The sequence below is a fragment of the Cupressus sempervirens genome, chromosome 10 (assembly GCF_028749045.1).
Source record: "Cupressus sempervirens isolate cs-2001-9-10 chromosome 10, ASM2874904v1, whole genome shotgun sequence".
NCBI lineage: Eukaryota > Viridiplantae > Streptophyta > Pinopsida > Cupressales > Cupressaceae > Cupressus > Cupressus sempervirens.
In genome coordinates, this window is record NC_143127.1 from 371,731,959 (window position 1) to 371,804,047 (window position 72,089).

Below are 72,089 nucleotides of genomic sequence, written 5' to 3' on the forward strand. Positions count from 1 at the left end.
TAGACACAAATGCAAAATTGCTAGAATGGTTTGAAAAGAAATTCCAAATGAAGGTGAATGAATGCATATCAAGTGAGATAGCACTATTGCAGGTGGAGCTAGTAAAGAAGGTTGAAAAGGTAAAAGTAGTACTTGAGAACATATTCTCATTGTGCTCTAAACTATGTGATCCATCAATTTTCATACAAGAGACTAGCCAAAATATAATGAGCTCAGAGAGGAACTTGAAAATATCAAGCATGCAACTACCCAAGAATCCAGCTCAGAGTGAGAAGCATTTTGCTACAATGCTTCACACTCAAAAGGAATTAGCTATGCTCATAGCAGATGAGACTAACATAAAGGCCAAGTTAATACAAATACAATCTGCTATAACCCCTCACATGGAAGTTTTGCACAAAGAACTGGCCTATGCAGAGAATGTCTTGAAGAAATATCCCAATCTTTCTACATTGGAAGGCCTAGTACACCTTGTAGCATAGATAGCCATCCAACTTAAAGCACTAGAAATTGCATTAGATAATTGGGATGCTGCTCTAAAGATCATAATGGAGGTAAACAAATCCTTTTTGGCAAACTATTCAATTAATGCATAGAACCCTTTGACATGAGTGCCAAAAAGGGGGAGATAATAAATTAGGAGACTCAAAAGGGGGAGATACAATAAATTGGAGGAGATAGTAAAATTTTGACTTTTGGGGAGAAGACAAAACTAAGGGAGAGATAAGGAGATAAAGCCAAAAGGTTGCAAAAACTACAAGGGAAGATATGAAAAAGGGGGAGTAAAAATAGAGCAGATAGAAACAAGGTAGGCAAGGGAAGGAATGACAAGGAAGAGATAAAAAGTATCAAAATAATTAGCATGAGACAAATCTAGCACAAGGAGTTTGGATATAGAAATGGCACATCAGCTCAAGGGGAGTTACAAGTTTTGAGGTATATGGTCTTCTACAAAATTTTGAACAAATTTTTGAAATTTTTTATATATTTCAAACAAGATGTATATTATACTAATAGAGATCAGATTCATAATGTTTAGTTAAGTGTTTTTTACACTCATGTCAAACAGGGAGATTGTTGGTCTCAGATTGGTTTTGACAATTGAGTGTCAACAACACACTTAAGAGACTTCTAAGTTGAGGTCAAGTATAATATAGATGTCGAGCGACAGTATGTGTCAAGCCAAAAATTCAATAGGTGTCAAGTTATTCAAGTGTTGAGCAAGTTTCAAGTGTTGAGTGACAAGTGATGACAAGCTAGTATATGTGCTAAGTAAAGTATAGGTGTTGAGCAAGACTAAATTACTATAGGAGCCAAGCAAGACAGAATTCCTATATGTGTCAAGCATCAGCAATCAGTAAGTGCCAAGTAACACAGAATCAACATAAGAGTTTGTGCCTTCATAAACTCATATGTAAACCATTTTTGAGCTGACTCAAGATGAATCTCAAAGGATGTAAAAGATAAGATTGAATCTATTGCATTCCCTATGCAATCAGCATGCAACCAATCAAAAAAATGGAAAGAATTGAGTGGGAAAGAGGGATGAATCTCAATCATAGATTCATACCTAACCTTAAGTCTTGAAACCTTTTTAAGGAGGTCAAAACCCCATAATTCAAGTGTGAGAAAGAGTGTTGTATGGGAATGCATGAGAAAATGCTAGAAAAGTTTTGAAGGAAGTGAATGGGGTGAGAAGACTTAGAGGAAGAACAACATTGCAAAATTAAGTTATCAGAATAGAGTATCAACACTATGAATAGAGTTATATTAGGTCAAGAAGGATTAGATCAGATTAGACAGAACAAGGATCTAAAGTTAGCAATTGAAGATTGTAAGTCATTAGGTCAACACATTCTACTATACTTTCTAGCCATTGTATTAGGAGAATGAAAATCCTATGAAGATAGGTTGGTTTAAGAACCATACTATAAATCCTTTAACATGGTGACATTCCAAGTGAGTGTTTGTAAATCCTTTAAATAGGTCACTTTTAATAGGGTGTTAAAGCTTTTAACAGGGCAAACCATTGATGGTGGTCAAACTTTGTAACCTTAACCAGTTACATATTGCTGCAATGATAAGTTGTGGGTGTCATCCCCATCCCAATTTTACCTTCTCATTTTTTAGGGTTTCTGGGTGATCAAATCTTGTGTTATCTATTTTCATGCATGTCTTTACTTTCATGTAAATTAGATGTGTTACATGCATGTGATTGATTTCAGTTAAAAAGTTTTATAGCTCAAAAATTATTGGTATTTTTGATTCACCGCCACACCCCCACCCACCCCCCCCCCCCCCCTGCCCCGCCCCCTCGCCCCCCCCAAAAGAAGTATTCTTCCCACTTGTAAATTCCAACATAGATTTAACCCAAAGTTTTTTTTCAAGCCTAGCATCACTCAACATACTTTTCACCCTCTCCATTAGCTTCTTATTCATTCTCTTTACAACTCCATTTTGTTGTGGGGTGTCTGGAGTTGTCTTATGTCTCTCAATCCCATGATCCTTATAGAACCTATCAAATTATATTGAACAAAACTCATCACCATTATCAATCCCAAAACACTTATTATTTCTACTAGTATAATTTTCAACCAAAGACTTGAATTCCTTAAACAAAACACAAATTTCATATTTATTTTTGAGGAACTAAAACAAATTTTTGCTATAATCATCTACAAATGAGATAGAGTAGACAAATTTAGATATCAAAGGAACATTAAGTTGACCAAACACATCTAAATGAACCCAAAACCATAAAAGACATATGAGAACTGAAATAAAAATAAATGAGATGTTGTTTACAAAACATACAATGTTCATAGAAGTCAAGCTCCAAATTATAATCATCAAGGAATTCAATAAGGCTTTTCTTTTTCAGGTCTCTAAGACCCTTCTCACCAATGTGACCAACTCTTTGGTTCCATAGTATTGTCTTCTCAATTGGGATCTTTATCTCTAGAGAATTTGTACCCTAAGATACCCAGAAAACATGACCATCAGATGTAGAAACAATGGTCTTTTTTTCTTGATCTATTGATCAAGATGAAGGATCCAATGCCTTTTTCTTGAACTTCACAAAAGCACTAAGTTGCACTAAATTGTGCATGCATCTAACCAATAATAGGTGAAAAACCTTAGCAAGAACCATAGAGCCTCTTGTTATCTTACATCTACCACTCAAGAAAATGACCTACACACCCACATCACCAAGATGCTAAGTGAAAGTAGGTTTTGTGTTGAACTAGGGATATACAACGTAGCATCAATCCTCTTCACTCTACAATCAGTGAATCTAATCTTGACTCTACCATGATCAACAATATTCAAGTGAGAGTTATAACCTATATACACCTTCCCATTAAAATCTTCATACTTTGAAAACCAACCTTTGTGATATGTCATGTGGAAAGAAGTTCCCAAATCTATCAAATACACATCTTTTGATGTGTGTGTTTCCAAGGCTACAAAAAAAAATCTCCATCATCTTGAGAAGATGTTTTAGAGCATAGATAACAAAAACTCTTTTTACCTATCTTTTTATTCTCCTTCTTGCACTTTTTTCAGAGATGACCAAGTTTTTTGCAGTTTCAATATTTTTCCTTGGCCTTTTTACCATGAGATTTAGATCTCCCAAAAAACTTGAATTTACCCTTATTTTCATTCTTCTTTCCTTTCTTCATTGTTCTACCATGAGAAAATAGGGCCTCCATAGCTATCCCAAAATATTTTCTTCTTATATCTTCAGATAAAAATAAACCAACTACATCCTCCAATTTGAAATTAGTTGGTTCTTTCAATAACCATAACAAGATGATCTCATGAATCTGACAAAGAACATAAAAGAAACATACATTTATATTGATCATCAATCTTATCACCAACATAATTCAATTGAGAAACTAGAATATTTAATGCATTTAAATTATTAGGAATTGAACCTCCTTCCTCCATGTTTAGAGAATATAACTTCTTTTTTAGGAATAACTTATTTAACAAGGGCCTCCCCTAATAAATATCACCAACCTTCTCCCAAAGATTAGTTCTAGTCTTCTCTTCATGGACATTTAGGAGCATTGAATCAGCCAATCAAAGTCTTATCAAACCCTTGGCTTTTTTATCCATTTTATCCCAATCATCCTATGATGTAGCTTTCTCTTTCATTGAAGAAACTTTAGCCCATAGATCTCTATCTACAAACATGTCCTCCATTTTAAGTTTCTACAACTCAAAATTGTTTCCATTAAATCTATCCATCTCTACTCTATTGGATGTACTTTCCATATCTAACCTATAATAAGATTATAAAAAAAAATCCTCTGCAAAACTAGATCAACACACAAAAAAAATCATCTACCCAACAACAATAAAAAATTTGGTTAGACTCTAATAACAATTAAAAGAAAGACAAAGTGCAAAAACACTTCCAAATGCTAAATCTAACAAGAAAGATAGTGCATACATTTCTCACAAATCCTTGAGTTATTGGAAACTAGATAAACATGTTTAAGAATATAAAATCATAACACCAAATATGCATGAGAAAATCTTTTAGACGAAAAAACCCACCTCTCAAAAGTTAGACCCAATTGTATAATCAGCAAAAAATAAGTTCTAATTCAATTTCAAGATCTAATTCTCTCCAAAAGTAATCAGTTGTGATATCTAAATCCATAATAATTATGGTAGCATAATAATGCTCTTCAAATAATCATCTCTCTCACAATTCTCTTCAACAACTCATTGTATTTATAGATTTTTTCATGCAAAAGAAAATTATTTCTAAAGTGTCTATACATTCAATTTATTTACAAGCTATTTAGAAACTTGCATTAAAAGAAAATATAAGACAATATGCCAAAAAGATACACTTTCTAATTTTTTCTCCAAGTCTATCCTTATATAATATCTGGTCTCATTTAGCATCTTACCAAAATATGTATAAATAATTAACCAATAAAATATCCTAAGGTTGAGTCACCTTATCCTAATACTCTACTAACCTATCAAAAGTTTGAATTCAAAAAATTACAAAGTATTGATCGGTAGTGATAGTTTCAAATGTGATAGTTTGGAAAGTAAATGGAATGATTAAGCATTCAAATGTGATGATATTGTTATTAAATACAATGTAATTAGAATTCAAATCCAAAGATATTTTTTTTGAATGTGATAGACTTTACTTTGAATGTGATAAACCAGTACAACTCTTCAATGATAGATGCCTCTTAATACACATCATAAAGGGAATAATTGGAGGAATTTGTAAGGAAACTTGCAAGCAAAAAATATAATTGTTTCCACATAACCCATAATAGATCTAAAATAAATTGAAATCACTTATAATCCACATGCAAGAGAATAGACAACATATCCACAAAAATATGATACAAGATATTGTTGGACTAACCACCAATGTTCCCCTTTGGGATTTGTGCAATGGCTTAACCACCTCATGTGTTCTATAAGTCTAGTGGTTGTATTGGGCATTAACAGGTAGATCTTTTGGTGCAACAACAACTCTAGCTTCTAACAAGTGGTATTAGAGCTTGGTCACAGGTTCAAATCTCCTTGGGATTGTTGGACTAACCACCAACAGTCCCCTACAAGATTCATGACATGGCTTAACTGCCTCCTATGTTTTATAAGTCTAGTGGTTGTATCAGGAATTAATAGGTTGATCTTTTGGTGCAACGACAAATCTAGCTTCTAATAGGGAAACTCCAAAAGAATCTATCACCATGTATTATTTAGCAAAATAATCATTGCAATAAAACTGTGGAAGACTTCAAAGCCATAGCCACAACCAAGCAATCTATGTGAACAAGCATGAATCCACACATCCCATGCCATCCTTCCAATCTTCACAAATGCTCCCTTGGCTAACCTGTCAAGCCTTGTCTTGCTCAGCTCTTATCTTTTTGTCTTGTTTTTACAACTACCCTTGTGGCTTCTTATATAGTAGCAAGTCCCACAAAACCACCAAGTGGTATTACATAAACCATATGCTATCTAACCCACTAAACCCACATTTAGTATTTGACATTTAATTCTTTTCCCCAATATAAAATAATTACATCAAATATTACCACAATGTTACAATACAACTCATCAAGTATATCTCATGGGAATCTTTACATGTTGCACATCATCTAGGTGCTCCTGGGTCCAATATTATGCAATGTGTGCAACACTCATTATCTCAACAATCTCCCACTTGTCATATACATTCCATAAGGTCAATCTGTAGCCACATAACACTAGTAAAATTTGACCTAATTTTTGAAAAAAATTTGACCTAATTTTTGAAAAAAATTTGACCTAATTTTTGAAAAAAATTTGTCAAAATTTCAACCCATATTGGTTGAAAGTGCGATCAAGCAGTACGTTGCAATTTTTTTCATCAAAATTTTGACCAAACCTCAAATTGGTCAAAATTTTGACCAATGCTTTGGTAAAAAATATTATATTTATATTGAGCCTAAATTGTCATTATTGGTCAAAATTTTGACCAAATCTTGGTGGAAAACTTTCAAGAATTGGTCAAAATTTCAACCAATTTTGGTCCATCCCATGACCAGGATGCCATGGTCACAACCAAAGGGTTTACAAAAATTTTGACCAACCCTAGTCCATCCCACAACTAGGATGCCATGGTCATGACCAAAGGGTTGGTCAAAATTTTGAACAAATCTTGGGGAAAACTTTTAAGAATTGGTCAAAATTTTGACCAAATTTGGCCCATCCCACAACCAAGATACCATGGTCATGACCAAAGGGTTGGTCGAGATTTTGACCAAATCTTGGTGGAAAATTTTTTAGAATTGGTCAAAATTGCAACCAATTCTGATCTTTCCCACAATCAGGATGCCATGGTCACAACCAAAGGGTTGGCCAAAATTTTAACAAATTATTGGTGGAAAACGTTGAATAGTTGGTCAAAATTTTGACCAAACTGATTTGTTTTATAAAAATATAGTGGTTGCAGTGGATATTGATTATCATCAATATCTTGTGTAGCTACTATAGGAATTTTCTAGGTATGTGAATCCCCCAATAAATGTTTACTTGTGGACTCTCTCTTAGAAAATCTTTTTTGATCACTCGAGGTAAATGGCACCGATGGAGGATGTTAGGTGTTCAAAGAAATTGTCAAATGACTACATTTTAATTATACATTTTATAATACATGTGTCAATTATAAGGTCCATGAACATTTTTATATTTTAACAAGTTCCTGTGTTATAACAACAAGTTATAGAAGCTATTCACTTTTGTTAGGCTTAAGAAAAATTGTGGCACTAGCTTAAGTTAAGCTTCCTACTGATGCCTAATGTCAAATTTTCCTTCTCACATGAAAACACCATCAGAATAGGTTAAAAAGGGATCCTAGGTCATTCTTGAGGCAAAAAGGTAATAAGGATCAACCTCATCCAACACCATGAGGCTTGTCCAACCTCATCCAACACCCTCCCCAAAGAGTCTATTACTTTCAGTGAAGGTACCAATGGAAGAGTACTTCTATTTCCTTGGTAATTTGTTATGATTTCAACTCTATCAAAATACCAAACACCTACACAACATCAATATCCCAGATAGAGAAAAAGAGAAGTTGATCAGAATCTTAGGATCTTAAAAATCTCATGTTACATCCAAGGCAAGTTAAAGTAGTTTTGGATGGCTCAAAGACTAGAAAATAGAACACTAAGGAGGGCTATAATTACCTAATTAGAAAATATCTAAGACCAAAGACAAACATCTAATTGTGATTGTATTGGGATAAAAAGTGCTTACCTAAGGCAAGATTGTTCTCATGGCTAGTACTACAAAATAAAATCCTTATAGCTAATACATTCAAAGAAAAAGAATATGCAAGTCTAAGAAGGTGCATATTATTAACCTACAAATACTCTCACCAATGTTGGAGCTAGTCGCATAACAAACTTGGATGGAACCTAGCAATACAAGGTCAATCCTAAGCATGTTTCAAGCTTGGCCTATTTGAAATAAGGATTGTTTATATGGTGGCTTGTGGACTGCAACACCATCTATTGTCATATGGGAGTTATGGTAGGAGAGAAATAGATGCATTTTTAAATGTAAAAGGATAGGATAGGAACAACTTACTGATAAGATGGAGACTACCATTATCAAGATTGTGAATAATAGAATATTGAATATGAAAAAGAGGTAGAAAATATGACTTATTAGGATGAGAAGATGAGAGGTAGATGGATTGAGTTTAATATTCCTTAGTATGTTAGTTTGAGCTTCACTTGGTTTTGAGAATACTTTAATATTCTCTACTTAACAAGGCTAACCATGTGAAGGTGGAAGCTCATCTAGCCTCACCCCCCTCCCCCTAACATCAATCTAAATTACCCATTATCATCTAATTAAATACTTCATTCATTCATTCATCCATTTATGAACTATAACATTCAATCAATATAATCACATAACATTCATTAATATGATATAAAATTAATTAATATAGAATACTAACTAAGGCTTCATTAACACATAACAATATTCATTAACATGAAATAAAAAATCAATATTAATACGCAACATTCATAGATAATTACTTAAAACAAATTTCTTTCATTATCCAACAAAGTTTATCAAAGAGCATTTTTAAAAAAGAATTTTTTTTTTTTCTTAGCTTTATTAAGAAAAAGGTTGATAAGAGCATCAATATCTTCCTCATTATACTCCTCTTGTGGAACATGTAATGTCAAATTATGATGCCTCCTCTTTGGAGGAGTAGGAGGTTGTTGCACTAAAGGGGGCTCTATTGCAAGAACAATTAAATGGGTTAAATTGGCATACTCTTTTTCTTTTTTAAATTAACATTTTGATACACTACCATGTCAACATGCTGAACACTTGGAACATGCTACACTCCTTTACCACGATGTTCAACATGCTCTAAAATATTCAAAAAAAGGTTACACATCAAATTGCAATTGAAGATTTTAAATTGTATTCATAATTGTGTAATTAATTTCTAATAAAAAATCAATACCTCCATCACTACAATCCACATCATGGCCTTCTTCATGAGCAAGTTCTATGATAGGATATGAAGGCTATAGTGAAATGTTATGCACATTGTTATGCAGTCAATTTATGTTCAAAACTAACACCAAAAAAGAAATTTCTCAACTATCCAATTTGATTTACTTTTAATCTAACCAATTTACCTATGTCTCATTTGGTGCACTCGATTCTTGGGTATGGCTTTTAGATTCTTGGTGTGGGCGTGCAACCACAACTTTATAGCCTTCCTTCAAGGCAATTTTTTAATCTTCATTTGTGAGCTTCACATTGAATTATGCACCCTATATTTTTTGCTTAATATTGTTAGTTTTGCATGTATGGCTTGATTTTTTTTAAAAAAATTACAACATTATATAAAAAAAATTATATGAAATTCCATTGCTACTACTTACAAGTCAAGATTAAAGATTCATATAGCCACTAGAGCCAAGTTTGTGTTGGCCAACCTTTTCTAGTCTCACTTTTGTAGCCATTGATGTGTTCTGCAGTCTATGAATAGTTTGAAACATGTTAGATTGTATATTTACAAAGATCTCTAATTAGTACATGATTAAATTCTACTTAATACTATCATGACATCCCTTCTTTTTCCCTATTCTGGTTCATTTCCTTTATTATCATGCAGCCTTTTCTCCTTTGCATCTTTGATTATTTCATTCCACTCCATCGGTGAAATCATAGGAGGATGATCGTACTTTGGGTTCTCCTTTAGACCCCTTCTAAATTGATCCCTCATAGTCTTTATATGTCTTCATGCTCTTTTCAGAAGTAGGGTACTATCAAAAATATTTTTTTCAAATAGGTCCTCAAAAGATGTAATCAACTAATTTTTTAATTTAGAACCTTGTTCATTCCAACTTTTAAAAAAATAAAAATTGTTAGATCAATAACTTTAATATAGTATAATAAATGGAAGAAAAGAAAAATAGTGTAGCAATGATATGAAACTACGTACCTTTTATGTATGGTGTGTCCAAATAGCCTCAATGTCATATCAAAAAGATGATCAAAGAAAACATTATTTCCTACAAAAATATAAAGGGATTATCAGTCTAAAATGAGTTATGTATAAGTAAACTAAAATTACACTTTAAATAATAACAATTTTAAAGCACTTGGAAGCTTTCATAATTTTAATGGAAACATAGTTTTCTTGTTTAGCAACAATGTCCCTACAAATGAACTAGTACTAGTCACACAGACTGGTCCAGGAAATGAATCAACTTCAGTAGTATTGGTCTCTATTGTTCTATCAACTAAAGGTCTATCTATTAGTGCACAAAATAGGTACATGAGTATAAAATCCACCCAACAAAAAAAAAAATTCATGATTACCACATTACAAAACATAGCAAAACAAGGTTTTACTAGTCATAGTGAGCATAGATGAGGATATTTCCATGCTCCTTGTTGTCGACAATGCACTCAGCAATATCAAATTTTTGAAAAAAGGAGGCATTCACACTTCATCATGAGTTGAAGAATACAATATTGTTAGCAATGACATTTTCAATTGATAAAAATCAAATGGGATACTAGCTAGAAGCATCTAGAAATAGAAGTTAGGTGTTCTAATGTTGATGAAAACAAACAATGTTGCACTAGTTTCACTTTCAACATTAGATGTCCTATTTTAAAACTTAGTAATTTCCTTAAATAAACTCAACAATGAAATAATACTATAATTATAAGTAATGTTGTAAAATAAAAGTTTTACTTACACGAAGGTTGTGCACTACAACCCTCACCATGTTCACCATGTGGTGTCACAACTGTCACATATTTCTATAGAAGAACACATAATATTTTAGATCATGATCCATGAGATATCATAAAATATAAACATCTATTGAACTTATATTATTGCTTTAGATTAGCTATTGCTTACCTTCAAAGAATCGACCCTATGGCCCAATTCTTTTTTCAGTGCCTCTTTCTCCTCACTTGTGCTACCCTTGATAATAATGTTAACAATTTCATCATTGTATCTTTGTTTGAGTTGTTGGGCCATGAACATAGGGTCAGCACTAAGAGTGATGTCATGTAGAAATGATGCCCATATTTCAGATCACATTTGATATGCTATCATTTTAGCTTTTCCCTGTCATTTGTGACATCAATATCAGTAAAATACCATACAAATAACTCCAAAGCCATAAAGAAAAGAACATAATAATACAAAAAGAAAATTCTATATAATTTGAACAATTACAATAATTAAGGTTTACCTCCATTGATGAAGGTGTGTGAGATGGTGCATCCCCGCATGTGTGTGGTGGTCTATCCATGTCGCCCTATGAAAAAGATTAGTAATTCTTAAAAATTAGTAGTGAAATGAAAGTATTTGACATGTAATTAATATTTATATCTGCACATATGGTTTTCAAATAATTTTTTTGTAACTAATGTGCATCTACAAAATTGAATATTAGTAAAATTCTATCAAAATAACTCCAAAGTCATAAAGAAAAGAACATAATAAAATGACATTTGTTTCTATATAATTTGAACAATTACAATAATTAAGGTTTACCTCCACTAAAGAAGGTGTGTGAGATGGTGCATCCCCACCTATGTGTGGTGGTCTATCCATGTCGACTTGTGAAAAAGATTAGTAATTATTAGCAATCAGTAGTGAAATGAAAGTATTTGACATGTTGTACTTAATGTTTATATCTGCACATATGATTTTCAAAGAAAAATTTGGTGTAACTAATGTGTATATCTACAAAATTCAATATCTATAAAATTCCATCAAAATAACTCCAAAGCCATAAAGAAAAGAACATAATAATATGACATTTGTTTCTATATAATTTGAACAATTACAATAATCAAGGTTTACCTTTACTGAAGAAGGTGTGTGAGATAGTGCATCCCTACCTATGTGTGGTGGTTTATCCATGTTGCCCTATGAAAAAGATTAGTAATTCTTAGCAATCAACAACAAAATGAAAGTAATAAACTTACTAGAAAATAATATTAATAAAAAAGTAGATTGTATATTGGAGTCAATATTAATTGGAGGGAATTGGTTTAAATGCTATACTTACCAATCCCATGATAGGGAATTTTTTTGTATCTACACAATTCAAATTGTAACCTATCATAAGCTCTTCCCCTGCACTTATTGATTTTATCACACATACAAAAATATGATTTCCCTCGTGTGCTTCAAATATACAATTTTCCAACTTATTAGTTGACACAAGTCGAGAACTATTTATAAATCCTGCAATATTCCTTGTTTCTTTTGGCCTTCCATCAATATACATAGCGAACATTTTACTTTGATCATTTTCTTTGCATTGTATATAATTTGGTGAAAATGTATACCTACGCATACTTTTTTTATATTGCACAATCCACATCCAATTGTTGAAATTGTAACAAGGTCCTACATACTCCATCAATTCAACAACTTTATTGTAATAGACCTTTATGCCATCTATGGAAAATAGCCCCAAATCATGTAATGAAGATAGATTTATGTCATATATCCTTTCATTAATAGAAAAATCAATGTTAACTAGAGGTAGTTCCTTGGGTACCCATTATTTATGAAGATGTGTGTACCTCAAGGGACCCTCCTTATCACCTTCGCATTTATTCAAACATGTCAAGATTATTTGCATCAATCTATGAGTTGATATTAAACTTATGACTCATGATTAGTAATCTTTTGTGTACCTTTTTATCTCTTAAGCCATATGCTAGATCGAGTACCATTGACATAACATTGGGAACTTCATTAACTAATGATGCAACATTATCCCATGTTAATGAGTGACCATTTTATTGAGACTGTTCAATCCATATCGTCATCCAATCAAGATTGTTTATAATATACAAATGTAGTGCATCCCAATCATGACTAACTATGAAGAAAAAAATTAGACCAATTAGAAATAACTTATATTGATGATGGATAAGAATTAATTAACTACAAAAAAACAACTTATAATTACCTATCACTCTCCTCAATCCATCTTTCCCCATCAAGTACTCTCCTTTGAATTTGTTAATGAAGTTGGGATCTCAAATAAAATCCACATAGATTTTTTTGCAAATTTTGGAAGATATTCACTAATGTACACCATAGTTTGGTATACCATATATCCCTCTACTTTAGAACCCTCAAGACATGCTCTTTGTCAAACCAAGCCCTTCATAAATTTTAAGTGTCTCTCAACCATCCACATTGACCTAGTTTCTATAGGTGTACACAATTTAATCTCCTCAACTTGATGTATGAGGTATTATTCTTGAGCATTGAAAAAAGTTGAAGGTAGACACTTTTACATTTTAAACATAAGCTGTAGAATTTTTCTCTTCCAATATTTTATATCTTTTTTATCAATTTCTTTAGATGATAACCACCTAAAAGAGATTCAACACACAAGAACATATAAATGATATTTTAGATGAAATTATACAAATCTAAGAAAAAACACTTCTAACCTCATGTGTTATCTGAGATCATATATAACTTGTTTAATACTATTGTCAAACTGGTGTAGGAGGGATGGAGGTAGGACATACTACAATCATTAAAAAATGATCATCTCAATATATTATTGAATAATGCAATAGGTAGTACATTCAATTTTACAAATATATTATAAATAGAGAGCATGACTTACCTTGACGAAGGTATGCCAATCATGTGTTTTCAACCCTGGTTCAAAATCACCTTTCTTTGATACAAAAGTGCATATTTTTGCAGTAAATCCTATGGGAAATTTTGTCTTTTTTATGACTTCTTTTAATGCATCACTTTGTTTCTTCATTAATAACCAAGGAAGGGCACTCATATTTATGCAGTCTCCATTGCTATTTGATTCAATGAATTATTTTTAGTGTATGATTGGATTCATGAATATCAATACAAATTTTGGCAATTTTTTTTCTATCATGCCTTCCATCCAATATTTTCCATAGTGTCTCTGTTACATTCTTTCCAATATGCATAACATCAAACAAATGCACGATTGAGAGATCCTTATAGTATGGTAACCTACTAAATTGAGTAGAATAACTTTTCATTCCTCTAGAAAGTTGGTCATTGATACCTTGATGACCTTCACAATCATCAATTACATCATTACTAAATATAAGACAATATCAAAATATAAATTTCAAACTTCATACCACAAACTATACATTACCTTGGCAATTTAGTCAATCGTATTCCAACTTCTATAGATGAGGTGTCATTCATCGTGTCCTTAATGTTGTCTCTTTTTTCCCATTAAAAAAATGTTTTTTAGTAATTTGATACTTATGATTGTTGTGGAGAAAGTGCATAAACTCATCAAAAACCTACTTTGGTAAACTTCTTGAATGATGATATTTCCTCTTTGGACCACAAACTAGACATGCAAATTTTCTCTTTTTCTGAAGACCTAAAAGATCATGTACAATTATCATGCACAGCTTAAAAATACAACAATAGTGTTTAAGCATTGTAACAAACCAAAAATATGTGACCTTAACAATATAACATAATGCAAAAATGAGTTAGCTTAGTAGCATCATGTATTGTCAATACAAGCATTGCATGGAATTAAAATTGTCTTTGTCCTATTGGTCTAGAGATGTCATACATAGTGACACCATTTCATAACTTCAACAACACATTAATTAGGGGCTTAATATACATGTTCATATCTTTAACTTAGTATTTACCTAGTAATTGAATGAACAGATACATTGTATAATTATTATGATCATTTTCATCCATTATTTATAAATTAATTTAGATAACTATTAAATGAAAAAACACCTAGCACAATCATTGACAACATTATGTGCTCCCTCTTTATGGACATCCAAGGAGGAATATTATTGTTAATAAAAAAAATAGGCTACACTAAGTAAACAGATCTCATATCTCCAAATAGATTGACACCTTCTACTCCTAATGAAAGCTTGAGATTACGAGGTTTTTCTTTAAAGTGTGACCATTTTTTTTCTATCTCTTTAAATGTAGAACCATTTTCAAGCATTCACATAATGTCATCTTGACTTCTATTGCAAACATGGTAATCCATAAATTGTGCCAAGATAGTGCACTTGAATAATCATTGAAGACATGGAATAATGAGAATGTATCAAAGAACCTTGTGAGGCACCTTTTTGGTTATTTGATCTAATTGATATCTACTAATATGATAATCAGGGCATTGTGTTGCAAATTCATGTTGTTTATGATACAGAATGTGATCATTGGGACATGCATGTATTGTTTGATACTTCATTCCAATTTGATTCATAATGGTAGATAATTCTTGGTACAGATGAGGCAGAATGTTTGGTGGTAACAAAAACTCACCTATCAACCTACAACAACAAATATGCATTGTTAATATAATGAATAGTAATGGTATGCAAACATTAAAGATGATAAAAATGGCATACCTTAGCATATGTGACATTGCTACATTGGATAAACCATTCAAAACCTTCAAGTTCACCAACAACACTATAGTAGAGAGAAGAGTTGTTTGGGAGCTGTCGTATAGGGCCTCGTTTGCCTTCTCAAGTATAGGTATATCAAGACCATCTTCATCATCATTATCAAATGTGCTAGTATCATCATTGTGATCATCTTCATTACCTACACCAATACCATCTTCTTCAATCATGTCCTCTGGTACATTATCATCTTCTTCCATGGAAGTGTTTTCCCCAGCTTGGATATTGACACCTCTATGTTCCTCTAGTAGGAAATCCACATTCAACAATGGACAAAAATCATGGCCTCCTTCAATGTGACCATGTTACCTACAATTATTTTAGGTTGTTGTGAGTAGAATTCTTTGATTCTTTAATCCCTTACACTTTTTGCAAGGACAATTTCATTTATCAGCTTTTCTTTAGAACTGAGACCACAATGTAGCCATTGTCTTTTTATTTTGTTCTAGGCTCATATTATCAGGTGCAGTCTTTCTTTACAGGAAAATATATTTGCAAAAATATTGGACATTTTGTACTTAATGTTTATATCTATACATATGGTTTTGAAAGAAAAATTTGGTGTAACTAATGTGTATATCTACAAAAATATTGGACATGTTGTACTTAATGTTTATATTTACACAAATGGTTTTGAAAGAAAAATTTGGTGTAACTAATGTGTATATCTACAAAAATATTGGACATGTTGTACTTAATGTTTATATCTACACATATGGTTTTGAAAGAAAAATTTAGTTTAACTAATGTGTACATCTGCAAAAATATTGGACATGTTGTACTTAATGTTTATATCTACACATATGGTTTTGAAAGAAAAATTTGGTCACCTCGCTCAAATTCACCCATATTATAATATCAAAAACTTTTGTTGACATAAATTCAACAACTTTCATTGAGCCTTTCTATTACTCCTTGTTTGTCATGAGTTGGGGTCATTTAATAGGAAAAGTTTGTATTTAGTGTAGAGTATGTACATATTAGAGATGTGACTATTTATTCTAGTAGCTTGGTATGATTTATTCATTTTGGTAGTTTTTTGGCATCCCTATCACCATTTTTCTTGATTTAAAAAAATTAAGGATTTGGTTGAAGAGAAGATTGAGAAGAAGATTTTATTCAAGGTACTACAAGTAATGGAACCTTGAAAAGTCTTGGTTAGATACAAAATTAGTAGGAGAGTCCCAAGTGGAGGTTCCTTATGGAAGGATTTTCACTTTTGTGACCTCATTACTACACCCTTTCCCATGATTTGTTTTTGGATCTAATTTTATAAATTCTTATTGAAAGGATGGAAGAATGTTGGACAAGATATTATAGAGAATGGGAATATATAAGAAAGTAATATAATACGTGGTGAAAGTTCTAGTTGATGAAACTTGGTGCATAGAAACATATCACTAGCTTTACTACAAGGGTGCTCAGCAAGAGCATGGTCTAGAAAGGGAATTCAAATTTTGCTATGGAAAATTATTGGTCTAGGAAGAAGTATGTCAATTTAAACCAAAAGCAAAAACATTTTGAGGTAAACATGATTTTAGTTTAAACCAATTCTATTTCATGAATTGTAGATAGCCATGGGTTATTTATTATTCTTTTTTTCTATTTTAAAATGAATTGTTATTGTGTATAAGGATAAAAACATTGGTGTGAAGTTACTTCTAAAGTTGATGTGTGAAAAAGCATTAGAACTTTAATCAATTACGAAGGGGACATTGTTGTTGAGAGAGGATTTATAGTTTGATAAGAAAGGAAGTTGTAGAATTTCTCATAGGAGATAATACAAGAAAAATTTGTAGGTACTCAAATCGATTCCTCAAGATTTGAATAGGTATATCATTTATAGTAACCTATACCAAAGAGGAAAAAATTATTGAACCCATGTACCAAAACTGAAACTCAAATTGGTAACTTAGATGAAAATTTAAGCATAATTTAAATATTTCATTTTAGTTACAAAAAGCAACATCAAGGCTTCAAAATCCAAAATTAATCACCATGATGTAACTAAAGTCAAAGGATGATGACAAGTGCCAACTCACAAACTTCATGCATAAATTGAATATAAATTTTGTTATCTTGCATAACCTAAATAATAAAATAGAGTAAAGGATAAAGGACTATAAAAAATGTGTACTTACCCAGCAACAATCCAATGCAACACCTACCAGGACAAATAGGCCCTAAAGACTAAAGAGGGATTTTGCAACAATAGAAAGAAATCATAAGCAATGAGAGTGAAAATTAAATTAAGGGTTTTTTTAAATCTTGTATAACCTAGAACAAAGCAAAGGATAAAGTATTGTTGAAAATTTGTACTTACCCACATTATAAAACCAAATTATAAGATATATAAATAGTGTGAAAATAATATAAGTATGAAAATCATATTGAATTGGGAAAATCAACAAGTGGGTGAATAGAGATGTGATACATGAATCTGCTGAACAAAAAGATCTAAATGAAAGCTATAATCCACATTTCATGTAAGTGGATAGACATACTTGAGAGCCCTGTTGTTGTCTACAATGCGCACTTAAGCTGTAACAAACATATTTCTCAATATCTGAGTCTTCCGTGACTTATCTTAGGCATATTCGTAAGAAGGCATAGGATACTACAAACCTTATTCTTCTACACTCTAGCTGATATTTTGATATATGTTTTCAAATTTTGATTATATGGATTTCATATATTGTATGTATTTGACAATCACACTATGTTTAATTTTATATTATGTTTTTCAATTTTTTTCCTTTAGAAATTCACTATTATACTTATGTGATCTATGCATAATTGTGTATGAGTGTTAAGTAGCTTCTATTTATCTCAATTATTATGAATTTGATGTTAATTGACTAAATTATGCATGAAAAAATCCTTGAATTTCATGGGCTTTTTTAATTTTCTAAGTCCTTGCTGAGTCTTGGCTGAGTCTAAGTCAAATTTTGACTTTTTTAGTCAAAGGCAATTCTAAGTCTCATAAATATGGTTTAGACTACATGCAGGAGAAAAAAATTGCATGAAAATGGAGGTCTATGCTTGATGATAAGATCTTCTAATGTGGATTTGGCATTGCAAAGTATTCCAAGGATAGAACACATTTTCTATGGCAGGAGGATGTACTATTGGGAAGAAACATCTTTTCATAGGATTTAAGAATAGTAATTGATAATTAAATAATGGATCTTATATTTATTAGATGATTGTGCACAAGGTTTCTTTCTTATAGAGTAATGTGAATCTTGTTATCTTTAACAAAAATAGCACACAAGCTTTCTTGCACATGTATTTTATAAATTTTGGGAACATTGTGAGCTGACTTCTTTCTTCAAATTAGCTTGTTGGTATTTACTTGTTTTGTAATCTAGTTTATCACAAACTTCCTTGCATGATCAATGATTTTAAATAGACTTCCCTTGCATGACTTACCTATGGAATCTCTTTCTTCATCACCTAATGTAATACTTGTATACATCAATTGAATGCATTACTTTATGATCCCATGTATCCTTTTCTTTACCATATTTTCTTGAAATTGTGATGCATTAATATGTTCATGAAAGTGGATAATGCAAGTGGTTGAGAAAAATTAGATTTAGAGATTGTTTGGAATGTTGTTTGTGTAGTAAGGATAGGATGACTCATTATCAAATCCATCACCTTAAACTCCATGATCAATTCAATATAGACTAAATCCATACATGTATGTAGAAACTTGAATTAGAAAATAACAAGCTATGCTAAAATAATAGGGGTCCATCTGAGATCTCCAGTAGTTGACTATGTGTAACTAAATGGATAAAATGAGTTGAAGCAATATTTGGTACATGCATAGATTTTTTATTGGGTGTGTCTATGATGTCATCCTAACATTACTATTCTCATTGTGCCTGTCCCTTGTGTTCCATCTATCCCTTTATGTAAATTGCTTTATACGACTACAATCAGAGTTCCATTTATCTTCTTAGTTTTTCTTATTTACTCCACCATTGTTTTGTTCATGATAATGCAATAGTAAGACATTCATTATCATCATTTAGGGAACCTCTAGAAATGTGCAATGAATATGGTTAAAATAATTTTATTATATAACTTTTTAATGTATTAGTGTGGCCAACACTGGAACTTTCAGGAAACCATTAAATGGCTTCACTGGTTTAGAATATTGATTAAGTATGTATTTAATTCCCCTAAAATTTAGCTCAAACATAAATGATGCAATATGTAGTTGTAAAGCTGATGTAACTAATATTACAATGGTGGCATTCCCTTCTTGGGTCTTTGTTTGGATCATACTCTTCATCCTATATTTCTATTTAAAGGCATAATTTGGACTCTTGACATTATTATTTCCCTTTTTTCCTACAATAATAGTCTTCTTTGCTGATCTGATCTGATATAGTTCAGGCCAAGATTCCATGAAATAAGACACTAAGTTTGACATAAATCTAGCCCCCTAACGTGAAACACCTAAGCTTTGACCCTAAATGTAAATTCCTAGGCCTAAATGGATAATGTCTAAGCCTAATCCATAAGAAGGCCTTAAATTAAATGTGGGCTCAAAAATCCAAGTTCAAATACGACAAGGCAATTTTCATAGCTAAACGTGTGAAGAAAATACCTATATCAAGCCTTCAAATCCAAACATTTTTTGTTCAAAACTCTACTCATGAACTTGGATAAGGTAGTGTGTGGACTTAAATATGAACAATAGGCCTAAAATTGATGAATGCAACCCTAAATATGAGAATATGTGCTAAAGACCAGGCCCTAAATGAGGCATGTGGGATCAAATTTGTTAGATCTAACCTAAATGTGAATTAGATAAGATCTATAATGGCAAATATGTAGACCCAAAAGCATACACCAAGCTCTGTATCATCAAATGTATGGATCTAATGGAACCAAAATCAATTCAAGTTCAAGCTTAAATTCAAATTCAAACCTCTGAACCTAGGCCCCATGGAATGGGACCTAAAGCTCAGCACAAAGTTTGATGGCAAGACCCTAAATTTGGGCAAACATAGGCCCAAAATTCTACACATATCCTTGAAATTTTAAGTATGGCCTAAATGCCAATGACAAAGACCTAAATACATAACATGTGGACTTTTTTTTAATGAAGACCAAAATCTGGGCAAAAAGTTTGATTTAGTATATCCCCATAACAAGGCATGTACTATTGAATTACAAATTAGACTTTAAATTCAAATAAATAAAACTTTAATTAGTCCCTACAAAGTAGTATGTGGTCTTGCTTCCATTCACCTGACCCAGTTCAATTTAAATTAGACACCTTAGCCTCGAATCTAGTCACAAACTCAAGATATAGACCTTAAAACTCTAAAAACAGGCCCTAAATTTGGGAACAAGGAATTATGAGGCATTAAATCTGGCCTCTACTACAAAAAATGGGCCAAATTAGGCATGTTTATTTTTATTTAATACAAGACCTCACAATTTTAAATGCAAAGTTGCAAAGCATCAAAACCAGTTCCCCATAGCCTCAAGTTTAATCACTAGAGGTCCAAATTTAATGAGGGGATTCCTACATGGAGAAAATTGATCCAATATGGAGGTCTTCAAAATCCAAGATTTGAACTAGAAAAAAGGAAAAAAATTTATAAGGAGGCTACAGGTTCAATAGAAATGAGGTTGTCATTTAATATATGATGGTAAATATTAAAATTAGTAGCCCCGCAAGGAAAGAAATTGATCCAAGATGCCATGTCTATATAAAAAAGGCCACTTTTACACTTCAAAAGAAGTTTGTTCAAGCTGATTGCAGGCACATCTGAAGTTTGAACCAACAGGGTAGAGATTTTTTATTTTATTGACTATTTTATTGCATAATTGCATAAAGGATATGATGCAATTCAACCTACACAATTTTTTCCCCAAAATTTCATGCTAAAGTTGGAAAAATCTCAAACATTTACTAGGAATTTGGTCCAATTTTAACCACTTGTCAACAAATTAAACTTTGATTTTAATCCCTATCGACATTCACCAAGAAGAGGACTATGATTACAAGCATTTACTAGAAAATTAGGGTCTGATTTCATTTATGTTAGACATATATAAGGCTTAAGTTTAATTGAACTAGTTTCATTCTTCAAATTTTGTTCTTCTCACAAAAATGTTGGTATTGTGGACAAAGATCTACAACCATTTTTAGAACAATATAGTTCTGCAACAACCTCTATTTCTTAGAGCTCACTCAAACATTTTGCTAGCAACATAGTAAAATTGAATAGAGAAAAGTGGTATGAGGTCTAGGATTTGCAAATGATCAAACTGCTAAGTTTTTCATGTCATTAAAGTACTGCATTTGCTAACTTCAAAGTTCATTGTTATAGTTTTAAAGCCTAATTTTAGAACTCTTTTAACTATTAACTTTAGAATTTAATTTAAGTACGATAAAAACAAAGAGAAATCGTGGAAATAGGTGGCAGAAATCAAAAGCCATAGCTAAGTAAAAGAAAGACCCATCACTAAGGGAGAAGGAAGGAAATGAGAAAATAGAGAAAGGGTTAAGGAGCCAAAATGTTGAAAGTTCTAAAGCACGAAGGTTGGCACAACTGAAATCTAATAAACAAGATATGACTCCTGAATCCACCTTCACCTTCAAACAGGAGCACATTGGCAATACCAATATTGTCCCATTTGACATGAATCTAGTAAGGGACTGATGCAAGTAAGAGTAATCACAATATCCTAAAGGATAACAAACTATCCTTCCTAAGACCTAATCAAGCTTAGGGTAGATGTGAAATGGTCCTTCGTTCCCCTCACCAACTTCACCACCTCAACTCACCCTATCCTCTAAGTGGTCTAGAACATACACCCAATAAAAATCACCCTTACACCTCTCTTCACATGCATCCTCTAGGATCTTGAGCTACCATATACCCTAACATATCATTCTCCAACCTTCTACAAGGTTTATTTTCCAATTGATAGGTCTAGCACTTCCCAATATCCAAAATTCAAAAGTTGCATTAGGAGGCCTAAAAGGGGCTCATTCCTAGTAGCCTTGTTTTGCTAACTTCACACTAAAATTTATAAAATTCCACATAGCCATAAAAAGTAATTGTAGAATCTCTTAGCGTGTACAAAATCATATCTAAATTTCCAATATTGGGTTAAGATCACAAGTTTACAGCCCTATCCTACTGAGCCCTAGTCGCTAGGATTTTCTTGCTTAATAGCATTGTTTGGTCATTTTGGTTGCTTCACTCATAACTCCATTTAGATTTTCCTTTACATTAACTATTGTTAATATTATACTTCACTTTCCACCAAATCCCAATCTTCCAGCACCTAAAATATGGTCTCCAAACTCGATTTCACAGTCTGTCAACATGTAACAATAAGGAATACATGCACCAAAAGTTGTTGTTAGACCCAACACAATCAAAAATTGCAAAAACTAGTGCATGGGATTTTTCGAAGCATCAAAACCTTTCTTTTTTTTGAACACCAAGATTTCTCACTATGAGAGTTGAGAGAAATATAATAGCATTCAAACCCTATAATAGTATAGGGTAAACAAGAAGTAATGAAAAAATCATAATTAATAGGTTATTTATTAGGTTTGAATCAATCCATTCCTCTTTTCATTCAAAAAAAGGATAAAAAATTTACAAAATAACTTGAACGCTTACTGTCACCCAAGTGGTCAAATAAGGAAAAAAACTGCTGACTATGCATAAATCTATTGTCAAAGATAAAAAAATTTATTCATTCCCAATCCGTAAATGGTATCTTTTATGCTTACAAAGAGGAAGGTAAAACAATATATATTTCCCCTATCTTGACCTTACAACTTCAATTACCTAAATCAAACCAAAATAAAGCTGATTGTTCAGCTTCCACATTTTGCAAAAAAAGTTGCATGACAACTTTTTTTGCAATTTTTGCAATTTTTACATTGTTTCCAAAAACAAAACACAAGAATTTCAACAAGGTCACCTAACTATACCAAAATATGAATAAGGTTTATACAACATAATATTGATGATTTTTTTGGTCAACTCCCATGTTTGATTGACCAAACTTTGACTTTTCTTGTAAGCTTAATAATTGTCAGTCTAGATGTCAAAAATGCACAAAAAGAAAATCTAAACTAACTTGTCTCAACTTGGAAACTTATTGACCTTCACACTCTTCTCCTCGATGTTTTACTACCTTAATCAAGACTAGGGCCCCTACACTAGGGATAGACTGTATGGAGTCATCAAATCCAAATAAATCAAGAAGATAATTAAGAATGGTATTGTGTGAGCAATGGTCTTCCCACATACACATCAATGGAAAGAATTAGTCTTGGAGAAGGTAAGAAACTACAATCCAACTACTAGAGAAATTGTCAGACCAAAGATAAGCATTGGAGTTCTACTGACAATAGATGTTATGACGATTACTCTCAACATCCCAAAGTATAGGATAAGTATTCACTACATGGATACATACATTTTGGAGAGAGAAAAGCCATTTTTATTGATATACACTTTAAAATATCTATCTTCCAATGGATAGGTTCCTACATATGGAATTTCATAGACCTTTTGGTAGGATATTTGATCCTTGGGACTAGTTTCTTGTCACCTTTAGGTCCTATGTAGATCATTACTTTCCAACAATAAATATTTTTTACTCTAGCTTATCACCTAAACTGATAGAATCCAGTAGCTCACTTGAGATGTAATAATTTCCAAGTAGGGTACCTTTATTATATGTGTTAGTAGAGAGAGACATAATTTATTGGGAAAGAAAAGTGTCAAAATGCCAAGAATTCAACCAAACTAGTCTTAGCATGCAAGAAACCAATCAGCAAGTCCCAATAACTAACATAATATAGACAAGATACTTGTAACATGGAAGGAAGGATATCAATAAGTTTCTTCATAATTTATTCATACTTTAGTAATCAGATAACAACTTATAGAGGATTTTCAAGGTTACAATCATCCATATCATCTACCTTTAATCTACTACCCAAGATATACATTCTAGGAAGCATTTTGGCATTACAATAGCATATCACTATTTCTTTAGATTATTGACAAGACTAACACTTCCAATTCTATGAAACATCTTAATATCTATAGGCTACAATTTGTGGAAAGTTATTTGCTCATGGGACTTTAATTGTGTCTTCTAAGATTTACTTTTTTTGGTTGGTGAAGGAAACTATAAGATATATTACGAAGAAATTAGTTTTGAAGAGGCAAAAAAGTGTCGTAATTGAAGAAAAAGAAATAAAATACACATTGGACTAAATTTTAGTTTACTTTGCTGAATAAGAGAATCCCAAGTTTTCCTAGTCATTGTTTAACCTAATCTAGTAGTGTAAATTCAATACTAACTATTAAACGAGAGTATTAACAATACTAAATAGTTAACACTTAAGATAGGACCAAGGTTATCACCACAAAAGGAAGCAAACCAAGAGTAGTAGGCTCCTTATGGTATAAACTCTGATGAAATGGACAAGTCCCTAATGGATGGAGATGTGTGCTCATGATGGTGCTCAAGCTTCAAGTGGATGGATGATGATCAAGTATGGGGGTGGAAAGACAATTCAACAATGAAGGTATGGAGGGGTTTCAGCATTATGATGGTATTTTGGTAGTTTTTAGGCTCTCAAAATAACATGATAACTTTGCATGGAAGGTGGATTCTTTTTCTAAAGGGAGAGGGTTTCATTTATAGGCCAAGGGGTAGAGAGATGGATGATCAGGATGCATGGATGACAAAATGGTGAGGGAGATCTAGGATGCATTCAAAGGGAAGCACAAGGACTGTACTTGTTTAGAGCCAATAGGGAAGTGACACTTGTCACAAGGAGGATGAGTATGAGAGGATAGGATAAGGGTTGTTCAAGAGAGTAATGAGGGAGGTTGAGTAGGTAAGAGGGATGTAAGAGTCATAAATGTTGGAGGGTGAGGGTGAGCATGAGTTTGTTGACTTTAGCTTGGGTTAGCAAGTCTTAACCCTTGCTTAAAGTTGTGCACATGTTTAGGAGAGGGATTAGGATTAGCTTAGAAAGGGGGTTAGGGCTTAAGTGGCTTAGCTTTGATGGGATGGGTTAGTTAGGTGTCTAAGTGAGTTTAGTATGGGTGGATGGGTTGGATTAGGGTTTATGATAGGGTTTAGGGATGTTTTTAGGATTTTAGATATTTTATTAAATGATTTAGGGATATGGGATTAAATTAAATAGATTTGAGGATTTATTTAATTTAATAGAGGAAGAGAGATTTAATTAATAAGTTGATTTAGGTTATCATTTGATTTTATCAATTGGACTATAGTTAATTTAATTAATTAATTAAATTGGGGATAATGGTTAATTAATTAAATAATAAATATTTAATCAATAATGTCCTAGGATATGATTAAATAAGATTACCTAGTGTGTAATCAGATTTAGTTGTCTACATTTCGCCCCTCTTTGACATAGTGTTGAAACAACACTATTTCAAAGAAGTTCGAATGTAAACGATGCAAAGAAGAATTTTAGAAGCAACATAGTTGCCCCATGTTTGAGTAGAAGAGAAGAGAATGGACTATGTGATGCCCCCTCAAGAAGGTGGCAGGGAAAGAAAATGAGGCATGGTGACTTCTTGAAAAAATTGTAGTAAGCTGAGGGCTACAAGAGGACATGGAAGGGCTAAAAAAGAAGGTAGAAAGGATAGTAAATGGCAATAAGAAATAAGGCAGGGGGAAAAAAGAGGTTGTTGGAGGAGTGGTAAAGGAAGATAGGGCAGCTTGAAGGGCCTATAAGGGGTCAGAAGGGGGCTTGAAAGGTTTATGTGTGCTCAGACAAATGAGGAGATATTGCTACTAGGAGCTCTGATTTGGATGAGATGATGACTACTATTGGATGACCAGAGCATCGATTAGATGTGGTGCAACAAGTACGAGTGTGGTAGATGTTAGTTCATTTGGTAGGGTCAAAAACCTATCATGCATTTTCATTTTTGTTTAGGTTATAGCATTCCCGTGAAGGAAAAAAAATGAGATCCTGCGAACACAGTTCCAACAGGATCGGTGGGATCATGATCACACAAAAATAGCTAGGGAAAGGGTAGAAAATAGGTAGAAAATAGATTTTCATGGGATCATGAACTTAGGGGAGAAGTTTCTATGGGATTTTTGGTAAGATAGCGAGATCACGAGCTCACTAAGAAAAATGCCAAGATGGTTGCAGGAATGTGATCCTGCATTAGGAATTTGGTCAATGTGGGAATGCAATAGGGTTTGACCAAGAGGGGAAGGTGAAAATGCAATCCCATAGGAATAGAGGTTTGCAAGATCACTAGGTTAAGCCTACGCAAGAATGCACTAGCGGGAACATGAGTCAAACTGGTGGTGAGGTCAAAAGTCAAAGAGCAATCCTGCAGGAACATAGTTCTGTGGGATTGTGAGTTTCAAAGGCTCATGAGAATGTAGTTTTTAGGGAAAAAAATCATCTTCATGGGGGGATTGGGTAGAGGGGTGTGGGTTTTGGTGAGGAGTGATGTAAGGAAAACATGACAACAAAATTGACTTGTGACTGGTTTGATGTGCAGTGGTCTCTAGATGCATTGGTGTCACACAAGTGTCGAGTGGTCGTACTACATGCCAGAGAGTAGCTTACACTGGCAGACTGGGTGATGATGGATGCCATCAACCTGGTATATCTAGTGAGGTTGCCTCACACATGCACCTATATGGCTATGGTGATAGCATTGTGTGAGCGGTGGCACAATGAGATAGCCACTTTCCACTTGCCTATAGGGGAGATGATAGTGACTCTAGAGGATGTATATAGGATCTTTAGATTACCAGTGTGGGGGACGCTAGTGATGGTGATGAGAGAGATGACTCCATAGGAAGTAGTGCAAGGATTTGTAGGGTCAAGCATTCCATTTCAGATCCATCAAGGAAAATTTGCATTAGATGAGCACTTGGACTAAGTGGCTACAGAGAGGCAGATCTACTTTTATGTGTGTGGGTTAGTATCAAGGTACATTTCCCCGAATACAGGTAGGACAAGAGTTACCTGGTAGCCTAGGGGTCATTGATGCTAGCAAAGCTATACTAGGATTTACACCAAATTATTTATCAAGGGGCCAGATGGTAGGGGAGGAGTATAGGGTTCCCCACTTTATTAAAAGTTTAGGCATGGGAGCATATTGCTACATTCAAGTCGATTGGGTAGAGGGATAGGCAAGCAGATGAGCCAGTGGCATACAGCTAAGGGGAGACTTTGACTTACCATCACACTGAGGATGTGGACTACTAGTGAGTCCAAGTGGATGAGAGCAGGGTGGTAGTATGGAGACCATATATGCATCTAGGTCCATGGGAAAAGGAGGGATAGTATTTTCCCTATACGATATCACCGTGTTTCATTTTTGGGTGGTGGGAGTACATCGCAAAGCAGCACTAGCCAAATAGGGCCCTGCGTCAGTTTGGATGGGTCAAGGTGGCTCCAAGAGAGCCAAACTGGTATTAGCAAGTGACTAGAGAGATAATGAGTATGTATGGTCCAACACTATAGAGGGAGGGGTTACTTTAGGCTTGGTGGGATTTAAAGCCACAATAGTGGGATTGGCATGGCGAGGCAGCAACCACAAACTAAGATAAAATGAACATGAGTTTTATGATTTTTGGCACATAAGTAAAATGAATAGAAAATTGGGATAACTGAATGAAAATTTATGATGAGAACAAATGATAAGTGAACTAAATATTATGATGATAAAATATGAGAAACATAGCTAACGTATGATGAATGAAAGAATCTATGGTGGGGAAATATGATAAGATAAATCCAAATTATGATAAGGGTAAATGAACACAATCTAGGATATTACAACATGGTAAATAATTTGAACACTACAATGTGGGGAGATAACAACTAGACATAATCAATGATGGTAAAAATTAGATACAGGAAAATTTATTATGGTGAGATAAATGATCTAGGATAATGATTTATGATAAAGAATAAATTTTTAAAACATAGGAGAGACTGATGCTGAAGAGTATGATGTTGGAAAATGTTTGACTAACAAAATCATAGTCCAAAATAGGATAGATGAATGTAGGGTGAGGATATCGAACTATGTTGAAGAACTTAACATGATGAATAGTGAAATTGTAGCCTAGGGGTTGAGAAGTTGTAAGAGTAGGATAATGAAGATAGCTCAATGTTCGATCAAAAGATTTTGATAATGGAAAGATTTGAAGTTTGAGAGAGATAGGCGATGTAAAGGAAGAGGGTACCATTTATTATGATAAGAAAGACAAGTAGAGTGATAGGGAAATAGATGTGGGGTGTAGGGGAAGGGTACAACATATCACTAATCGATCATGATCGTGGTTAGGGGGGTAGGAACAATATGCACAACTTTAAACAAGACATGTGTAGGAGACTCAAGTGGATGGGATTGAGTAGGAGATCAGGATGATGAGGAAAGGTTAGGTCATGGGGGCTAAGAGTTATGAGGGAGTAGAGGAGGAGAGGATAAGAGGGTAAGAAAATGTGTAGGCGGGGGTGAGTATAGATGTGCATAGGGATGATAGGATAATGGAATTCTTCATATCGGAGAAAATGGTGAGAGAAAAGGGATATACAAGAAGCTTGAGAGTGGGGTATTTCGTGAAGAAGTGCCACCATGTAGTGTGAGAAATTTATTTGATATAGGAATATTGGGGATCTACCAAGGTTACTAAAAACATCAAGGCCTTTTCCCCAATATTACATAGGACAAACTTGAACAAATATGCAAGGATTGCCCCAGCAACACACATGAGTCCCATAGAAATTAGCATGGAAATGATGCTAGGAAATCCACAAGAAAATGATAGTCCCCAATTGCATCATGTGATTATGAAGGAAAATGTGTTTGGATATGCAAGGGTGATATCCGACTGACTCACAAGAAAAAAATGACCTTGGGCAGAACTATGCTCTCAAGTTGCCCCATTTGCAGCACACCATGATATAGAAGATCGTGGTGACCATGAGGGAGGAACAACTAAATTACTTGTAAATGACCAAGTCAAAATATACAAGATAAAACCAAAGATTAGAAGAAAGAACTAAAATGTGTGAAAAAGAAACCTTTTACCAAAGAGATCAAGATAACTGGATGTTGACTGGCCAAATAGAAGGTCAAAAAAAATTAGAAATGACATAGTGATAGTACATTTAGGATAGTGACAAAAGGGACAATGATTTTCCTAGAGATGATGGACTGGTGACATGGGGTGTCATGATAAAACTCAAAAAAATGTACAAGCATGACTATATAATGGATGGGGACTCTGGGACATATGATAGAAGATAATAGTGGATATGTGTATGAAGGGGGAAATTTGAGGATGAGGAGATAGCATTGTTGTAATATAGTCATTGTTACATGGGTATGATACATGAAGGACTAACATTTGTACAAGTATATTGTACATAGGGTGTTGTGGTTTTTTACAAGGATATGATACATATGCGATGACCATTGTTTACAAGGATATGATACATAGGATATTTGGTTGTTACAAGGATATGGTACTTAGAATTGATACAAAGGATAAGCTACACTTGATAGGATACATGTGGTAGAGTACAAGGATATAATACATAAAATACAAGATCTAGTTGGGGTTCTGGAAAATACAACATGAGATCATGGGGTGTGACAGAAAAAATTCTTCGAACACATTGAAGAATAGGAAGATGAGGTGTGAAGGGGGGATGGAGCAGATGTAGGTCACTAATAGATAAAAGAAAGGAAAAGTACACCTAGCACCTAATTGCTAGGTTTTCACCAGGGTACCTATCCAAGGCACTTGAATTACCAAGTTTTCACCATTGGATGCTTATTTCTCTTTACTATTTTTTTGTTTTTTGTTTATTTTGTTTCTTATTTGCTCTTCTCTTCTATCTTTTGCTCCTTGAGGGGGCAGGATACAATGAGGATTTTCAAGCATAGAATTTCTTGAGGTGAATGATATTGGTGGAATCATTCAAGACTTCACCCTCAAGTGTGGATAGCTAATAGGCCCCTAAACCAAAAGAGGTTGTGACCACATAAGGACCAGGCCATGTGGGTTCAAAATTGCCTTTCTTTTCTTGATTAGCTTGTACCTTCATATTTTCTTTGAGGACCATGTCTCCCTCTTGAAATTTCCATGGATGGACCTTCCTGTTGAAGTTGCATTGGAGGTGATTCTAGTAGACCATGAGGTGGTCATAGGCCTGTTGCCTTTTTTCATCAAGTAAATCCATCTGGGTAAGTCTAGCCACTTTGTAATCCTGATTTGATATTTGGCCCTGTAAACAAATGCACAGGGATGGGAGTTCAACTTGAATAGGTAATATTGCTTCAGCACCATAGACCAAGGAGTATCGGGTTGTGCCTATGGATGTACAGAAAGAGGTGTAGTAGGCCCATAAGGTGGGGTTGATTTGTAAATGTCAATCACGGTCAAAATCATTGACAACTTTCTTTAAGATTTTGAGTAGGGTTTTATTAGTTGCCTCCACCTAACCATTTCCTTGTGGGAAGTATGGCCTAGAAAAATGGTGATGGATATGAAGGGAAGTGCACAATTCCTCCATATTGATATTTTAAAAATTACCTACATAATCAATAAAAATAGTAGTCGAGATGTTGAAGCAACATATGATATGATAGAGAATAAACTTGGATACTTGAACTCCTATGGCAGTGACAAGGGGGATTGCTTCTACCCATTTATTGAAATAATCGGTGGCAGTGATAATCCACTTATGTCCATCTAAAGAGAGAGGTGCTATAATACCAACAATGTCAAACCCCCAACATGCAAATGGCCATGGTGGTGCAATAGGTTGTAGATCTTGAGTTGGGGCTCGGATTAGATTAGCATGTTGTTGATAGGGTAGTACAAATTCACATGCATCGTGCTCTAGAGTGGGCCAATAATACCCTACTCATAGAATTTTCATAGCTAGAACTACTCATGTGAGCACCACAAAGTTTGACATGTACCTCTTTAAGAGCCATTGGTGCCTTTTTTTGGTCTAAACATCGAGAGAGAGAGAGTATCATGATAGCCATGATGATACAGGGTTTGAGCTATAATAGTATAACAGTAAGCTTTGCGAATAAGGTTTTGGCATTGGGTTTGTGTGAGATGGAGACATATGATACCATTTTGTAGGTAAGCATAAATTTTTTGGTACCATGGGGATTGGGGACCAACAAAGATGTAGACCTGTGTTGATTCATCATTCTCATATGTAGGCTCATGTAGCTACTCAACTAAGAATTCATATTGTGTAGCCTCCCGTGGGATCTCTAAAAGTGAGCCAATAGTGGCCATGGCATCCATAGCTTTGTTTTGCAATCTAGGTATCTATAGGAATTGAAGCTGAGTAAAATGTTAATTCAATTGATCTAACAACTCTTTGTAAGGTTGCAGCTTATCATCCTTGATTTGATATTCATCTAGAACCTATTTGATAATGAGTTGTGAATCTCCAAAGATCTGCAGCTTTGTGATGTTCAACTCAACTACTATCTTGAGTCCTACAATAAGGGCCTCATACTCTAAGATGTTATTGGTGCACTAAAACTATAGTTTAAAAGATTTAGGAATGTAATCTCCTTAAGGTGTGACCAAAAGTATCTTGGCGTCAGAGCCATGGGATGTGTAAGATCCATCAAAGTATAATTTCCAAGATGGTTGTTCTTCTATTAAATAAAGGTGTTCATCGGGGGAATTTCATAATGAGAAGTGATCTGCAACCAAAGCTGCATCTTCCAAGTGATCTATTATGGCTTGGCCTTTGATGGCCTTTCTATCAACATATCGGATGTCAAATTTGCTGAGAAGCATGACCCATTTAGCCAGGCATCCTGTGAGTACTGTGCATGATAACATATACTTTAATGGATCAATTTTGGATATGAGTTGCATAGTGTGGCTCAACATGTAAAGACACAAATTTTGAGTGGCAAATACCATGGCTAAGCAGGCATTTTCCATGGGTGTGTGATTGAGCTCATAGCTAACTAAGATATGACTAATGTAATAAATAGCCCTTTCTTTTCATACATCATCAAGTTGTGCTAGAAGAGCACCCATTGTTGTGGGAGTAGTTGTAATGTATAATATGATCAAATGCCCTCCAACTAGAGGAACCAAAATAGGTGGGTTGGCCAAGTATTTCTTAATGAGCTCAAAGTTGCATTGACAAATGGGGTCCCACCTAAAGTTTTGATCCTTTTTGAATAGATGCATAAATGGTTGGCACTGATCAACGAGATGGGAGATGAATCATCTAACATATTGTAGTTTCCCCTAAAGAGAACCAAGGTGATTGAGTGTCTTAGGAAGGGCCATATCCATGATGGCTTTGACCTCTTTAGGATCAATCTGAATACCACATCATGACACAATGAATCCCAAGAGCTTTCTTGAGGTAATGTTGAAGAAACATTTCTTGGGATTGAGCATGAGATGATATTGAGCCAATCGATCAAACATTTCCTCGAGATGAGATAAGTAATCAAGGTAATTAAGAGATTTGACTAAAATATTATCTACATAATTGTCAAGAGTCTTATGGATTAGTTCATGGAAGATGACTATCATGGCACGTTGATATGTTGCCTGGCATTCTTTACCCCAAATGGCATCGTGTTATAATAGAATGTTCCCCAAGGTCTGGTAAACATTGTCTTATGTTGGTCTTCCTCTACTATCTAAATCTAATTATATCCAGAGAAACCATCCATGAGTGATAAGAGCTAATGGCCTACAATGAGATCAACAATCATGTCTATGTTTGGTAATAGGAAATCATCCTTTGGGCAAGCCTTGTTGAGATCTCTAAAGTCTATGCAAATTCTAATATCACCAGAAGGTTTTATGATAGGTACCATGTTGGAGATCCATTCTGAATACTCAATCGAGTGGATGATCTTTGCCTCTAGCAATTTTTCTAACTCCACTTGAACCAACAAAGCAACTTCGGGGTGCATCTTACAGAGCTTTTTCTTGATAGGTTTGGCCTTTGGATCCATGGCCAAATGGTGTACTACTAACTTGGGTTCCAACCTTGACATGTCTTGATAGGACCATGAAAAGTGACCAACATTTTCACAAAGAACTTTGATGAGAAGATCCACCTATTCAGGTGGTAAGGATGCCACGATATATGTGATATGTGGTATCTCAGTTAAATTGATATTGACTGGTCTAGTTTCCTCTATCAAGACTGAAGAAATGGGTGGCCTATGATCCTATGGGGGAAGGATGAAATCTCCACCCTCGGGTGCCTCTGAGAGGTTTTCACCATCAAATACATCCTTTATTTTTATTTTATTTTTTGAATCATTCAATGGTTCTCTAAAGGAGTTTTCACCAAAGGATGGTTTTCTTTTGCTTTTTTGCTTGTTTGCTTTTTTGTTTCATTTTTCAACTCAATTTTGTGACTAGATATTTCCTCCTCCCCAAAGTAACCTATTGGATCTAGTTTGTAAACATATTTTGATGGTGGTGGCAGTTATTTATGTGGTGTTTCTGCCCCCATGAATTTAAGGAGCACATGCTTTGTAGAGAATTTGTCAACATGGACAACACTTGGTTGCTCCCAATCAATGAGTTCAGGGTGAGCGAGTGGTAGGTCTATAAGATTCAAGGATAATTGGTAGAGCACAAAGGCTCCTAGGATAATTTCATCAAGGAAAATATCATCGTAGGCTTTCTTTTCTACCTCTTAAGGAATATCTTCAACATCAACAAGATTGTTTTGGATGTTTGTGAGGCATGGCCTTCTTTTGTAGTGCCCCTAGTTATGGGGAGTCCATAGCCTAAACCTTTGTTTTTCTTTTCTTGGTATGCTTCAACAAGTTGTCTAATGCCTAATTCCATACGTCCCAAACCAGCCCCTTGATAATCTCATTGCCTAGTAGCAAGGCGATGTGACCAGGGATATTTTTGTTTAAAGTGATCAAGAAGTTCTTCACTTTTAGGAGGTGGCTCCTTGTATAGCCATGTGTTAATGTCTGGTGTGGTTTCCTCTCCATCAAGGATGCCCCTAGTAATAAATTTGGTAGGACCCAACTATCTAAGTTGAGAGGTGGTATATGTCTTTGGCCCTTGATGTGTTGGGCACCCTTGAGTATGTGGATCAAGTGGTAGAGCACCGATAGCAAAAGCATATGTGAGACTATATTCACCACAACCTTGGTAGTTGATCTTAACCATGGAAAGAGTGGAGGCTAAAATGGTATCTTGATCATGGCCAGTGCTAGAGGAACTAGCCATGGTGTGGCCAATTTTGATTCTGGAACAATGGTTGGTGTATGAAGCTTTGACTACATTGCAATAAGAAAAGAGTTCAAGATCTGCATGGATGATTACCTCAGTGCCATTATGAAAAAATTTGATGCACTGATGATATGTGGATTTAACAGTCTTCATGTCATGAATCCATGGTCAGCCAAGGAGGATGTTGTATGGAAGGTTAAGATCAACTACATGACAAACTATTTCTTGAGTGGCTAGGCTGACTCTGAGAGGGAGCAAGATGGTTCCTTCAATGGTGCACTCCAAGTTGTCATATGCTTTGATGGTGATTACTTCATTAATGATATTTTCCTCAGTGTATCTTGCCTATTTGATGAATTTTAAAGTACATAGATTTAAAGCTGATCCATTATCTATCATGACCCATTTGACTGCAAAGTTAGAAACCATGACAACTATGCAAAGTGGAAGGATGTGATCGGGTTCAACTATTGGGATGTTGGAGGTCTTGAAGGATAGAGCACATGATATAGAAATATGGCCAACCAATTTACAAAACTCGATGGCATTTATGTCAATGGGGACAAGTGACTCATGGAGAGTGCTGTCGAGGATCTCTTAATAAAATGGGCTTGTTCATAAGAGATCTAGAATGGAAATCTAAGCTAGCATGTTTCCAAGATGTTCCAAGATACTATATTGTGGTCTTAATGAGGGTGATCTTGATTAAGGTGTTCTAGATGAAGGTGCTCTTGATGGTGTAGACATAGATGGGCCAACTATGTCAAGCTTGGGGAGTAGTAACTACACATCGGGTATGTGGGTATGTGGGCCTTTGATGTTTATAAACTTGATAGATAGCTCAACTTATGATATGTAGCTGATTTGGCTCCCATAGTCCAAATATGTTGAGGTATAGTTTTGAGACTTATCTCGATTATCTCCTTATTTATTTTGAGCATTGTTTGGTTTGTTGGCAGGAGTGTTTGTAGGTTCTTTTCCTACGTTTGTGTTATGAGGAGGAAAAGAGTTTTGAAATATCATCAACCCTACATTGGGTGAAGCTTGTGCCCCCATAGTGATCTCTTTTTGGTCAATAAGGTCTTGGATATAATCTTTGAGTTAAATGCACTTGAGGGTGGTATGTTCTTTGACACAATGGAATTTGCAGAACTCATTATCCTTATACTAGGATGCTCTAGACTAATTAGGTTCCAAGGGTTGTGTCTACAGATATTGAACAAGATTATCCTTGGCTAGTTTTTCAAATATTGCATCAAGGGGCTCCCCCAAGGGGGTGTATATGTGTGATTATCTCTGAACATGTGCTTTAGGTCTAGCCAAAAGTGTGATGGCATTAGTTTGATTGTGATGGGTGAGTACTTGTTGATTTTTTTGCACAGGCAGTTGTTGATATATAGGGGGTTGTTGTTGATAAGGTTGTTGTTGACAAAATGTGGTGGGAATGTTGGTAGCTACCCCAACAATATGAACATGTTGGGTGTCGACGACACCATCTGTCACTGTAGTTTTTTTAAAATTCCAATATCATGTTCTGTCATTGCTTGGGCCTCAATCTTGGGTGTTTTCTTTGTAAAGTTTGATGACACCATCCTTGATGAGCCCTTGTTTGAGTCCCATCCATTTTTCTTTAATGTCTTTGTATGTTTGTAAATATTTTATAACCATGTGGTGGGCAAGACTAGGATGTGCATTATTTATGAACATTTTGACAAGGTGACATTTTGGGATGGTACATGAGATCCTAGTGGTGAGGGTTTGCCAACATTGTAAGTATTCTACAAGGCTTTCTCCTCCTTTTTTTTGGTATGAACTAAGTCTACTACAGATAATTCAGTCTTGACAAGATTAGCATACTAAGCCACAAAGTCTTCAGAAATATCAGCAAAGGTTTTAATGGTGCCCTAGGGTATACGATAGAACCATTCAAGGGCTGATCCTCCTAAGCTTTTTTGAAAAAATTCATATGAGGAATACATCATTATAGGCCACTTCTTGGTAATGCATATAGAATTCTTTGACATGCATGACTAGATCACTTTTCCCCCTAAATTTATCAAACTTGGGGATCTCAAAGTGTTTAGGAAATGGTGTCATTGTGATGGTTTTGTCAAACGAATATGGACAATCATTTTTAAATTTAAAAGTTTTGGATTTTGTTTCATCTTTGAGGGCCTTGAGCACATTTTTTATTTCTTCCCATTTAGAGTTTATAGGTGGGGTAATGGATGCCCCCAGTCCAAGTGCCCCTAGTGTGGGATACATAACAGATGCTAAAGATTGATGTGAGAAACCTTGACTGCCATATGGTGTTTGTGGAAAAATAGGTTGCACAACTAGTGGGATAGATGCTATGGGTTGTTGGAACATAGTTTGTGCATACTGCTACATCTATTGCATAGATTGTTGGTGGGGACGGTAAATATAAGGTTGTTGCCCTACTAGATAATTTTGTGTAGATACCTGGGGATATTTTGGCATGATGCTTGTGGTTGAAAATATGGTAGCATTGGCAATGTGTGGGCCATGCTTTGGGAATGTATACTTTTCCCAATAAATGTTGGTTGTGCTCCTTCTTGAGAGAGAAACTGAGTATTAATAGGGGCAAGGTAATTAATATGAGGAAAAGTGTTCTTGGTAGGATATTGCAATGGAGGGGTGATTTGACTATTTCCTAAGGGTAGCATAGAAAAATAGTTGGTAAGGGGTGGTAGGGAATAGCTTTGTAAAGTGAGGGATTAAAGTGTCAGAGGCATGGACATGGATGTAGCATTGAAGGGGAGGCTAGTGATAGGCCCTTGTGCCATAACAACACCCGAAGGTCATAAAGGTAAGGAGGACAAAGTATTTTGGCTAGTAACAAAGGGATTGATGGTGATGTTAGGTGGGATGGAAGATGAGGTATTTGACCCTAGTGGCTACATTTTAGTAGTAAATGGACTAGATGTGTTGTGAGATGGAAGGGAAAATGTAGTGTTGCTAGATGTAAAATGGGGATTTTGTGAAGTAGGGAGATGAGTGGTGGAATTAGATGTAGATGATACACTTTGGGTTGGTTGAGATGTAGTATGTACTAAGGGTTGAGTGAGGATGGGATGGGTGTTTTGTGGAATGGGAGCAGTCACCTAGGTTGAGGGTATATTCAGGTCTGCAGGTTCTATCTATGGTGGTTGGTACCCATTTTTGGGTGAGGAGAAAGGATCATAAGGTTCAAATGACCCTACAAATGGTGGTTGCCACCCAAATAGGGGAATTTTAGGATCCATAATGTTGGGAGGTAGTGGGCATCCAAACTCAAAGGCACCAATGTTGTCCCTTAAGAAATTTGCCATGATGGTTTCCTTATTTTGATCTATGATGGAATTAACAATGGTTGCATGGCCAAGTTGGTTCATGAAAGAATCAATATCTATGGAAGAACTTGTGTCTTCAGAGAGTTGTGGTGGTGGATCTGGAGGTGCCATGGAAACTTTGGTGTAGGGTTGAGCCTGAGCTATGCTACTGCTATGACTAGGATCCATATCCTTCTTTTTCCATGTGTTCTTACCAAAATGTGTGGTGGGTGGCATGAAAGGATAATTTCCCTAAGGATGAATTGCAAGAAGGATGATGCTAAGTGTATATGACAAAGTGATTTTCCTAAGTGTGACTAGGGTGGACTAGTTTCTTGATATGCAAAGAAAAGTAGGTACAAGTGTGTTTAATGATACCTTAGGAACTGAAATGATATGGTACTAAATGAAGGAGACTATGTTTCCCTTAAACGTGATTCTAAACAATGTGGTGGTGGTATCAAACCCTAAGGTAGCCAAATGTCTATTTTTGGAAGATAAGGGAGGATCAAGTGTGTAACCTAACCTTTGGCTCAAGGTGATGTGGGACACAAGTGATAGCCTATCTAAGAAAATTCTTAGTTTCAAGGATAACTATGATGGTGAGATAGATAGAAATTGTTTTCAGGGAAACAAAGTTTTAAAGAAATGATGCTAAATGTTTCAAGCAAGTGACTAAATGGTGGAAGGTTCTAGGTCTTAATGATGCATATGGAGGATTCTTTGAAAACCTAAGGTTGATGTAAAAATGGGAGGAGGTGATCCTATTTTAAATGCTTGTATGGGGTAGTGGTTCCTACATGAAAGACTAAACCTATGAGGAAATAAGTGCACAAGTGTGTGTGGAAAAAGAATGACCTAATCAAAGAGAGTAACACTAGAGTTGTTGATAAGGCTATGGTTGACACCTCATCAGAGAGTTAGGTTCTAAATTTTGTAATCCCACTCAGTTTGTAATATGATGTTGCCACTATCTTTCTCAATTTGGTCTAGTTTGGAAATCCTTGGGTTAGGGATATACTTATTGTGTTCTACTTCTATGTCCTTGTAAAGTGGTATTTGTAAAAGTTTAGCCTTTTTGAATTTAGTCTTGGGTTGGCCTAACATGAGATAACTCTAAGAGATTTGACAACAGTTGTGGGGTTTTATAGGTAGTGACTACGCTAATTATACTTTTTGACCTTGGGTTGGGAACATAAATCAATTGAGAAATAGCTAAGTTTCTAAAAACAATGGTGAAGTAGTGAAATGGAGCAAATTAGGCTTTAGGATTTGTTGCGAATGAACTTTCTAACAATCCTTTGGTCAAGAGTAAGGAGTACCTATTTTGAAGAAAAATGTGTTATTTTTGGTCAAGTAGGATAGGTAACAAGGATAGTTTGAAAGAGACAAATGTAGACTAAGGAACAAAGGTTAAATTGCAACTAGATTTTGCTCAGTAGTGTGTTTTTGAGATAACAAGTATAGTTTGGAAAAGGTAAAGGTAAACCAAGGAGACAAAACATTGTTGTGAATGGACTTGCTAACAACTGTTTGTAAATGAAAAGATGGGATCTTTCAAAGACAAAATGTGTTATTTTTGGTCAAGTAGGATAGGTAACAAGGATATTTTGAAAAGGGACAAATTTTTGGACTAAGGAAAAAAAGGATTTGTAACTAGCACTTTCTTAGTGGTTTATTTTTTGAGGGAACAAGTATAATTTTGCACAAAGGGAAAGTTGAACCAACAAGACAAAATTTTTTGTGAATGGACTTGCTAATAACTGCCTTTTGAAATAACAAAGATGGGATTTTTTTTGATGTGAGGGATTTATGAGCAAACAGTTTCTCAAAGGAAAAAGCAACTTTGAGAAAGACAAATAGATGATCTCTTTAGCAAAAGGATTTGATAACAACCATAGAATTATGTTTTTCACGGGTCTTGAGCACAAGTAATACAATTCAAACATACACTTTATCCCTAAGATCAATTTTTTTTGTTGCAATATGCTATTCAATGGCCCACAACTTGGTGTCTCCTAATTCTTGTGCAATGTGTCCCTCTAATCGAAGAGGTGAGTCAATACAAGAGCCAATCAACAAATGATACACATCAAAGAATCTTCAAGGCATGGCAAATAGAAGTTCCCCTTCTATGAGAACAATGACCCTTGGAGATGAAACCCAAGTGGTTTGATGCCTCTACTAGGGGAGCACAATGGTGAGTAATCTTGAGAGATGTTGTTTCCCTTGCACTGCAAATGAACATACCATGGATAAAATCGAGAAACTTTTGACTAAAAGGGTTGTAAATAGGTTTGTGGCATCTCAAAAAATGGTTTTTATGTATGTGATCCACTTAAGAATCTATTTCAAACATGCTAAAATCATGGGAAAGCATTCTCACCTCAGGCTACCCCCACCGCCCAAACTTGGGTTATAGAGCGAGAAAGTTTACCTTTCCCCTCATTTATATATCGGCCAAAAAATTTATCGGTTTGAGCTTCTCACCAAAGGGGAAGCACTTCCCAGAGGTGGATGAACTCACTAGAAGCACTCCTAGGTTGTTGCAGATGATCTTGCTAACAACTTTTAGTACATGCATCGCATATTTTAAGGTCTTAAGATGCAAGAAACAAAGAAGACAAAGATGTGCCAGAGAGCACAATCTCAAAACATGCAAGACACTTGGTTCATTTCTATTTAGACACTTTTAGATGCACTATTTTATGACTTGAAGATAGATGTGATTAGCATTCAAAGGTTTTTTCCAACTTGACAATGTTGCCAACAAAATAAATTGATCAACAAAAGGGAAATCAAGTGTAAAAGCTATAAAGAGAAGGGAATAAGAACATTTTTCACTTTAGAGAATTCAAGATTGAATGAAGTTCTTTTTAAGCACTAAAATCAAAGTGTTTGCCCACAATATTCTTTTGCACCTTTAAAATGAAGTGTTTATTGCATTGGTTGGGTTTTAATACTTAGCATTCAAGAGTGGATTTTTTAATTAGAATTATCCAAACATTCCAATGGAAAATGCTCTAAGATTTAAACATTCATTCCATGAAAAAGTACAATTTTGTTCATTTTAAGCAACTAAAATATGGTTATAATGACATAAACCTGTAAGAAACCTATTAGTTTTCTACTCTAGAAAGTACCTGCAATAGAGAAATGGAAAAACTTGTAGCTAGTTGGTCAAACCTGCAAACTTGTAGGTTTAGGATGCAATCCTGTGATCATGAGAATGTGACTAAAAGACGTAAGATTGAGGTACAGGGACTAGTGAAAAAAGAAAAAAGAATAGGTTGCAGGCTAAAAAGTTGTAGAGCAATCCCATGAAACAGCAATCTTGTGGGGTCTTGGGGAAGCATTCCCATAGATGGATGGGCTAGTGAGTTCACTTGAGGAAGGAGAAACTAGGTTTTAGGGGTTGACCAATTAGGTAATAGTGTTCCCACAAGTTTTATTAGCAATCCCATAGGTAGAATTTGACATTCCCGCGAGACTAGGTTTGGCGAGGATGCGGAGGATGTGCTTATGACACATGGTGCTAGTTGCCAGTTACAAATAGTTATCCCACCTTTGCGGGTTAGCATTCTTGCTAGTTTATGCCTGTAATCATATGATCGTGGGTTCGCATTCCTAGGGTGGCAGGATCGCGAACAATGTGCACATGAATGTCTTTTAAATTAAAAACTAATTACACGGCTGGGAACATGATTTCCAAGGAGGGACTTGTGTACCTACAAAAATATTAGCAAACCACCTGCACATACACAAAACCACAAAATTTTAGTTTTGGTTAGTCTAACATATAGGAAAAAACATGATATTAGTGACCTGAATGTGGGCTCCCACAAGGTGTGCCAAAATGTATCACCTAATCTAGTAGTGTAAATTCAATACTAACTATTAAACGAGAGTATTAACAATACTAAATAATTAATAATTAAGATAGGACCAAGGTTATCACCAGAAAAGGAAGCAAACCAAGAATGGCAGGCTCCTTATAGTATAACCCATGATGAAATGGATAGGTCCCTGATGGATGGAGATGTGTGCTCACGATGGTGCTCAAGCTTCAAGTGGATGGATGATTCAAAAATGGAGTTATGGAGGGATTTCAGCATTATGATGGTATTTTGGTAGCTTTTAGGCTCTCAAAATATCATGATAACTTTGCATGCAGGTGGGTTCTTTTTGTTAAGGGAGAGGGTTTATTTATAGGCCAAGGGGTAGAGAGATGGATTATCAAGATGCAAGGATGAAAAAATGGTGAGGGAGGGCTAGGATGCATTGAAAGGGAAGCACAAGGATTGTGCTTGTTTAGAGCCAATAGGAAAGTGACACTTGTCACAAGGAGGATGAGTGTGAGAGGATAGGATAAGGGTTGGTCACGGGAGTAATGAGGCAGGTTGAGTATGTAAGAGGGATGTAAGAGTCATAAAGGGGGATGTAAGAGTCATAAATGTTGAAGGGTGAGGTTGAGGATGAGTTTTTTGACTTTAGCTTGGGTTAGCAAGTCTTAACCCTTGCTTAAAGTTTTGTACATGTTTAGGAGGGGGATTAGGATTAGCTTAGAAAGGGGGTTAGGGTTTAAGTGGTTTAGCTTTGATGGGATGGGTCAGTTAGGTGGCTAAGTGAGTTTAGTATGGGTGGATGGGTTGGATTAGGGGTTAGGATAGGGTTTAGGGATGTTTTAAGGGTTTTAGATATTTTATTAAATGATTTATTTAATAAAATGGGGATATGGGATTAAATTAAATAGATTTGAGGATTTATTTAATTTAATAGAGGAATAGGGATTAAATTGATAAGTTAATTTTGGGAAATCATTTTATTTTACCAATTGGTCTATAGTTAATTTAATTAATTAATTAACTAGGGGATGACGATTAATTAATTAAATAATAAATATTTAATCAATAATGTCCTAGGAGATGACTAAGTAAGATTACCTAGTGTGTAATCAGATTTAGGTGTCTATAGTCATGACATATATAATTGAAAACTTGATGAGATCAAGTAGGATGTGTAAGAATATGTTGTAAAGACACATAACAACAAAGCCCAACTCTATCCCATGCAATCAATCTTGCAGATGGATAGTGTAAGGTTGTGAGAAAAGAAGTTTTGAATGAAAGAGAAGATTTGGTTGAAACAAAACATCAAATGGAAGAGAGAATGACACATGAACACGTAGATGATAATGAATAATTGAAGACAAATATTTTGGATGAATTGAATTTATATGTAAGAAAAGTGCTATATAGAGAATATGCTAATGGATTTATGGGAAGATGTAGTCATTTACCAAAATGATTAAATAAGGGTAAATATCACTTTGAGAACAATAGATGGGCATGGTCTAATTGAAGAGTAATAGTCAATAAATAAAAAATGGGTTGAACTTGGTCAATTTACAAATATGAAGGGTTTCCTTTCAAATACTTAGGCAATACAATCATATTGGGAGAAACTTGTGGAGGTATCTAATGCTATAAAGAAAGATGGGAGCCCTATTATTTGCTCCACCCCAATGTTTATTGTTGATAAGTGATCTATGCTGGAAAATTTTATAAATATTTATGAACTCGAAAACCATATTGTAAAGACTAGAATTACTTCTATACAATCAAATCTAAACCCATAAGTTTTAATTCAAATTCTGAAAGAGTTATGTTTACTCATTATTGAAAGTTGTGATATGGTGTAATAAATATTTTAATTAAAAGTTTCAATATGATATAATAAATGCTCTACTTATTTATATGCTTGGTTGTAGAATTTTCTTGATATTTGTTGGGAGTGTCCACAATCACTCTTTCATAGGATAAAAATTATTTTTCCCTCAAGCATCCAACTATCCTCCATAGAGGAATGGGTGTGGATTTCTCCCTCAAGGATTTTTTTTGCAACTTCAACCAGCAATTGCAACATATGTTCAATCCTTAGAAATGAATGAAGTGGTTGCATTTTTATAGCTAGTGCATGCCTTGATCATCTTGGTTTTTCCCAATCAGCTGTCCTTTACTTCTCTTTGTGTTATGGCTTTGAACAAAACCTGATACATGATTCATGATGTCCACTTTAGATCATATGTGCTTAATGTTTCAATTTTAAATAATGAAATAGTCAACACTTCTAGGTTGTAACCAATTTCCCAAATGCCAAAGATTGTGAATCTTCTTTAAATGTTTTGAAATTGAGATTATTGTGTACAACTTTTAAAAAAATCTAAATTATTGTATTTGCATACATCAAAATCACTTTTATGGTCAGAGCAATCCACAATCACTGAACTTCCACTAATTAGTAATGAAACCTTTCCCAATGCATATAAAAAGTTGCAATATGATATAATAAATATTCTACTTATTTATATGCTTAATTGTAGAATTTTTGTGATATTTTCTAGGAGTATCCATAATCACTCTTTCATAGGATAAAAAATATTTTTCCCTCAAGCATCTAGTTGTCCTCCATAGAGGAATAGGCATGGAGTTCTCCCTTAGGGAAATTTTTTGTAGCTTCACAAATGAAGTGGTTGCATTTTTCTAGCTAGTGCATGTCCTGATCATCTTGGTTTTTCCCGATCAGTTTTCCTTTTCTTCTCTTTGTGCTATGGCTTTGAAAAAAACCTGATACTTGATTCATGATGTCACTTTAGATTATTTGTGCTTAATGTTTCAATTTTAAATAATGAAATTTTCAACACTTCTAGGATGTAACCAATTTCCCAAATGCCAAAGATTGTGATTCTTCTTTAAATGTTTTAAAATTGAGATTATTATGTACACTTTTAAAAAGTTTCTAAATTCTTGTATTTGCATACATTGAGATCACTTTTATGGTGAGAGCAATCCACAGTTAGTGAACTTACACTAATCAGTAATGAAACCTTTCCCAATGCACCACTGCAACCATTAAAAGAAACAATCCACATTTATTTTTCAAGACTCAAAACATATAGGATTTCAAATTGTAAATATAACTACTTCTGATTGTCTTCATCAATGATTTCAAATGAGCACTTCATGTAATCCATTACATATGTATGGCAATTGATTTTTTTCCATGGAGTTCAATTCTTAGGAATCTGCAGTAGAGTTTCTAATATTGAAAATTTCCTCATTGCTTACTTTGTGTGATCCACAGTGAACTATTTCTTGACTGAACAATGAGATGTAATTTTCTCATTACTAGCTTTTGATGCCATCTCTAGATGTTAAACTCAAAGATCCAAATTATTTGAAATGTTAGAAATTGGATCAATTGAAAGTTGAACTAATGGTATCCCACAATCATGAGCAAAGGGGATCTTTCCCTTTAGTAGGCTACTTGAATTTTCTTGGATTTCTTGCAGAAATTTTTCCATCTGTAATAGTAAACTAACAGTGCAAAAAGGCTTCAAGATTACAAGCTCAATTATAATATATACCTATTTGTCCCATTAAAAGAGCTCACACCTTGAGTTGTTCATGCAACTTCTTCTATACATCCAATTTCATAATAAGTACTTTGGTAATTTGTGCATGCAAGTGACTCTGCCCATATATGCACTATTGAACCAGAATGAAACTAAGGATATACACATTTAGAGTTGCTTTAATCTAATAATCACATGCAGATCAGAAGACCAAGATGAATGGCACAAGGAAAGAGAGATTCACTTATATTGTCATTCATAAGCCAAGGAGATATAGTCATGCAGATCATAGATCTCTATAAAACACCAGTAAGAGGCAAAGAGTTCTTGCACTTTCATACCAATGGCTGAAAGAGATAAGGCAGAAAATCATGTAGTTCAGAGGCACAGGGGAATTTACACTGAGAATCTACAGAACAATAACAGAGAAAATAGAGAAAGGTTGACTCCTACAAAATTCATAAAATTTTTCCTTTATAATTTAGGCATAACTGGGATGTAATTACTTCGCAACAACCTGCCATTAAGTCCTATAGAGAATAATCATGAAGAAAATTTGATCTGGATACGGATCCAAATGTAATGATATCTAATCTTCTATGTCAAATAATGCCTTGAGAGCACGGAAATGGTACCATTAAGCCATTCTGACTAGGTAGATGGATCAAAAAATGGGTAGTGGAGTGTCCCTCTCATTTTGCACTCATTTTGGGTTGGTCAAATTTGCAAGATAACCCTCGTTTTCCATCATTTTGGCTCATGAATCAGCAAGTCAATGAGTCAAACTAAAATTGCAAGTAGGACAAGCCATGTGGGCCAATAATTTCTTTCCTTTCTGTCGCCTCGCAAGGTCTTCCCGAGTTGACCACCTCTTTCATTACTAATCGTGCCATCTTCTTAAAACAAAACAAAACAAAAAAAAAAAAAATCCTGACTGCAACTTTATACTGACCACCGGCCACTAATCGTCAATGCCTTAACTGCTATTTATACCTTAGCCAAACCTCGTGATACTAACTAGCACCAACCGATAGTTTCATAATACTTGGCCCCACCCTGCCATGTGTTGCTGAGGCACTATTTTGCTATGTGTATCCTCTGAGCAATTTCCCATAGCGAGATAGTGCCCACCGTGGATCCAGACTGATCTGACGATCATGAAGACTTGCCATATTACTGCACTATCTCCCTTAAAAAAACTTGAAAACTTGGGCCCACAAACCACTCAGTACACCTGGCATCTTCATCTTGGCGTAGTCAAGGCACTATGTCACTATGGGTAATATCCTCGTAGCTTTCCATAGTGAGATAGTGCCCACTATTGATTTTTTGAGATCTGGCAGTGAGCAAGATGGATCTGACCTATCAGTATACCAACCAATAAGATACTGGCCATGTGCCAACCTATCTGACAAATCCTCGTTTGCGGCCCGCCAAGTGAAGTAGGACCCACATTCTACATAGTCATACCTTAGCCAATAAAAAAAAAAATTAACCAACTGCCAATGTATGCCAAATTTAATCACTGATATCTGACAGGGCATACTTGGGAACCACCTTCCTTCTGATGTTGCTGCAATATCACCTTCCATTTGGGTGCTATGTCGCTAACGGTGAGGAACATAGATTTTTTGATAGTGCCATAGTGCCCTCTGAGGATCTGTCAAAACTCGGCGCCAAAGAAACAACAAGAAAAAGGGAGGACCCACTGGCCACATGGCCAAAAGGGGCTATTTCGCTATGGAAAAACAACGTACAACTTCCCATAGCGAGATAGCACAGATCGTGGATATTTCTTGATCCAATGATGGGGACTTGCGGGCTTGCAGAAACATTAAAATGCACAAGGAAGAAATATCATAAGGTTAGCATAAGGTATTTTTTGCCCCTTTTGAATATTTGGATATTTAAAACTTGTGAAAATTACTACGTTGAATTCAAATGTGGTGATTTTGGTAGGAAGGCAAAAATGACCAACAAATCTAGCAACTCAAAGGGGATGCAATCTAGCTATGCGTAGACCACTGACCTCATGCATCTATTGGGCTACAAATTCAAAAAAATGTGGATCTTGTGTATACTGTGAAACCCTAACCCTACCTCTAAGAGGAAAACCTTGAAACCCTTGTCTTTGCAACTAGAACTAGAGATGAAACCTTCTTTCTACAACCACAAAACTTCGAGAAAACTAGCTATCTCATGGAGAGATAGTTGTGCTCGTACACTTCTTGGAAAATAGGGAACTAACAGGAAACAAAAAAACTCTAACTACGCATAGAACCTCAACCCCTATCAAAAACACGGCTTGAGATAGATCCCATTGACTGGGATAGGAAAAATTTCACCACCAAGCTTACTTAATTGGAAAGCATTGGCCTACTTGCAACTAACAATCAGATAGGGACCACTCCATAATGCATCAAACTTTGAGTGTCTTCCTAGTTTTGCCCTATCTGCATCCCATTTCAGAACCAAATCTCCCTCTCGAAAGATTCTAACCCTAGCCTCCCTATCAAAACTCTTTTTTACCTACTATTGGTGTGTCTCTAGGGTATGCATGGCTTTACTTCTCTTCTCTTCCAGCTCCATCAGCTCTGCCATTCTTACTGTCATGGCATCATCTTCATTCAACTCCAACTGATGAGCTAGCTCTAGGGATGGGAACTCTAATGAAATTGGAAGCCTTGCTTCTCTGCCATAGACTAACACAAATGGTGAATTCCCTATTGACCTTTTAGGCATTATTCTATCAACCCATAGTGCAGTCTTCAGTTTTTTATGCCAACACCTTTGGTTATCTTCTATTTTCCTTTTCATGATCCTGATCAGGTTCTTATTGGAGGACTCGGCCAAACCATTACCCTGAGGATAGTAATTTGAGGATGTGCTCAAATAGATATTATGATCCATTTCCCATGCAAAAATTTGAGCTCCAACAAAAGACTTTGCATTATCTAAAATAATGGTTGAAGGGGCACCAAACCTGGTCACAATTCCATCAAGGAATTCCACAGCTAAAGATTCTATGGCATCCTTCGATGCAACTGCCTCTGTCCATCTAGTGAAGTAATCTGTAGCAGCTAGAATCCATTTGTGACCTGAATTAGAAGGAGGATTGATAGGGCCTATGAAATCCAATCCCCATTGGGAAAAAGGCTGGTCCACCTGAATGGGATGAAGGGGAAGAGCTGCAAGCTTCTATTTACCATAGAAGAAAGCACATTTCTCACACTTCCTCACATACCTATGAAAATCATGAAACAGGGACGACCAATAATAACCAGCCCTCATGATCTTCATTGTAGTTGTCCTTGCTAAGAAATGACAAGCATCAAGACCATCATGAAGTTCTTTGATCATTCTTTCAACCTGGTCTGTATCAAGGCATCTTAATAGGGCTCCATTAAAATCTTTTCTAAAGAAGACACTGTCAACTATGACATAAGGAATTGACTGTAATCTATACTATCTCCTTTTAGTTCTATCTAATCCTTGAGGGTATCCATTACCTAATAAGAAATTCATCATATCATTCATCCAACTCCTTGGGTCGCTATTTCTTACCTCTTGTTGCTCTGTCAGTATCATAGAAGCTTCCTCATCAGGTTCTTGAGATGATAAAAATTGTTTACACAACCCCCTCCCTCTTACCAGCTTGGTAATCTGAATGTCAATATCATATTCCATCACTTTAGTAATCCAACCAGCTCTTTTCTCACAAATATATCTTTTCTCAAAAGGAAATCCTTCACACTATCATTGGGTACTAACAAATGAATCTTATTATGAGACAGGAGGTGTCTAAATTTTTTTAAAGCTCTGATGACTGCAAGAGCTTACTTCTCTACGTAGCTATATTTATCTTCATATTCTTTAAGCCCTTCACTAAAGAAAGTTATGGGCTACTCGTCACCTTTATCATTTCTTTGAGTCAGGACAACAGAAATGCTTGACTCACCACCTAGGGTATAAAGGATGAAATATTTCTCAAAATTTGGATTCATGAGAGCAAGGGTTGAGGCTATGGCTATCTTGATCTCTTCAAAACTTTCCTTTCCTTCCTTGGTCCATGCAAAGACCATACCTTTCTTGAGCATAGTTGTAAGAGGTTTCACCATGGTAGCAAGATTAGGGATAAATCTTCTCATAATATTTATCCTACCTAAGAGACTTTGCAGCCCTTTCTTGTGTTTAGGAAGAGGAAGGGCAAGTATTGCTTTTGTTCTCTCTAGATCAATGGTTAAGCCATCCTTAGATACAATATGTCCTAATAATTTTCCTTGGTTAGTAGCAAAGACACACTTGCTTGGATTAAGGGAAACTGCAAACTCTTTACATCTTAAGAATACCTATCTTAGATGATCAAAATGATCTTCTACATCCTTTGAATACATAGTGATATCATCAAGGTAAACTAAGACAAACTTGTCAATCAATCCTCTAAAAGCCATCTTCATTGCCTTCTGAAATGTAGCACCTACATTAGTTAGCCCAAATGGCATCTTACAATAAGCATAGGTACCCCATTTAGTGGTGAATGCAGTCTTGTATCTATCAGACTCTTTAACAAGCACTTGATTGTAGCTAGAAAATCCATCAAGAAATGAAAATCTCTTTGAACCACTAACCTTGGACAAAATCTACTCCATAGAAGGGAGAGGATGGTGATCTTTAAGAAAGCTTGGTTAAGGTCCCTAAACTCCACACACAATCTAATTTCTTTTTTCTTCTTCCTAATAGGGACAAGGTTTGCTACCCATGATGAGTGTTTGATGGGAAAAATTATATGGATCTCAATCAACTTGGATAGCTCTTTTCTCATTAGGGGTTCAATCTTGGGATTCACTAGTCTCTATTTTTGTCTTACTAGTTTTACATCATTAATTAAATCTATGGTATGCTGAAATAACCTTGGGTCAAAGCCCTTTAAGTCATCGTATGTCCAAGAAAATACATCATTAAATTCTTGACATAGATGAATAAAATTTTCTTGTTCAATTTCAAAACATACCTTCCCCATGTTTAAGGACTTTCCATCAGCAATCATGACTGGAGTGTAGTCATCTTCATCGAAAGCTAGGTTCATGGCCCTGCCTCTTGCTTGATCATCAGGATTAAAAACACTCTCTAGAGTAATGAGACCTTTAGGTAGCTTTTTGGAGCTGAGGTTAATGATTTGGTCACCATATTGATCCTGCAGTCTTGACTGATTTCTCTCTGAAAATTTTGCCTCATTCTACAAGAAGCTCACAATTTTCTCATCAGACTCAAACACCTACCAATGGATGTTGTTATCAGGGATAGCAGGCCTTACTACCACTCTGATTTTTTTCTCCTTCTTTTCTTCAAGATTCCTTGGTGCATCATAAGATGCGCCTATTGCTGCAAGTCTATCAGCATGTTTGTTTTCTTTTCTAGGGATGCTTTGAATATTAAATGCATTAAAACCCTCAAGTAAATCCCATACCCTATGTTTATAAGACTTGAGCAAACCATTCTTGGTGATATTATGATTTCTCACTTGATTGACCACCAACTCACTGTCTCCATAAACTCTTAAAGCTTGAATTCCTCTTTTTTGAGCAAGTAGGAGACCTTGAATCAAGGATTCGTACTTGGCCACATTATTAGTGCAACTAAACTAGAGCCTAAAGGAGAAATAGTACCTTACTTGTGTGGGAGAAATTAACATCACACCAGCCCCTGATCCATTTTTATTCCTTGATCCATCAAAGTACATACTCCATATCCCACTCATATCTTCTTTAGTCTCCACAAGATTGGGAACTAGAGCATCTTTCTCCAATATAAAATATGTACTAAGACCTGTCTCAAGGCTTTCTAGAATAAGATCAAATTGATATGTATTAGCCCACTCATCCAAGAAAAAATTAGGTATCTCTGCTAGGGAAGTGGTGGGCTCATTCACTGTTTCATTCTCATCCATCTCTAGGATAGGGCAATTCATGTTGATGGAATTAGGGGTGTAAGATTCAGTATGATGGAGGGCTTGAGGCTCTACTCTGATTAAAGCATTGGCTCCATATCTTGTCTTGAAATACATATATGACCAATCAGAAGATATGAAACCACCTGTTTGGGCAGTGAAGTCTCTTGACAGACAGATGGCAAAATATGGATTGACCTCAACAACAGAGATATCTTGGGTTACAGTACAATTAGGGTATCCATTTATGGCCATCTCCACATTCCTAAGGATCCCTATAGTCTTGACAGTACTACCATCCAACTATAATACATCCCTAACAATGGGCTCATATTTCATTCCCAAAGCATCAGCAACACACCTAGGCATTATTGAATTGGTAGCCCCTGAATCAATCATGCAATCATGGACTAGTTTTCCCCCTATAATTAGAGAAACATAGAATGGAGGAGGTCTAACCTTTTTACTTGTTTCTACCTCCCTTGATGGTTGTACTAGGCTTGTGGCACTTTCCATGCTGAGTGTATGATCCTTTGGTTCAATTCTTTCCAATTCTTGTTGTAGCAACCTCTTTTGCACAGGTATAGTAGCAATAGCATCCCACATGGAGATATTCACATTTATCTTCTTCATTTGCTCTACCACATTGAATGGCATAGCAAGTGTTTTGGTAGAACCCTTGGGAGCTGCAATTGTATGAGGTTGAGGTGGAATAACCTGAGGATCACTTGCATCCTTTCTACCATGATTTTTCCTTTGCTGCTAAAAGGTACTTGATTGATTATTTGCTGCTTGCTCATGAGATATCGCATTTGAAGTTGAGGCCTGATTGGGAGGAGGAGGGACAACATCTTCCATAGCTCTTCTTTTGCTTCTAGTGTTATGAGCAATAGAATCTTGGTTTACATTACCATGCTCCTCCATCTGATGATTCATAAAAGAGAAATCGCCCTGTCTTTGCATATCTGAGGCATCTTTAAATTGGTCCTCCTTGTATGATTGTTTTGTTGTAGGTTCTTGGACTATCAAAGCCATAAAAGATTCAGCCTTCTGACACATACAATAGGCATAGGAGTAGTTACAGGAGCGACAAAAATCTTGATCTTGAGCCATATTGTTTTGAGGGACTATGGCCCTACTTTGGTTTACATTTGAGGTTGAAGCATGGCCACCCTGCCTACTCTGATCAAAAGAATTGTTCCAATGATTAGGATTTGGAGGCCTACCACTGCTTGGAGTTTGATATTGCAATTGATGAGGCTTACTACCTTGAGCTTTCTATCTTTCGAAAGTCACCACCTTGTTGCTTACTTTCTGCATCATAGAGGACTTATCCTCCAACTTCTTCCCATAATCTTGCAATCTTTTCTCTAGGTTCTTTTCTCTTTTATTTATCTTCTGCATTAGAGTTTGCATTATCTCTTTGATTTCATCTATCCCATTTGAGGATGTGGAAGCTTGAGGGACTGGGACAAGGGATTGTGATGTAGAAGTTTTGGGAAGAGGAGTCATTGCTGGTTGATGATTTGGAACATCAGGGAAGAAAGGCATAGGAGGCCTTGGAGCTAGCTTACCTCTTTGTATTAGGATGTTCTCTGATTTTATTGCTATGTCATAAGCTTTAGGCAAGGTATCTCCTCCCATAGTTTGGATTGTAGTGGCAATATCACTGTTAAAAGCTCTAAGGTAATGCAAGAAGGCATTACCAGGGGTAGGATTCATTGAAGTAGGTATTCTATCCCATGTCTTTTGAAATCTATAATTAAAATCAGTCATACATTCATGGGGGGCTCTTTTTATAGTAGTCAACTGCTCTAAAAGTGACAAATAGTCACTTTTATCCTCAAAATGTTTACACAATCCTGCTCCTAATCCATCCCAATCTGTTATAGAACCATGAGCTAAACCTCTATACCATTGTAGTGCTTTTCCTTTTAAGGATGAGGCTAGGAGCCTAACTGTAACATCATCCTCTGTAATACTATGGATATTACAGACATTTGCAACCTCGTGAATGTGTTTTGAGGGAGAGATAGAAGTTTCACCAATAAAATCTGGTATACTTTTGAGGGCAGCTACTGGTATGTCATGTCTTTGGGCTAATAAGAGAGGGCTCCCACCATTAAAGGAGGCAAAAGTATGAGCTCTAGGCAATGCCATATAGACAAGTGATCTATTGATATGTATTGATGGCAGTCTAGGCTGAGATCTAACAGCAGGAGGAGTAGAGATAGATCTTGTAGGTGTATTTGTTACTATTGCACTCCTAACTAGCGATAAAGATATTCTAGTCTTCCTTCTTCTAGGGTTTGAAAATGAAAGCTCTTGATACTGAAACTTACTTGTTTCAGCTCTGGGCATAAATCACTACAACTTTGGTCTAGAACCAGATATGTATTTGAAGCTCAAAGTCGCCAAGTACTTTGAAGAATGAGCCTCTTGAAGGCTTAAACACTGAAGCCAGTACTATCTCCTTTGTATTGATCTTGAAATCTTCCCTTTTGACACCAGTAGGCTTGAAGTTTTCTGAAAAGTTGTCCCACTGGGCATGCCAAAACCTGTTGTCACCAAGGTTTGCACCCTTTTCCAAAACCTATGCATGAGGACAACCTAGTGAAACATGGAAACAACCTCCAAGCTATGGGACTTGAACTGGGAGGTTGAGTCTCCGGAGAAGGCTGGCTTCCTCTTACTATCAGGGCGCACCTAGCTATTCTTAGAAAGGAAAAGGGAGAAGGAATGCATGGAAAGCAAATCTACCTATTCTAATCTAGGGAGGCAATGCACCAAAATAGAGTGTTTAGACCAAACTCTGCCCATATATGCACTATTGAACTAGAATGAAACTAAGGATATACACATTCAGACTTGCTTTAATCTAATAATCACATGCAGATCAGAAGACCAAGATGAATGATAGAAGGAAAGAGAGATTTACTTATATTATCATTCATAGGCCAAGGAGATACAGTCATGCAGATCATAGATCTCTACAAAACACCAGTAAAAGGCAAAGAGTTCTTGCACTTTCATACCAATTACTGAAAGAGATAAGGTAGAAAATCATGTAGTTCAGAGGCACAGGGGAATTTACACTAAGAATTTGCAGAGCAATAACAGAGAAAATAGAGAAAGGTCGACCCCTACAAAATTCATAAAATTTTTCCTTTATAGCTCAAGCATAACTGGGATGTCCTCCAACTATAATTACTTCGCAACAACCTGTAATTAAGTCCTGTAGAGAACAATCATGAAGAAAATCTGATCTAGATACGGATCTAGATGCAATGATATCTGATCTCCTATGTCAAATAATGCCTTGAGAGGATGGAAACAGTGCCATTAATCCATTATGACTAGGTAGATGGATCAAAAAATGAGTAGTGGAGTGTCTCTCTCATTCTGCACTCATTCTGGGTTGGTAAAATTTGCAAGATAACCCTAGTTTTCCATCATTTTGGCTCCTGAATCAGCAAGTCAATGAGTCAAACTAAAATTGCAAGTAGGACGAGCCACGTGGGCCAATAATTTCTTTCCTTTCTACCACCTCACAAGGTCTTCTCGACTTGACCACCTCTTTCATTACTACTAGCACCATCTTCTTAAAAAAAAAAAAAAATCCTGACTGCAACGTTATACTAACCACCAGCCACTAACCGTCAATGCCTTAACTATTGTTTATACCTTAGCCAAACCTTGTGATCCTAACTGGCACCAACCAACAATTTCATAATACTTGGCCCCACCCTACCATGTGTCGTCGAGGCGCTATGTTGTTATGTGTATCCTCTGAGCAATTTCCCATAGCGAGATAGCACCCACCATGGATCCAGACTGATTTGATGATCGTGAAGACTCATCGTACTATTGCATTATCTTCCTTAAAAAAACTTGAAAACCTAGGCCCACGAACCACTCAACACACTTGGCATCTTCATCTTGGCATGACTTGGCCCCATTGATCCATGTGGCACAATGGTGCTATGTCGCTATGGGTAATATCCTCACAACTTTCCACAGCGAGATAGTGCCCACTGTTGATTTTCCTTAGATCTATGGTGAGCAAGAAAATTGCACGACTGCACATTGAGTTGGCTGAGTGGACCAATGAAATACCACCATTGTACTATGACCCACATAACTGCCACTGAGGATGAGCCATAATATTACTTTGGAGAAGGGCAGGCCAATGATGTCATCTGTGCCACGCGTCGCCGAGGTGCTATGTCGCTATGGGTAATATCCTCACAGTTTTCCATAGTGAGATAGCGCCCACCATTGATTTTTTGAGATCTAGCGGTGAGCAAGATGGATCTAACCTATCAGTATACCAACCAATAAGAAACTGGCCACATGCCAACCTATCTGACAAATCCTCATTTACGGCCCACCAAGTGAAGCAAGACCCACATTCTACATAGTCATAACTTAGCTAATCAAAAAAAAAATTGACCAACTGCCAATGCGTGCCAAATTTCATCACTGATATCTAATGGGGCATACTTGGGACCCACCTTCCTTCTAATGTTGCCACAATATCACCCTCCGTCTGGGCGCTATGTTGCTAACGGCGAGGAACACAGATTTTTCGATAGTGCCATAGTGCCCTCCAAGGATCTATCAAAACTCGACACCATAGAAAAAATAAGAAAAAGGAAGGACCCACTGGCCACACGGCGAAAAGGTGTTATGTCACTATGGAAAAACAACATGCAACTTCCCATAGCGAGATAGTGCTGACCATGGATATTTCTCGATCTGACGATGGGGACTTGCGGGCTCGCAGAAATATTAAAATGCGCAGGGAAGAAATATCATAAGGTTAGCATAAGGTATTTTGTGCCCCTTTTGAATATTTGGATATTTAAAACTTATGAATGTTACTACGTTGAATTCAAATGTGGTGATTCTGGCGGGAAGGCAAAAATGACCAACATTACCTTTCAATTAACATTTTGGGAGACATTGTTTATAAGAAATAGTTTCTTGTTAATTCTCAAACCCTAGCTATTGTGTGCCAACATGATACTCTGTGAAATCTTTCTTAGGATGTTTCTTGTGGATTTTTGGTATGAGTGATAGCTTAATGTGCTAATCTATTTGATATGAAATAAGGATTATTAAATATACTAGAAACAAGCAATAATCTAAAGAATCATATCATTAATCAATGGAAAGCTACATATTTAAAACAAATTCAAATATGGAAACGTGGAATTTCAAACATGCATCATTTATCTTGCATACTTGATTAGGACTAACCTAAAAATGGCTCATGCACTAATGCAGACCGCCGCCAAAACCGCTCAACACCAAATAAAAAAATAACACTTTTCTTTTTTTTGTTATAGGCCTAATTTGGTTGAAATTTTGACCAAATTTGGAAACCCTAAGATGGTCAAAACTTTGACCAATACAGGAAAAAAAAAAAATTAATATTCATGTAGCCCATTTAGGCTTTGGTCGAAAATCTTGGTCGAAATTTTAGTGCAAATGTACTAGTGTAAATGAACAAGGAAATAAACCCTCCTAACACATCCACCATCATGGATCAAAGTACACAATGTGCTCCATCATGGTATCCACAAAAAAATCAAAGTATGTAGCCTCTCAAACATGAATGATGTCACCTCCTATTAAACTACTACTAATGGTCATACATAGAATCCTTCCAAAGAGAAAGCCACCCAACCCATCACATTAGAAGATCATAAAATCATGTACCAATTAAAATGTCAAGCACAAACACTTGATCCAAAGGTAATCACATGTATCCATAGAAATAACACCCACAACAAGTGCCAACCCATCCAAATATCCATACCTCCAAAGGTGTACCAAGTGAATCCCACATCATCAACATATCCAACTTGTAACCTACAATCATAAGCCTCAAGAGAAATACCTACCATATATTTACCAATAATCTCACATTGCAAAAGATAATATCAAATCTTTAACCAATCCACTCATAACATCTCAAAGAAGTGAATCCATGTAGTATCAAGGACATCCATAATACATAAACCAATAATATGCAAGATTAACTCTCATAACAAGTTAGCAACACTCTGACAAGTTCTTCACAAAAAAGAAAGGAAAGAGATAAAGGAATAACCATGTTATCTCTCATATGACATACATGAGCAAAAACTAGTGATCACAATCTCTAACCAATCTCAAATCCAATGTAAGTGAAACCAAATATCCATGAAGATAACCAAGACCAAAGAGAAATCATGCAAATCACAACATGTATCATTTTCCTTCTACACACAACTCTAGATGTAAAATGTGCAAGTATGAAATCCTCCATAAAACCCCAACCAAGAAGCCACAACAACACCCAAACCATACCATATAACTAATCATGGATGTAAGTCTCTCACAAGAAGATCAAATGCATAAACTATTCCTTAACCAAGGAATAACCATTCCTAATCCAAGGAATATGCCCAATATAAAACCATCTCCCAGTCTCAACTAGCATAACAACATATGCACATGGAGATAACCAATGCTAAAACATCTCTCAAATGAACCCTCCAAAACTAACTCATGTACCATAGCTCAAGATTCATATCCATGAAAGACAAGCATAAACATAATGCACCCAAGAGAAATAATGGGCTTTACCTCTCAAGTAGTAAATTGTCAAGTAAACCAAGAGTGGGGAATGAGAATGATCATCAAGATATCCAAGTCTCCAACCAAAACTCATCTAAGAAAAATCTCCTCTCAAGTCCATATCAAATGAATGCCTATCAGACTTCCTGCTGAAACCAAACAACTATCCCAAAAAATATATCTCCAATTACAAGAGAAATCACCATCACCACCATCTCTATGTATCCATTAGCACATGTAACCAATCAATCTATGTCAACTCCAAATGAAACATAGAAATGTCATGAAGTATCCAAAAAATATCAATGTAATCAAATACCAAGAAATAAACCAAGATCAATGTCAAAGTTCCAACAATTTCCTATGGAACATAAACATGACAACATGATCTAAATCATCTCAATGAAAGAGATAATATGCTCCATATAAACATACTATAACATGTCAAAACTCTAAATGTGTGTCAAGAGTATACCATGACATAATAATAAAACCATCCTAACACCAAGGATAATGTGTCAAATGAAAGTGTAAACCACACCTTTATCAAGAACCCCATGCGTCCTCAAGATGTAACCATCTCCACACACCATGAAGAAAACCATCTCCACATACGATGAAGAACCATCTCCACTCAACATGAAGATAACTAAGAACTCCATGAGTCCTCAAGATCCAACCATATTCACACATCATGAAGATAACAAGTGAACCATGCAAATGTCAAAAATGCTTTTGTAGCAACGGGATCTAAGACAAACCTCCAACATCTCCAAACACTAAATAATTATATCAATTCCCAAAAGTCTCACTCAACTATGGTACCAAGTCACCTATGACATCATAAAATCTATCTCCTCTATGAAGATCCTCCAGGTCTACACTCATACAACCAAAGTGTTAGTATCAAGTGAAAAACATGCTATTTTGTGGTGATTAATTAGGGAAGTATTGTACATACTTCATAATTCATTGGGGTTTGGTACATCGCCCTAAAAAAAATTTTGGGTCATGGCTACCATTGTGGCCAACATGTTGTAACCCTAAAGTGGCAAAAATACCTGTATAAAAGGCTTAGGGTTAGGTATCTTTTATTGTGTGTGATGTGAAATTACTTCTTGCAGCAGTATTGAGTTGTAAGGGATTATGGATTGTAATTAGGTTGTAATTACTAGATCATAATAATATTGGACTTGTTGTTTGGTGGATGTAGCTTAGGGTTTGGGTGAACCATGTTAAATCTTGGTGTCTTATGTTCTCTTTTGTGTGATCTATTATTTTTTGATATTGTTTATATTTGCATGTAATTTTTATTTCTGTCTGAGGTTAATCTTAACAAAACCAAGATCTCCAAACCCAAGAAGATACAAACCAAACTAGGAACTAATCATGTACTACCACCTCATACTGTCACAAGCTCCCACTAAACTGTATATCCAAGATATCCATGATATCATGATGAAAAAGAATCCTCTAAGAATGAGAATCAACCAATGCATCAAACCATCAAAGAACTCAAAGTGCACATCATGAGCTTCTCAAAAGAAATCATATAACCATGATCCTCAAACAAGAAGATATATCACCATACCTAAATTAGGAATTCAACCCAATAAAAATCAAGGATGCACTTGTATATCCAATCATTTCATGCCAAAATCCATGGCACCGTGATCACATTGATGAACTGAGAAACTACCTCTCAAAGTGTCCAACTTGTCAACATAAAATAGTCAACCATAATTCTCCACCAAGACTGTACCTAGTAACAACATCTCATCCACTTCTACATGAAGACAAAATAAGAAAATCATGTGACTTAGGGCATAGACAAACCAAGTCCAAGCCACCAATCTTGTTGGAAATATTCTTAACAAGGCTAAGTTATTGAGAGGAGAGGGGTGAATCAGTAACTTCTAAAACTTCTAAAATTTTAATCTAGTTAACACTTAATCCAATATGAATATTTTGATCTAACTGCATGCATGAGAAACTAAAAACATGAAAGCATTCATAACACTCTAGCACAAAGATTTGGTGACCCAAAAACCTTCCAAATAGAAAGTAAAACTGGGGTGGGGATGATACCCACAAGCTCTAGAACTATAGTATAAAGTTGTCATGTTGGCTTACGTTGATCACTTCTAATGATCTACCCTATTAGGAACAATAAGGATTGCTAGGTCCACCTTGTTAGAGGATTTACAAACATACAATGAAGTATGCACTCAATAAAGAGATTTGCATAAGATTGTTAGGTCTACTTTGTTAAAGGATTTGACTGATCCACCTATTAGAATGAAGTAGTAGTTGTTCTCTGATCTGCAATTTGGTTTTCTGAATGAGATTCCTTTAAGTGTATAAATCACCTTGCTATGATAGATGGATCTTTGTTTCTCCTTATACTGTTGTAGCCTTTGGAATTCACACTTTCTACTCTTTTTTGATGATCACATTGATTCCATGCATATATTCCCTCATACATTCACACATTCTACTCATACATTAGTTGTGATAGAGTACATTACATATATCAATCCAATTATACAATTACAAAGTAAGACACAATACAAGTTTACACAAATATTACAAAATTGGCTCAAATGTAGACACTCGGGTTCTGAAGACTAAATTGGTTAGGTTCTAATACTCGGCATCGACTATCACTGCTTAGAATTGTCATGAACTTGGTAGACATAGAAGCTTGGTCCATACTAATCACTTTCAATTAATCTTGAACTCGATCTACACTGGTGACTCTGTGAATATTGTAAAACTCGTCATATAAATTGAATCACTTGTTTACCATTGCATAGCTCGATAAACACTATCACCGAGAGCTCGGTATAAATTGAATCACTTGGTTAATATTGAGTAGCTTGATTAACATTAGGCTTGCATCACATTTATTGTTAACTCGATAAGCACTGCACAGCTTGATTTGCACTAGTAAACTCAACATACACTGAGATGCTCGATTTATACTACTAACCTTCACAATAATTGTAACTACTTGGTAAACACTAGAATTTGTCCAAAGGACTCAATAGCAATTGTAGAACTTGAAACCAACTAAAATGCTTGGTAAACACTGTTAATTGTACAATAAGCTTGGTAGATACTTACAAACTTGACTAATATGTCAACAAATTTGAATATGAATCAATAATGATCTAATCATAATAAAAGATCAATGGGAAAATAAAACCCATAACCAAGCCATAAATGTGACCTATAAGTATAGATCACTTACAAAGTTGCACAACTTGTAGACCTAATAAGTCATCATACATATCCAAACTAAACATTGATAACCATATCATTATGAGACCAATCTAAAATATGAACTGAGTATACAATGACATCAAATCCAAATTTTCAAAATATACAATGTCGTAAAATCACAGTGTTACCATAGTTAAAATATATCATAAACCATTCAAATCAGTATATCACCAAATATCATGCTAAACTTGCACCAAATCTAAACCAATGTATAGAGCTTTCCATTAACTACTCAAAGTCCAAAATCTAACTTTGTGTGCCCAAGTTATGCCCAAAGTTGTGCTCAAAATAAATAACATCTAACTTTCGAGCTATTAAAAATTGATGAACTGTCAAAATCATATAATCAAACCTACACCAAGTTGTAGTGCTCTAAATTAGCTTTCTAATGACTATAATAAGTCCAAAGTCTGATATCCTAAGAGAAAGTTATGGCTATTTTACCAAGACAGTCTTTTTACCATTTTCACTATGATTTTTTTTCTTAAATTATTTTTTTGTGACAAAAATTCCCATGAAATCAAATTTGATGGTCGTCGCGGGCTAAAACTAAAAAAGCTTTACATTTTCTCTTCACATGGTCAAACTAGGGCATATTAATACAAAAATTAATGAAAACATTGACTCGGATCCAATAGTGAGGTCTATTTTTACCCAGGAGGTCATTTCTACAAGCTCCCCCTAAAAACCCTCATTTAAATGAAACATCCAAAAAATCCTTTTAACCAAAAATTTCACATGCCCAAAATCTTCCAACATCTCATCATAATAGCGAACTCAAAATCATCATATCTGCAATAAACTACCTATAGACCCCATATATCTTGCCCTCTCTTTTAACCTCTCATGCATTCCTATAAATTTAATCTAGGGTTACAACAATAGAACCATAGCTCTAATACCACTTGTAAGGAGACTTGCAAGAAAAAAATATAACCATTTCCACATAACCCATAATAGATTTAAAATAAATGTGCAATTGAAATCACTTATAATACACATGCAAGAGAATAGACAGCATACCCAAAAAAATGTTACATAAGATATACCCTGGGAGACCCTCATTGAGGGAAAAACCCAACCTCCAAAAGAATCAATCACCATGTATTATTTAGCAAAAAAATCATTGCAATACAACCATCTAAGCCTTCAAAGCCATAGCCACAACCAAAAAATCTATGTGAACAAGCATGAATCCACACATCCCATGTCATGCTTCCAACCTTCAAAAATGCTCCTTTGGCTAACCTGTCATGCCCAAAAAGTAAGGGGCAGTAACACACACAAAAATTTTTGAACAATAAGATGATGGGGTCGAAAAATGTTCACATGATTAACTAAGATTAAGCAAGACAACGGGTTCAAAAGGTTTTAGGGTTTAACTATAATGGAACTAATTGTGATTAATTGTTACGACCTTAAGGATGCTCTAATAACTAGGCTCTCACTGCTAGATGAATAACTACATTGTCGCTACATCTTTAATCCATTGCCCTAGGCTTAATGTCATAAATTACTACTTTCAACTTCATTCAGATTACGCTTTTTTTTTAAATTTTAATCCAAAGTCTAAACTAGCCTAAATTTTTCTCCAACCTACTCATAACCATCTACTTGATTAATTTATTCTTTACCATAATAATTGATGACAAGAATGAATTCAATAAATGTATATTTTAATCTAAACTTTGTTTGAATTATTTGCAATTTAAGTTCATATTAAAATTGATCTATAAAGCTTGTAATAGGACAGATCTAATGAATGAGACATCAAATTACAATATTCAATTTCAGGAAGATACCTTTTTACTGGAAACTAATTCAATATTCTAACATTTAATCACTTACCTAGTAATCGAAGCTAATCCAAATTTTGAATTAGACACACCTCTAAAACTATCTAAACATAGACATTAATTAGAATGTCCATGACTAATTTAATTACTACCAAAATAAATTGACCTAAATTAAATTTTAAACTAACATAATCTAGTACTAAACTAAAGATATGACCAAACTGAATTAAATTTCAAAGTAAAATAATACTGCTCAACTAATGCTTAAATTTAACACAACTTAAGCTAAACTTAAATAATAAATGAACTAAAAACAACAACTACTTTTAAAATTAAAATTTATAATAATAAAACTACAAATAAGCAATTGCTAACATACTAACTAAAAAGAGACATGGCTAACACCAAGCTAACAACAAAACAATATTACTAACTACTAATCTAATGGGATGATTTATATAAATAAAGAAAACTAATAACAATACTAACTAATATTAATCCATGAATAAATGTTCAAGATAAAATTCCACCAATTTTTTTTTAAGACTAAAAATTTAAATGACAAACAACCTAAACTAAAATAAGGTAGCCAACATTCTAACTTAAATGAATTTATTCTAAAACTAGCCTAACATCTAATCCTACTAAAAAAAAAACTAAACTAACAATCCCCTAACTTACACTTGGCAAAGGGGACAAGTGGACTGTCCCATCCACTTTCCCCATTCTCCCATGTGAGAAACACGCCACCCTAGGATGCTTGGCACACTACACGGGGAGTTGGAGCGCTTCCCAAAACCATCCACCTTAGGGAATGTTGGAGATCCCAACAAGGAAGGTGGTGTCAGCAAATAAATGATTAAACCTTTGCTTGGGTTGAAGGTTGCCCCACCCACTTGCCTTGGACATCCACCAAGGAAGTGACACACTATCCCATGACTGAATTTCACAGTCCAAGTACACTCTCTCCAAGGAAGTATGCTATGGATGGTAGAGGGGTGAAGGAAAGAGTTTGGAATAATAACTGCACAACATTAATGTCTTCATCATTCAAATTTCCATATCTCATGGTCAAGGCAAGGAGGTTGACAAGAATTCGCTGGCTATGAGGAGAATTAGAATTAATTGCATTGTCCTGAGAGATACGTCTAGCCTTTCCTCACAATTTTATCTTTGTATAGACATAGAAGTCTAGGGTCACAAGGGTTAATAGCAATCAAGTCTAGTGATTAGTTTTAGGATAGCTATAAGGAGGTAGTTAATGCATAAAGTTTTGTTGGTGAGAGGTGTCACAAGATGCCCATATGATATCTTAATTATAAATGCATTTTATCTATAATCCTTTTTAAAAGTTTAATATTAGATTTTGGTTGCAACCAAAGGAATAAAACAAGAATATTCTTTGTGGCCTAAGAGGGAATTAAATTGTTTTCCCATACATTTTCCAGAGAGGTCTTTTAAGCCTGGAGGTGCACATTTTGTTGGAAACCAATTTTCACTAAGAAATGGCATAATGTTTTCTTTACTATAAATTCATTTTATTCTCAAGAGTGCAACGGATATAACTTGTTTTACATCTACTAAATTATGTCTTAATTGTTCATTATGCCACAAGGTGAATCTTCCTTCTTTTCTGAATTTCAAGAAATACATGATCTCTAGTTCAATTGATTATATTCAAATGGAACTTAGCAATGAAGGTGTTAACTTTGTGATTGCAAAGTAGGATTTCTAATTCATCTAATTACTTAACCATATATTGCAACATCAATATCTCAATTTTCATTGTATTAACAAAATTGGAACTTGGAGATTTATAATTTAGTGTCAATATCTATCAATTTATTTTCTCACAACATATGCAAAATTTGAAACCACTTAAGATCAATACAAGGGGGAATTCATGGTTAATTTCTTTCTCTATTATTCATCCTGGTTCAAGGCTCCATCGGGAAAGAACCAGTAAGAAAACCCGATGTCTTTGCCACTACATCAAATTCAATTACAATTTACACAATATTACAATTCAAGGAGATTTCTTCAAGGATTCCACAATAGAACTTTTATCAACTGACTTCATTGCATCAAGAGTAAACATGGAAAATACAAGAAACAACATGGAGATAACATCACAAGGAGATAAGTAAAATGAACATACATTCCCACCCGGTTGCACAATAGGTCCAACAATGAACCAATATAGGGGAAAGGTGGATTTTCTCAATAGGAGAAGTCAATCACCATACCTTCACTTAGCCTTTTCGGGGCTTAAAACTTCAAGAATTTCCATTCTTTCTCAAGGCCCTTTCGAGGCTACATCCACAAGGATTTTCATTCTTTACCATATTCAAGAATTCTCAATAACAACAAGGTATGGGATGACAAGTAGGGGCCCATACACCCTACCCTTTCTCCCTCCTCCCTCCATGAGAGGAGACTCTACACTATTGAGGTCCAACTAATGCCCTTTCCCCAAGCATGGCCACTTCTTCCCTACCCAAGGGTGAGTGTTTCCAAATACATCCCCATGAAAATCTCTCAAAAACAATCAACACACCAAGAAGGCATAAGAATAACTTCAAAGAAAACAAGATAAAATCCCTCCCAATACCACCCTCAACACATAAGCAAGAAATGCATATCTACACATTGTCTCCAACATGATTCAACAAGATTCAAAACATGAACACACACAAGGAACCATTCATGGAGTGAAGAACTCCTACCTTCAAAAAAAAAAAGGGTTATGGCAATGGTGGTTTGAGAAGAGCTTCCTTTTCTTCCTTCAATCTTCAAGACTTCCTCCAAACTAAAGGATTGGGTGACCAAAAAAACTAAAGTTCCCCCAAAAGGCCTCTAAGTATGGTCCTTAACTCCAATAGGATTCAAGTAACTCAAGATGGAGGTTGGTTTTACTAACCCAAGTAAAGGACAACCCATTTTCGAAATTAGCCTATAATAGGGTTTTTAAGAGACCCTAAGAGTCAACCTAGGAGGCTAGAGGGTTGGAAAGTACCCCCACCCATACCCTTATCCATAGGGGTGCTTAAATTTAATTTTGCTAAGCCTTAAAGGCTTATTAGGAACAATTTAAAAGTTAGGAGGATAGCAAGATCAATTTACAACCTTTAAAGAATTACAATATAAGGTTAGCACAAAATTAATAAGTAGTTTAGCTTCGCTTTTTCGTTGACTTGTCTCAGCTAATTTTCCTGCACACTCATTGCACACATCAGTAGGTCCAAAACCATATGCATAATGCGAATTACATATTAGAGGGATTATATAAATTAAAGCATCCATTTCTAAGAATTAGTTGTTCATCTAATTCTACTCATATTTCTAACCTTCCGACTTGCATAACCAAATGTGTTAGCGTTGCATACATTTTCTTTCATCATTATACATATTTATAAGCATTAAACGGAAAAATCAAATAACTGAAGTAAGCATCATACATCGCAAAATAGCATAACAATGTTCAGTGTATCCAATAATGTTCTGACATGTTAGTAGGAGTATCAAAATAACAATGTATCATCGGTGCTAGGATGGGTTGGGGTGAGGCCTCACATAACCTGTCAAGCCTTGTCTTGCTCAACTCTTGTTTTTTCATATTTTTTTGTCTTGTTTCTACAACTACCCTTATAGTTGCTTATATAGTAGAAAGTCCCACAAAACCACCAAGTGGTATTACATTAACCATGTGCTACCTAACCCACTAACCCCACATTTAATATGGGACATTTAATTCTTTTCCCCAATATTAAATAACTACATCAAATATTGACACAATATTACAATACAACTCATCAAGTATATGCCATGGGAATCTTTACTTGTTGCACATCCATCTAGGTGCTCCTAGGTGCAACATTCCATAATAAAATAAAATAATACAATATTATGCAATGTGTGCATCACCCATTATCTCAACAAAATCCATGTATGAGAATGAAACAAAAATAAGAGTGACTTAAGGTCATGGAATGAATTCACTTAATATAAAATGTGACAAGATCTCAAAGAAAGAATCATCTTATGTAGACAAAGGAAGGAGGTAATCAATAAGTTTTGTTAATCTTTTTTTTCTACAAATTAAACAAAAAGAGTGAAAAATCTAAAATGCAAAACTCAAATGTATTCCACGTAAACTTATATTCAATTTTTAGTTATCTAACATATTTTAAAAGATATTAGGGACCTCCATCACTAATTTGGGCTATTTTGACATGATTTTGGGCATGTTTTAGAAAAATGATGGCCAGATCCAAAGATGTGTTGTTAGGATGAATGTTGATGATACTACTTTGGGGTAGTATCCTAAGCATTGGAGATTGGTTACATGTTGCATTCATGACTATGTTTATCATCGATGTCAACATAGCATAGTTTCTATAAAGACTAGTTGAGTAGCAGATAGAGATCTTAGTCGTACGGAAAATGGTTTTATTGTCTGGTGATGCGCAGTCATGGACATGTTTGACATAGTGTCCTAATGATGTGGTTTAGTGCCCAGAGTCTAAGTTGAAGACATATAGACGTTGTACCTAATTTACAAAGAGCAGTTCAGAGATAGAGTATTGGGAAAGCAATTCATGATTTTTTTTGCTATCTTACATCTGAGATGCAATGAGAAGATGTGCATTTAGGCAATGACAAAGGATAGTTGTTGGTGACATCAGTGAGTGCACAAGCCCTAGCATCACACGTGTGATTTTTTTTATAGACTGTGAGCCAACAGTGCTATTATAATTGTAATTAATTAATTATCTTATTATAATTAATTGGGAAAGCCTCAAGGCCAACTCAAGGAATTATTTTGAAAATATGATATAAAGGAAAGATGTTTTCCTTGATTGTAATGTCTTGGGATTAATTGCATAGAGTGTGAAGTGCAAAAAGGAGTAGAGTGTTTGGTAAATGTGTGTAAGTGATCCAAGGGATTATTGGATGCAAGATTTGTGATCTGGTTACAAGATCAAAAGGAGTAGAGGTCTAGATGACAAGATAGAAGAAGAGAAAGGAAGTACATTTCATTTCTATTATTTTGCAAGGAATGATACAGAGATCATTTGGACAGTGGGTTTATTGGTCTTTCCCTTTAAGTTATTTGGATAGTGGGTCCAGCTGTCTTCCATAACTCCTAACAGGGTTAACATAACTTCCTAACAGGGTTGAAATCTCCTCATAGGGATTCAAAGTCTCCTAACAAGGACTCATATGTACTAAATGTATTCATAGACTTCTAATAGGGTCCATACTCTAACAAGGAAGATTTATATTAGTACATCATCTTGTGGGTACCATCCCCTCTATGGTTTTCCCTTTGATCAAGGGTTTCCCTAGTTAACATATCTAGTATTATTGTGTACAAGTATCTTGTTGTGGTTTTTTATTATATTTATCATATGGTTAAAGTTTAATAAGGTTGATAATTATGATATTAGTTGGATAACTGATTCACCACCAACCCCCGCACCCCCCCACCCTCCCCCCTCATGTATTTTGGTGGACTATATATTCTAACATGTACAAACAACAAGGCGAAGTCCTCCTATAGCACCCAGTACTTCAAAAAAGTTAAGTTTGCAAATTTTGATGATTAGAGAAATGCTAGTTGGTATGACAATAGTTTTCTCTTACAGTCATCAAAATAAACTTTTAATACAAGCTTCTCTTATGGTGGAGCCTTACCTGAAAAAAATTAGAAAAATAGTACCTAGCTGCAAAGAGATAGATATTTTAAACATCACACACTAAGGCTTAATTCCTAAGTTAAAAGTGTTAAATAGTCAAGTAACTTCCTTTATTCAAGCTTTTTTTCCCATAGTGTGTAATGTTTAAGGATAGTTGTAGAGAGGTGAACTAATCCAAATATATAAGCATGATTAAAATATTAAATTTTTTGAAGAGTGACGCTAATACACTTTGGAAAAATTGTGTTAATACTTAAAAACTATAGCACTTGTGCCAAAAAATAAAACTTTAAACAATTCATGCACAAAAAAGAATCCATATTAAAAAGGTAAATATTAGGCCTTAAGGACATATAAGTCGGGGTATGGCATTAGATAGTATCCCATTTGCAAGATTTGTCAAGATGATGGAATCAAGGTCATATTGGTTGGATTTAGAGTGTAGGAAATGTCCTCCAATAGGGTTCACGGCCTTTTTTAAAGAAAATGTTGAGGTGAAAAGTGGCAATCTAAAGCAATTATTTTGGAGGAATTTGTTTTCATCTAATCTACTGATCCTTTGGGAGGGGAAATTGGAGTTCACACGTGAGATGAACCTAGGGAGGAGAAAAATGAAATTCACATGAGACACTGACCTAGGGGTGATAAATAAGGGGTAAATGGATTTACAACTTATGTGAAGGGGAACATTGGGCCTTAGAATATAGCTAAATATTTAATTGCATACCATAACTTAGGGGAAAATAAAGAAAAAAGTAACACATTTGATAAGAGAGGCTAGGACAAAAGGCTTGATAAAAAATGCCAAAAGGAAAAAAGGGGGTAAATGGTGATAAATTTTACAATGTGTTATAAGGGGAGAGAAGTATTATTATAACAACATAAATTTGATTTCAAGACTTGATGCAATACAAGGCAAGAGAATCCCCAAAGGAGATGTCCTAGCCCCCAGAAAATAACCACACAATGAAATAATAACAATAATATAGATATTTAGAACCAAAATAATGACAATTCTCATAATATAATCATAATATTTACATCCAACATGCATGTCTGTAAGGCCTTCTGGGTTATGGCCAAATACATAAGACAAGACAACAATCGCTCTGCAAGATCCAAACCCTAGCTAGACCAAATCCACAATCTAGTAGAAAACCCCAAGAAGAATCTAAACTTGTGCTCACAAGCCACCAAGCAAACTTCTTATTTTTTCAAGCTGCAACTACTAGTTTTGCTAACAAACTTTTCTCTTCTCAGCTACTCCTCTCTTGCTAACTTCCTCCATGTTGGATCCCATGTCAAATGAATAATGACTCTAGACTCCACAAGACCCTCTACTTATACTAAACCAAGCCACAAGTCGGTCAACCATAAAAGACATTAAATAAACACTCTCATTAAAAACACCTTCAAGCCACAAGTTGGCTTGGCATCAAACATTAAATACATGAAATAAGGAACTTTCCACTAACTTCTAAAATCCCACCTATGCACCTTAGTAAATGAATTTTTTTTCCCTTTTTTCTCCATTATTATTTTTATTTATTTATTTTCTCTAATTTTCATCACTTTCTCTCTCCTAGACAATTTTTCTTCTTTTTTAAAATAATGCCCCATCTTATTTTGTGATGCAAGATGCCCATGCATCAGATTCCCCAAGTAGATAGAAAAATATGTCCCATACTTTGATGTTAAAAGAAATATCTTTACACAACTTCATCTTCACCAAAGGTTTCCACTCCATCCTAAATAGAAGAACAAATCTGAAAAATCAACCATCTATGCTTCATTCGCTCAAACATCAAAATCAAATGAATCTCAGCAACCCAATCAACAATCTCACTCCTAGGAACAAACTGAACATAATGCTTCACCAACAATCTTTGCAACTGATCACAACCACCAACAACAATATCTTCAAACATTAAATTCCTGTCATCAACATAAGGTAACTCCTAAATCAAATCAACAACATGTAAGCTCAAATCCACAATAATAGAAACATGTAAATCCTTGGCCACATTAGCTACAAGTGAATCCACACCAGAAACATCCAACTCCACATCAATAGAAACATCCATGTGTGAATTCTCACAATTAGCAATCTCATCATCCACTATAGACGCTCTACAATTTTCATGTCAGATCCATCTAATTGGTCATGAAAATAAATATCCTCTTCAACTTTAGTGAATTCATCCTTTACCTCTTCCTTAACAGAAAAGTGTCTTCTCCTCTACATAATCTTCTTAACTGGTCAGACCACTCTCTTTTGAATCAGTAGACTTCACCTCTAGAAATATCTACAAAACTCAATTATCTCTTCCTTAACTTGATTGGTCAAACTAGCTTCCAGTCGAGAAAACATCTCTGAAATCTTTGTCTTCACCACATCACGGAGATCTATAATCATTCTAGGGTCCAATCTTCTTGGAGGCATCTTCCAAGATCTTTGCAAACCATCTCCAACAAATCTACATTCTTAACAATCACCAACTAGATCAACCTTTGATCAACAAGGTTAACCTTCCATCTTTACAACCATCTCTTTATATCATGATCTATCTGTGAGCCCTCTTCAATTGTAAGTTAGAACCATGACCTACGATCTCACAACAAAGTTTTCTATGACTCCAAAAGGAACAATCCACCAAAAGATCGAGCTCTTCTCTAATACCACTTGATGTACTACAAGGCAAGAGAATCCCCAAAGGAGATGTCCTAGCCCCCAAAAAATAACTGCATAGTAGAAAAATAACAATAACAGAGAGATTTAGATCCAAAATAATGTCAATTCTCATAATATAATCATAAGATTTACATCCAACATGCTTGATTGTAAGGCCTTCCTAGTTACAACTAAATACATAAGCAAATACAACAACTGCTCTACAAGATCTGAAGGATTTGAGCAATATGCAAAACAAATCCACGAAGCCCTTGAATACTTGCATGTAGAAAACTTGTCACAGAGAAGAAGAAAACAAGAAGAGGCAAGGGTTTGCTCTGAAAATATGCAAGTTGTATTTTCAAAAAAAGAAAAGATGTTGAATATTACAAAAGATCAATCCTTATAAAAAGGAGATTGAAACCCAAAAGGGTAACCTAAAAGATAAAAGCTATTTA